Raw genomic sequence first — 72,089 nt, 5'->3', positions numbered from 1 at the left:
GGTCCAACTTCTCCCAGTGTACTGCAGTGCTGCACAGATGTAGTGCAGTGGAAACAATACAGGATGAGAACAGCTTCCAAAACTCATGCATTCTTACAGGTTCTCACCAGCATGTTGAGAAGGAGCATAACGAAGAAGGCAGATTCTCCAGCAGTAGAAAGAAACAGAGAAACCGGAGAAAGAGTTGTTGTTATATTAAATGATGGGATAAGTGCACAGAAAAAGGAAAGGACTGTGTAATATTCTAGACCTTTCTGTTTGGTGGAACTTTTGCAACTAGGCACCATTTAATATTTCTTCGAAACCCTGATATACAAGGGGCAGCGTGACAAAAACCTATAAACCACCTTGGCTGTTTGACCATTTGCAAGACTTAGCCAACATCTACCTGTACTTGTAGCTTGGCTACCAGGTGACATCTTTATCAGATAGGACACCCTATGCTGACAATGAGGTAGAGTGAGAGTTAACATTAGTTAATACCATGCTGTTGAAGAGGCAGTGTTACCCCAAAAATGGGGTATACTAAATGATAATTAAAAGATTATCCTATAAATCTGTTGCTGCTTTCTTTTAAAAATCAAATCACTGCTGCTGTTCAGCTCCTGGTCAGTCAGCTCTGCTCCACTCTCTTTGCATTAGCTTTTCTGTGGCTTCTCTTGCTGGCTCTCTGGCTCTCCCTGCATGCCTCTCTTCTTCTCAGCCTCCGGATTCCAAAACTGTTGCTGGCAGTTGGTCTTTTGTGCTACATTGTAGCTCTTTCCTTACATACCTTCCTAGTCTTAGACACAGTTACCTCACTCGCACATGCTCAGTCTTGACCATTACCTCGGAATTCTGAATGACAGTTGTGAGCTTTAAAACAAGTTGTGACCAGTATGAGTGGGTTCTGACCCGTTGCTGCTTAACTGACTGAACTCTCTGTCACCTCTTACTGCATATGCCCAATAATTGCCAACCGTGCACATGCTTACTGTTGTCCTTACCTCAGAACTGTGATTCTGCTGAGCCTCCCACCCCACCACACTTGGCTTTTTGCCAGGGCACCTTCCCCCTCCCCAAAGTCCTATGTTTTTACTGAGCATGTTCAGGGTCTTCAGCATCCATCTCAGGGTGTAGTGATTTTTACTTATTCAGAATGGAAATCAGAAATACACAGTAGAGACTGGAGAATTTTCTCTGGTAATATTCCCTTTCTTGTGGGTGTGAAAATATCTATTATCTGACTCTCACTTTTACTAGTGAGTTCAATGGGTGTTTGCCCTTCTCCAACATTGGCTCAAGGCTCCTATTTAGGACCAAGCATGAATTTCTTCTTGTTGGCACAATACATCACTACCCCTGATTCTACCTCACTAGAACACGACCCTCTTTGGCTTTATTTTAAAGGTCCTGAGCCTCCTTATATAGTGTACTGGAATAAGCATTAGGAGTACCATACACAAGATGTAAATTTTTCCTTTAAAATTTACTTTTATTGATGGGGTGGTAGTCAGCAATCACAACTCTGTGTGTATACCAGCTATGATTTCTATAACAGGTGTCTTCAGTTTGGCCAAAACTGAGACAATTGCCACAAGCTTTTAACAATTACATTACATAAAAACACTTATAAATGGTAACTTAACATTTATGTAACTAAATCTTAAACTTAAACTATTACATAAACAAATTTATACAATCATTACAACTATTTAAGATTGCTTACATTGCTTTCTTTTAAACTTTCACACGAAAACAGTTACATGCATTTGTTTACAGTTTTTAAATGATTCTTGACGGGTTTGCCTTCAATTTCCAACTTTTCCTGAACCGACTTTAGAACTTTTAACAGACTGTTTTCAATTTCTAATCCTCTCTGGACAAATTGTAATTTAAATAACACTTTCCTGGTCCAACATATTAGTATTACAGATATTACACAAACAATATGTTCCAATTATCTATACAATAGGGTGCAGCAGTCTATTTAAAATTCCTGTGGCAGTAGATGACCATCCCAAAAATACCTCTCACCAATTGTGTTTTGTATCTTTTTACTTGTTCCACAATTTGTTTAATTTCATCAGTTGAGTGATGTACAGTGATCATAGTTTTACATGCATTTTCCTGAGCCTTTTGCAAGTATCCTTGCAAATCAGAATGGTTTAGCAATTGTTTAACTAAACTGATATTCATACTCAGTAGCTCTGGGTTGACACTTTTATACATTTGGTCCTTAACTTCCTTATATTAAACTTCAGGTAATGTAAAGTTAAAATCACATCCAATCACTGAAACTTTATTACATAAACATTGATTTTCATAAGGATTATGGCTTATATTAAACAAATAATTAACATTAAACTGTTCTGCATCAACTTCTAATACATACACTTGTATTTCCTATATACACAACCACAGATCTAGTGTCTGGAAATGGATTTAGTTGATGTGGCATTTTCCTTTTTTCTGGATTTAAACAGATATCATAAGATTGTATAACATTATTACAAATATATCCAATTCCATGTTCTTCCATACAAGTTTTACATTCTTCTGTTTTCCATACGGTGGTTTGATTTATGGCCCATAACTTGTCTTCCCTTGGTTGCATTACACTATTATTGACATTTAATCCTAATTCCATAATAGGGGACAGCCATTCTATTTGAGCATAAAACATTTCATTTTGCTGCACATTATATGTAAAATTGACCATTTTCCACCAAGAATATAAATTTTGCTCAGATTTTTCTATATGGGTATAAGAGTAGTAGTGGTTGGATTAATTGTGACTAGGAGACTAGTGGAGCAGTCAACTATCCCAGAACCATCTCTTAACATACACTGCCATTGTCCTGACTGAACTACTTTTTCCTGTATTATTCCTTTTTCCTTTTCTATAAACCAGTTACGTCCTGTTTGGCCTGGTGAAGGGAAATCTTGGGGACATAAAACACCCCAAATGGTAGGAGCAGCAAAAGAGAGAGAACATCTGTGGGTGTTTCCTGTAACTGTGTCTGGATTTTCTACAGATCCCATTGTGACCTCAATAATCCAGTTCTTTATATTTAGACTGTCAGGCTGAGGGATTGCAAAAAGACAGTTAATCTCAGTATAAGTAAGAGCAGTAAAATTAGGTTTATTCCATTGTATTGTCGCTCTCAGTACTCCAGTCTCCGAACTCACACCACCATACCAACATCCAGCAAGCACTGATGCCAAGAAGAGAGAGGATAAATAGGGGTTCACCTTCTATCATCTGGATTGCATTTTTTATTATGTCTATAAAACAAACAGAAAATGTCTCTTCTCAAATTTTAGCAGGACTATAAACTTTTTACCAACAGCAATTTACTAGCTAAAACAAAACAAAAAAGTCCATCATTTTGTTCCCTATTTTAATTTATATGGAATTTTGATAAAAACAACAAGGTTTATATTCTTAACCTCTTATAAAACGTATAAGTGTTATACACACATTCACACAACTTTTTGATTCATTCTTTATTAGATTTACTATCATTGAAGGTTCCTTATCATATTTACTCTGAAAACTTTTACATTTACCTATATTTATTGATTTTTAACCTCTTTCCCCCCTATATATAGATATAAACTATATGTCCTTACTAAAGTTTCCATGGTATAAGTTATTGGAAGCATATTATTTGATCTGTTAAAACCCCTGGAAACTTCCTAACTTTAGCTAGAAGTTAATCTATATAATTACTGGGAGATTTATAATGGTGGTGATGGCACTCTACCATCCTCTATTTATTTGCCTGTTTTTGAATTCATTATTATTTTCATTATAGAATTGTAGAATCATAGGACATCAGGGTTGGAAGGGACCTCAGGAGGTCATCTAGTCCAACCCCCTGCTCAAAGCAGGACCAATCCCCAATTTTTGCCCCATATCCCTAAATGGCCCCCTCAGGGATTGAACTCACAACCCTTTATTTAGGTAATTTTCTACATTTCTTTATCTTTATCTAGTTAAGAAAACAAAACCATTTTTCCCCAAAACAGTTACAACTTTTATTTATAAACAACTTTTACTCAACTGCCACTACATAAGGAAAATTAAACAAATAATAAACTTTGACAAAAACTCTTATATCAAAATTATTCAGCAACAAGAAAAAAATTTTTAGAAGATAAAAATATAAAGCTTTAGGAAGTGACCTCAGAACGTAGAGACAACAATTTAGGATAATTTATCATTAATAGCTAACTAAGTAGTAAAAAAAATAAAATAAAAAGAAATTTCTCTAATAAACTGTTTAACCAATCACTCCCCATAATTTTTTGTTCTGCAAATCCACCTTGGCATTTAAGGTCTGTAAAACGTCTATGCCAATGACCCCAAATCTTTTTGATCCATGATTCCAACCCTCCCATACAAGGTTGCTGTTCCAACTTGTAGCTCAATTGTTTTGATAATCAGGATCACCTCAAATGCTCCATTGAAGCCTGTTGCATGCATATAGCCGGTGGTAGGCCAAAATAAAAGCCATTTAGATTTCAGTGCATTGATTATTGTATTACTGGCTCCTGTATCTGTTAGCAGTTTTGTAACCACAAGTCCATCCTCGATTGTTACATTTACCAAGGGTCTTCCATAATCATCCATCTTAATATCTGCAATTGGCCGGAAGTACAGTCCATAATAGGTTTGTTCAGTGATTCATCTCCACATTCTTAATTTTTTAAAATTCTTTTTCAATTGATCCTACAAATATAGCTAGTATTACTTATTACAAAGTCTATTATTTTCCTACGAGGGAACTCTTGTTTGAAGAAGATCTTCGACTTAGGGTTGGGGACTGAGCACGTTAGACTCTTCAGTAAGAGAGACTTTTGATTCAAGTCTTTCTTTTTTTTTTATTAGATGTGTGCTCTATGCTTTGGGGCAGCAAATACATTTTGGGGCACGTGTGTCTTACCCAGGGAGTGGGTGTGACAAGCGTGCCTGTCATTGATGGGAATGGCCTTCCAGCAAGAAGGATATTTTTTAATACAGAAACCCAGGCATATGCCTGTCTCTTAACATCTCTCCTTCAGAAGGAGAAGAGGGGAAGATTTGTTAGAAGTTTTTATTTTATTTTATTATGGGGAAGGAGGGGGAACAGGACAGCTGTTTTGATTAAGTATTTTTCTTTTTATTTCATTACCTTTATTTAGTGTTTAGAGAAGACTATCACATGTCTTGTCCCAGCGGCAGAAGAGAGATACTGACAGTGGGTAAACCACAAAATTCTATAACTGCTGCTCACCGCCCAAGATGGGTGTGCGTGTGCCACCCAAATAAATACTGCTACTAAAATTTTCTGATTACAATGCAGGGACACAGCTCTATCTACTATGTTAATTATTATTATTATTATTAGGATAGAAATGTAGAAACCCTGGTCTATTTGGAACAATTTTCAATTTTTGCATGATAAAATAGAATTTTAAAATCTACAGTATTATCTAAATTTTTAAGCATGTAAATGAAGTATAAATCAGACAAGCATAACAAAAGGCAATGGCTATTTAGAGTGCTCTTACAGTTAATACTACGGGAACTTAGAACTTTATTTTTAATCCTAACTTATTTATATGTTTATATATAAACTAAAACACATTTTGTGCCTGAGTATGTTACTTTACAATATTATTTGCATCAATTTTTCCAGTAGAGACATCATTCAATGTCCCAAGTAAAGCTAAGCAAATTTCAGTTAGGCAAACATTTTGGAGGATACACTATTCTTCTTTTAAAAACACCCTAAAGCAGATCATAAGCTAACAAATTCAGAGTTTCCTCTCTACTCCTTTTGGTGCTTATTGTACATAAAAAAAACAAAACTAAGTTACCTATTACCCTAAGTTTTCCCTAATAATAATAATAAAATTACTTCTTATACTACCTTAAATCTATCTTCTAGTTACCTTATTATACACACTAGCCTGAATTATCAAAAGAAGAGAACTTATCTTATTTTCCAGAGCACATTATTCACAGTATTTATTGAGCAAGGCAGTTGACTTATTATAGCTTGTGTGCCCCTGGCCTGCTCCCTCCCACCGCCTGCCTCCCCACTGCTGGGATCCCTCCCCTCGCCCACAGCCTGTGTGCCCCCGGCCTGCTCCCTCCCACCACCTGCCTCCCCTACTGCTGGGATCTCTCCTCAGCCCCATTCATCTTTCCTCAATTTTGGTATAATTTTTGGATGCAATTCCAAAGATGGAGGTTCTTTAGATATTGAATACTTCTCAGAAGGGAATCCAAACACTGAGGTTTTCAGAGGGGGAAATTCAGGTAATACAGGTTCAAGGGAAGACGGTTTTAGCAGCAAGGAACCAGGGAGAAGAGACTGAGGTAGTGAGGATTCACAAGAAGAAAATTCAGATAATGTAGTTAGAAGATCACAATTAAGTTATAGTTCCAATGAAGGAAGTGATTCAAGGAATGAGGGTTCTAACAGAGTAAATGTCCGCTCCTGATTCTGTTCCTGAGTCTCCTGCATCTCTTTCCCTGACATTTTTCTCCTTCACTGCCTTTTCTCTTTCTTATCTATATTTAGAATTTAAAAGAATACACTTATTCTTTTATATAGCACTAAGCATATAATTTAAAAAAAAAACCAATTCCCTATTTCTATGCTATATTACACATCTAACCCAACTAAGGTTCTCCCCCAGAATTCCCTTTCAGAACTTTAGCTGAGAAGAACAAATCTTCTTTTCCCCTGTCAAATGTTAACTGATATACGGTGGGATTAGCTTTACTTGCAATTATGACAGATCCTGCCCACACCGGGTTGAGGACATGGGCTTTTTCTTTGTATATTTATACATCACCATGTCCCCTATTTCCATTCACTGTTTTTAGTAAGCAATTTATACAGTGGAACAGCCCCGTCCCTTTTTTTGCATATTTTTCAATAAAATCTCTAAGAGAAAAGTTAGTCATACCCAAAAGGATCTCATGTTAGAAACATCTGTTTCTAACTCTATTTATCCAGTGACCTCCCCTCTTGTCCCAGTGTAACTCCTGCTGCTGACACATTTACACTTTTTCTGGACTGACCTTAAATCCAGTTTCTTTTATTTTCTGCAATATTTTCATATTTTTCTCCCTAGTTTTAATATTGATAAGAATATCCTTTACATATCTTAACAGAGACTGTACAGCATTACTTCCTAACTTCTGCTTCCCTAGGATGCTTATAAAATCACCTCAAAGCAGATTATAAATTAGCAAATTAAGAAACTTAACAGAATAGAACTGTATTTCAATACTGCAATTATTAAGATAGTCTAAAAACCCACAGTACTTGTGGACTAAAAAACACTCTAGCTAAATATTCAATAACCATTTTTACATAATTCCTATTATTTCATAAATACATTTGTAATTGGTTCCTTTTAAACTACATATATAATAAAAAATAATAATTTGTTTTAAGGCTTGATTTCTCCTGCTCTAAAGTGGCATGCTTTTATGCTGACACTGAAGCTATTAGGGGTGTTTAGTTTTCTTACGCTATCTCCTTACAGCAATGGTCCCCAAACTTTTCAGAATCGTCCACCTCTTACCCCTGGCAACTCCCAGGAGAGGGACGCAGACAGGGGTAAGGGGGCCGAAACTGTGGCTGCATCTGGGTGCGGGTCTGGGGCCAGGAGCTGGATTGGGAATGGAGCCGCAGCCAGGGGCCAAGGCTGTGGGGTGGAATCGGGGATGGGTGCGGAGTCACACCCTGGCTGCAGTTGGGAGCCAACGCTGAGGGAGAGGCCGGGCATGGGCCCGGGATCGTGGCTGTGGGCTGGTCAGAGCTGAGTGGCATTCCCTGACCGCCCCCTATGGGGGGCTGGCCTGGGCCCTGCTGTGCCCCCCAGATGTTCCACCATGCCCTCCTAGGGGGGCATGACCCACAGTTTGGGGACCTCTTCCTTAAAGGGTGAAGAAGCTGTAAATTCAGCTTCCTCAGTCAGCTAGCTCTCAGAGCAACTCAGCAACCTCATATTGCAATAGCCTTTTCCAATCTAAACTCCACAATAGGGCCAAGGTTTTCTGCTGTCTATTTTGGTAGGGGACAAAATTTTCTTTTTATCCCTCTTTCCTTCATTCTACCTTGCTGGTCCCCTTTTGCCTGAGAACCGTTGTCAGAGAAGGTTTCTATTCGTACCTTCTCAAGTTTTTCTCTTGATGATGGCCGCCCTTTCTTCTGTATTTTATATACAGTTTTATTCATAGTGGCATCTGAATCATTAAACTTTTTTTTACTGTTTTCATTGCCAAACCTAATTCTAAATTTTAACCTAACTCTGAACATCCAGATGCTGATTCCCAGTTATACTTGGCTTTGGTTTTCCCTTTACCCAGTTTCCTTTCAGGAGAGCACGTCATGGAATCCCCTCCTGGAAAGAAAGATTTCACCACTTCTTTTTCTGGGCTATTAATATTACCTCTATAGGGAAACTATGAAAATTTTGGTCTAGTGTTTCCTTCTTGCATAAAAACAGCTTCTAATGTCCACTGGGGTTTGTGTAGCCCATTGCTGGGGGCATAATGGTAGCAGCGCAGCCTCACAGTCTTTTCAATAATGAGTCTGATACTGATAGTGTACAGTGCTTGGAGAATATTAGAATATGACTAGGGTCCTACATAGAGCCACTGCTGCATAATGGGTTTATTCACGCCACCCTATGAATCCCCTTCAGATGGGAGCTTGTGTTCTGACCTGTGTTGATGGGACATCATGCAGACATGCAGTTCGGTGCCTAAGTCCCAGTTATGCTCTGATGAGCACATGAAGCAATACAATCAGGAGACATCCGTTTTTTTCAGCTAAATCATACCATCCGTGTTTTGCTTTTTGAAATAGATAACACATCCTTGCTGAACTATCACATATTTGGTGAATGAATCTCATGGGAGAAACTCTTCAAACATCAGAAAACTAAGTACAAATAATTCATGGGTTGGGCAGTGACCAATAAAAAAATACAGGAATTGCTAGAACCGTAAACTTTTTTTTCTTTTAACTCTCTAACCTTCTGAGATAAAGGAAGCCAACTGCAGCTGGAGGCAGAATCCTTCCCTGCATGCACCCAAAACTCTGCCTCTTAAATTACCACTTGCCAGAAATGGGGAGAGCTCCATACTTGCCATATGATGATAACTGACAGAAACTATTTCTGCCAATGTTGTGGGGCTGACTCCTGAAAGTGGCAGATAGGACAGGAATGGCAAAACGTATTTGATTTCAGGTAGATGGCAACTCTCTATTCCATGCTTTAACCTGAGCCTTTATAGACCCCACCCCACACAAAAAGAAAGGAACACCCTATGTACTTGCAAAGTAGATCTTGTGTACTTGCTGAATGGAAGAGGGTTTGCTCTAAATAAAGAAAGTCTCTTCTTTCTAGATAGAATGGTTAGACTGAGGCCTCCTGGGGGAATGAACTCTGATCTGGTCAACAGCCCGATGCTGGATTCCACATCCTAAAAGGACAGAAATAGAAAACTAAATTATCAGCCAAAGTTGAAAAAGCCCATTCCATAACCTGTATAGACCTGGAATCTGACCTGCCCATCACAGCTATAGGAATCCACTCTCCTTTCCTCAGAGTGCTAATAAATTCCATCATGTTTTAGAGGAGAAAATGCAAAGCCTCTCTGCCCAAGGAGGGCAGAAGGAACGAGTAGAAGATTGCAGTAGCAGCAGTAAACTCCAGAAATAAGGAGCTCTGTATAAACATTGCGTACATATTAATAAGTCAGCACTAGCAGGCTCACTCACAATGGACAAGTCTCATTAAATGAGAATTGTTGGATCTGGTCATAGGTTGGATAATGCCCTGAGTGAGTCAAAGTTTGGTGCTTCCTTAGAATGGCTGTAGGCTCTAGTTCTGAATTTTCATTTTCAGCCCTGTACAAATCGGCACATAGAAAACCCGTTTCTGAGGTACCCTCAGGGAAGAATGGCTCAGACTCTGAATATTTACTGCAGGGGAAGATGATGGTCAATTATGATTCAGAAAAGTCCCAGTCTAGAGAGAATGTGGAGCTTTCTTACAATGCCTGGAATGAGAGAACTGTCCTGCATTTTCAGGAAGCTGGCAGCACAATTCCTAACATGCATTTGAGCCCTTACAGACCCTCTCCCTCACACAAGATAGACTTAAGAAGAATTTGAATACTCACAGAAGAAGTGGGGGAAGGGATTGGAATTAGATGGCCAGCCCAAGCTTCATGTGGCCAACGACTGAATGTGAGCATTGAGCTCTGTGCTAATGTACAATATGCCATACTGGTCCCGGTTAATGCACAGCTAAATTCACCTCTGCCAGTACAATCTGTTTAAATCCCCTTTCCTTGGCTCCAACTTTTAATAGAATCCGCAGTTCAAAGCCTTTCAGTCTTCATTGTAGTAGTAGAAACAAGTAAATCATTGTGAGAAGGGGAACAACCAAAGGTGCTTTACCCAAACAAGTGAGTCTATTACTCCCTGGGACAACAGAGATAACACAATCTATCCCCACAAGTAGCTGAAAATAAATATCTTACTCCAAACCCCAAAAATGTTAGTGGCAGGTGCTAGGCCATAGGATTCAGGCTGATAAGGACCAGGGCAACTCTGATTTACAGCTATACGAACAGTAGTAAATTCCTCTGCTGTAGCAGTGCCTGAGTCTTTGAATTACTGAATTATTGAATAACAAAAAATGTTAAGACTTTCATCTCCACTGAAGTGCAGTAATATGGGAGAATATGACAACCACTAAGTAGGTGGTAGCAGGGTAAAGTCAGGAGTGAGGGAAAGGTGTATTTGTATTGTAAGAGAATGTAATCATGAGAAGGAATGGTTGGTAGAATGTGCCCAATGTGGGACAGAATTTGGTTCTTCCTTACAACGACTGCAGAGAATCTCTTGTCTTGTGTTTATCTTTTTAAGAAAGGTGGTAACCATATTGCATGTTTGCACCCAAAGCCCTGTACAGACATGTCCACACACCCTCCCTAATACACACACACACAGAGAAAGAAGTGAAGAAATCCCAATGCTCACTCAGCAGCAGAGGATCTGCTCTGTTCAAGAAAAGCATCACAATGCATGAAGAGCTGAGCCTCAGAGTACAGGGGCAGGCAAAGGAGAGTCATTGATTAAATAGGCCCATGAAGGAGCACTCATCCTAAAATAAAAAGAATGGAAAGGAAATATGCCTCCCTATATGCCATAATCTACATTAATAACACCCCATAATTCTACTTCCCAGTAACATGAATGTTAATCTAGCTTCTTTCCATCATCTAATAAAATCTCTATTGTTTCGTCAGCAGAAATTTCAAACTGATTTTGGGAACTGGGCTCCTGCATACCCCGAAATTCTCATATCAACTAAATGGGCAAAAGCATGGACCACCAGTGAGCCCCATGGTTGCCTAGTCCCTATATGGTCCCTTCCATGTGGTTTGTTTCATCAACCATTATTGCTAGTCTTTGTCACTACATAAGGAAAAAATAAACTCCATTTTATCAGGGATGGAGTGTTACACTACTCAGAGGCAAAGGATTTTAGGGAACAATCTCTTTACAAGTGATTATTGGGATCTTTGGAGGAGCTCTCAGTTGCCCCTTCCCCAAACTGGACCTTTACAAATACATTGTCCTCCCAGTAGAGATGTTCCTCACCCTCTGCCTACTCTACGGTCCAAGCGAAATACAGAGAGGAAAGTTGTGATATCACTAGAGATGTGACTGCTGCATTTTCTGTTCCTAATTCCCTTATTTTCTTTCACTTGAGAGAGCCGCATAATATAGAAAAATGGGTCCCAAGCTCCAGACGTGGGCATTCCTTTGATCCAGACTTAGCAGGAGTTTAGGCAGGACACAGACCTCTCGCTAGGGAAGAGGTGTGTGGGGTTTTTGTGTGTGTGTGGTATTGTGTTTTTTTTTTAAACACACACACACACACAGGACTGCATCCACATTTTCAGAAAAATGGGGGCCCTGTTCCATACACATACCTGAAATCCTTCAGTCCCTGAAGTACTGTACCCTAGAGGAATGAGTGTGCCAATTGCCAGAATTATCTGCTGAATGAGGATTGATGTGCCTTCATGAGAGGTGAAGAGGCTTCATTTGGGATAAAGAAGTATGTGAGGGGCCAAAAAGTAGCTGCAAAATGGCTGCAGATACAAGGTCTGACCCTCAATGGAGCCTTCATCCTAAATGAAATGGAAACAACAAAATGTTAGGAATGGGCGGGGCACTGGGAGGAGTAATTGTCTATCGATTTAGGGTGGGAATACACAATATGTTTATTATTTTGTTCCTGTGTGTAAAATGACAGGAAAATATCCCAGTAAGTTCATGAGGATATTTTACTAGTAACCAAAGCAACTAATAGACCATGGGTTTAAGGAAGACAGTGAGGAGTAGTGGAGTAAAAGCATTGCTGACTCCAGAATACACACTGTGGAGTAGGTAAATATCTCCATTTTAAAGATAGATAAACAGAGGCTCAGTGATGATAGATATTAGGATATTTATAAATATTTGTCAGCCATGAAATAAATCATCACTTTCTATTTATATTAATAATATTGTCTGCACTAAGGGTGTGATTGAAAGTCCACTGTAGTCAATAGGGGTCTCCATCGAATGTAACTGGTTTTGAATTAGGCCCTTAGATAACATAACATCGTGCTTTCAAGGATCTCAAAATGTCAAACAATAATTCATAACTTTTAAAATACTTATCATTATCCCCATTTTCAAGATAAATAAAGTGAGGCACCTCAAAGGTCAATGATTGCCAAAATCAAAGTGAATCAATCAATGCCTGAAGTGAGTGAGGAGTTTTGCTTAATCCCTAGTCTATCCACCAGAGCCCAAATTAGTGAGAATTCCTTCTGAGTCTCCAGATGTAGTACAGCCCCACCACACATACCCACAATGTGGACATTTCCTGAAAGCCACAATCTGATTAAAGTCAATGGGATTTTGTATTTTATTGTCAAAGTCAGTGTCAGTGAGCAGAGAACTCTGACTATACTACAGTTGGACTAACCACCACAGTGGACATTCTGCTCCAATTCCGAACATGCTGAGTTGCAACCTTTTATTTATTCCTCATGTGTTACATGGGAATAGTGTAGCTTGAGAAGGACAGAAGAAATGTTTTAAGCACTCACTAACTACTGGTCTGAGACCCCTGTGGAACCACAACTTACTTACAAAGTTGTGTTACGTTGGCCATCTGAGAAAATTCAGTTACTTCTATCAAAGGCCTGTATGCCAAGTCTCACAACAACCACCACAGGTATTATCAAAATCGCTGCAGTATTGCACAGTGCCAACCAGCTCTCCCAGAGACTAAGGTGAGGACTGACTTTAGCTCAGTGCCGCAATAGCAGCGCATGGGCTGTTATGTATGTGTACATCTCTTCCCTGGCCTATCCAAGTGTTTATGATCATAGTGCCCTCTCTAGAGATTAGTCCAGTCAGAGCCCCATACAAACATGAAAATGTTGATCCATTTAAAGAAATATTGATAAATATTTTTATAAATATTGAACTTTTCAAGAATAACTTTTTTATAATAGTCACAGTGCCTGCACTCAGCAAGCAACTTGTTTTCAAGGTTCTTAAAAGTGGCAACAATTATTAAGCCAGAAAATATGCTGTGGAGTAGTAAGTATTAGCTCCATTTTAATGATGGACAAGCAGAGGTGCAATGAGGATAAATATTGATAAATATCCTATTATCTAGGATGAAATATGAAATAAATAACTTTCCATGTATATGAATGATACTGTCTGCACTTAAGGTGTGATGAAAAGTCAATTGTAGTCAATAGGGGCCTAACAATTAAATTTATTTGGTTTTGGATTAGGCCCATAGATAACATAACACCATGCTTCCAAGCTCTCAAAATGCAAAACAATAATTAAGTTATACAACAACTTTTCAAATAGTTACCTCTCCCCCAATTTAAAGATGAATAAATTGAGGCATCATGGATGTAAAAGATATAGAGCAGGCAGGAAGAAACAATGAAGGTATTGGAACTGTAAACTATCAAAAAAGCTTTAATTTTAACATCCCTTGTTCCCTTAAACTGGAGAGAGATTTCTTAGACAGAAACCCCCCCCCATCTGACAGTCTATTGGATGGTATTAAAGATAAGTGTTCTTTTGGGGGAAAAGTGAAGAAGTTAACTGAGATAGGCTGGTGCTATCGATGTTGCTGTTGTTAAACTCCAATCCTGTTTCCTAAAAACAAAAAACAAGAGAAAGACTAAAAGGGAAAGAAAAGAACAGCAAAGGGAGAAAATGCAGTTTCTGCCTCTGCTGTTGAATCGCACTTACAACCTAACTCAGTGCTGGAAAAATACAAACACAGCACATGGTCTTATCAGCCATTCTGAGACCAGGGAAACATGTTCCATCATCAGGCTGTTTAGGGCATTGCTTTTAGCTGCCTCCTTCTGGTCACAGGCTGACAGCAGTGTTGCAAAATAAGCAGTATTAACTGGTGAAGAAAAAGGACACATGGGGTGAGGTTGGAGGATAAGACAGTCTCATATCCCAGATGGTGTTCAGGTTTTAACTAGAGCTGGTGGAGGTGACAGTGTCATCTGGGTCCCTCTCTCCTACCTGGTCTGTTTAGGAGATCTCTCAGGATTAGGATGAAGAAGGTCTGGGGTCCCAGGAGATTGTGGCGGTGACAACCGTGATGGTGAAGCTCCTTCCTTCCCCCTTCTCTTGTCCTTCAATCAGACAGCGTTGCCTTTTGTTTCACCTCCACATTTTCACCCCAAAGAACCCGGAAAGTGGGTGAGTGATGGAAGAGCCCATCCCCTCATTATATGTTCACCAATTAGGCCTAATTTTGGTCCTTTAATTTGTCCTCTCACCCTTCTCGTTTACCAAGCATGGTTTTAACAGAGTCCTTGAATTATGTCAGCAGACCCTTTTGTTTTAACTAATCCAGTGATTTCTCTCTCCCTTTTGCACATTTCCCCATGAACAGTTATTGTTATAGGTTATTGTGACATTTTATGAACAATCAATCACTCTTTACACTTGAATTCACAAATCTGATAAATGGGCCTACAAATTTATCCTAACAGTGAATTGAATTGATCACCATGATGCATTTTTGGGGGGAGCTGAATACGTTTTGGTCAGTGGGGTGCGCTGGAGAGGGAGGTTGGACTGGTTTTGGGTACCAGGGTAGGCTGTGGGGGATTGTATTGATTTAGGTCACCACCATGTTGGAAAATCCCTCTACAGCAACAAATCAATTCATTCATCCAGGAGGTTTTTACCTGTTCTCATGATAGCGAGCTGGGAGATTCTTAATACACATTTCTTCCCAGGTTTCAGAGTAACAGCTGGAGGAGAGTCTATGGGGTAACCAGAGTTTGAAGCAGCCATGGGATTTGAGCAGGTCAAGGGGTCATGAAGATACTAGCAGCACAGCTGGTTCTAGGAGCAGCCTATGCTGTTTTCATGGAAATCATTTTTGGAGTGGCAACCTCTCCACCTTCCCCCGCCACAAAAAAAAACAAACAATAATCCAGCAACAAAGGCTGAGTGAAACAGCAATTCAGTGCTCTCTGGTAGTTAGTGCCCAGGACAACCACCCTAACTGGTTCAGTGTACTGAACTGCCAGATCTATTTCTGAGCTAGTATAAACTTGCAAAGGGGGTTGTGGAGCTGAATTGCAGAGGATCTGATGGAGGCTGGCTCAGGGATCTGATGGAGGAGCCTGAGGCCTGCTCTGAAACTCCTGCTCTAGTATAGTCATGCCAACTTCCCCCATGATTTTGTTTGTTTAGGGGGAGTGACAGGATTTTAGATAGGGCTGCATCCCAATCTGTGATGACACAAGAAGCTCCACCCCTCTGGGGAAATCCCCATCTGGCTGGCTGCCTGCCAGGGAAGAGCAATCAGTCAGAGCTGCTGTAGGAAGAGCTCCCTCCCCTTTTCCCTCCTCTGCAGCCTGAAGCCATTTTAGCAGGCAGGGAATGGGGCAGCAGAAAGAGTCCAGCAGTTCAGGGTAGCTCTGATCCCCCCTCCCTCTTTGCTCCTGTGAGCAACGGGACAGCTCCTCCACTCCCCTGCACCATGGCCTGGGAATGGGTAGAGATGGTGAAAGGGGACCCCACTGCAGCCCTGCCAAGCCTGGGTGGGCAGGTGAAAGAACTCCAGGGGGAGCAGAGGTCAGCTGAACTTATGGGGGACACATAGATATGCTGGGTGTCCCAACTGATGTGGGGACAGGATTGATTTGGAAGTTGGGGGGCCAGAAATAATTGGCAGGGGATGGGCAGATGTTGGGGTGAGAGCTCCTGCACCAGGGGCCATTTGCCTATAAATATGGGGTGATCCTGGTTCCTTTTCCTACCTCACTCTCTCTGAGGGCCCTGCAGATCTTTTCCAAACAAAGCATCTGACAGGCTGTACTAGGCCTAGAGGCCCCCTGCTGGAGGCCTTGTGGTCCTACCACACCCTGCCCCAGAAAAGGGCAAGAGATTCCTCCAAGCTGCCTTGAATGGCTGCATGGGACACAGCCAGTCAGAAAGAGGCTGCAGGGAAGCAGCCCCCTATAAAAGGAGGTGCAGGGCTCTAAGTTCAGTCTGCATGTAGGGACCAGGGAAGCAAGGAAGGTGTTCCTGGCTGGTTGTTGGGACTCGAAGAAGATAAGGGCCATGGGGAAGTGGCCCAGGGAATCTTAGTTAGAGATGTGGCACATGGGTGTTATGTATAGCGTCCTTGGATTGGGACCCAGAGTAGTGGGTGGGCTTGGTTCCCTTCTAAACAGTCACTGGGGAAGTGGTGAAACCTTGAGCAAGGAAGTTTAAACTGGCCCAGAGAAGTGCTATATCTGGAACTGGGTTGCCCCTGAAAGGGGGCCAAACTGAGACCCAGACCTGCAACACTATGCGGTCCCACCAGTCTGTGCTTGTTTCCCGAGCCCAGAATCAGCGTTCCACAGCATGAACCTGCCCCATTAGCACCATGATGCATGCATTGTCAGGGCCCATGCTTTCAGAGAAATCTGTGTCCATGTCCTGATCGCTCACGGGACCGCGCTGACGTCGCCTCCTCGCCCGGTATCGCGTTGCCATGTTCTGGTGCTGCATATACTGCTGGATAATGCGTGTGGTGGTTAATGTGCTCCTAATTGCCAAAGTGAGCTGAGCGGCCTCCATGCTTGCCTTGGTATGGCGTCCGCACAGAAAAAAGGCGCGGAACGATTGTCTGCCGTTGCTCTGACGGAGGGAGGGGCGACTGACGACACGGCTTACAGGGTTGGCTTCAGGGAGCTAAAATCAACAAAGGGTGTGCCTGTACATCAAGGAGTATTTCAGGCAGGACTGCACGGAGGGTTCCAATAAGAAATGGTGCACCTAAGTTATCGTTGTTATTGGAACAAGGAGGTTAGCCTGGCCTCTGATTGATACATGGCTAGATTTACCTCGCTGCACCTTCTCTGTGAGTGACTGCAGTGTGATCTAGACAGGGGAGGAGGCAAATGAGTACAAAACAAATCTGGTCTATTTCTTGTTCTGACCCACTCCATCTATCTTTTACATCTTTGGCTGGCAGCAGACGGTGCAGAAGGACTGCATGCCATCCACATCTCATGGCTGCTCGGCAGAAGATGGTACAGTACGACTGCTAGCCATCTTCATCTCTTGCCTGCCTGGCATAAGATGGTACAATACGACTGCTAGCAATCCTCATCTCTTGCCTGCCTGGCAGAAGATGGTACAGTACGACTGCTAGCAGTCCGTATCGCCTGCCCGCTCACCATAAGACGGTTCAATAGGACTGCAGGACTAAAGAGAATGACCTGGTCAAGTCACTCCAAATTCAGTCCCTGCGCCCATGTCTGCCCAGGCGCTCCCAGCCGACGTGGCCAGGAGCATCTCGGACACGACAAGGACGACTACCAATCGTATTGCACCGTCTGCTGCCAGAAGGCAATGGGTTGCTGCTACTGTGCAGCAAAGCCGTACCGCGTCTGCCAGCACCCAGGAGACATAGGGTGACGGTTACCTGAGCTGGCTCCATGCTTGCCGTGGTATGGCGTCTGCACAGGTAACTCAGGAAAAAAGGCGCGAAACGATTGTCTGCCCTTGCTTTCACGGAGGGAGGGAGGGAGGGAGGGAGGGAGGGAACGGGGGCCTGACGATATGTACCCAGAACCACCCGCGACAATGTTTTAGCCCCATCAGGCATTGGGATCTCAACCCAGAATTCCAATGGGCAGCGGAGACTGCGGGAACTGTGGGATAGCTACCCACAGTGCAACGCTCCGGAAGTCAACGCTTGCCTCGGCACTGTGGAAGCGCTCCGCCGAGTTAATGCACTTAATGCACTTAGAGCATTTTCTGTGGGGACACACACACTTGAATATATAAAACCGATTTCTAAAAAACCGACTTCTATAAATTCGACCTAATTTCGTAGTGTAGACATACCCTAAGCGGTCTCAGTGCCACTAGATGGGACAGAACACCACACCCAAAAGGTGAGTGGGTTACACATGCACACACTTGACCAGGTGGTGCTTGCATTAAGTGAGTGGACTCTGCTGCACATGCATTGGCAAAAGCTTCAACTTCTGGGTTTGGAAAACCAGTAAGCTTTTATTCAACCTGATTAAACACAACAACCATCACAAGATTGTTCGTTAACCCTTCTTGTTACCGCCAGAAGAAAAGCCTCATCCGTTCACAACTCAGTAGAGCTTTCCTTCCTGACCACAGAGTGGCTCCCTGTCCCCCTCTGTGATCCTGCTCCCTCTCTCCTCAGGAGCCAGCCGATGATCCTTTGATTAAAACTCCTCTGCATTCCAAGTGGGGGAGCTTCTAAAGAATCCAAACCTCCATCTCTGTGCACCCAACACAGGGGTGAAAGTAACATTCAACACTTACTGGTAGGGGGGCCAGCTCCAGCCCGCAGAAGGGGTGGGGCCTCAGGCAGAAGGGGCAGGGGTGGAGGTCAGTGCCCCCAACCAGCCCATCCGTGCTGCCTGGTCCACGCCAGTCAGGGCTCTAGTGGTGATTTAAAGGACCCATGGCTCCAGCCGCTGCTGCCCCAGGCCTTTTAAATCACTGGCCCTGAGGCAGCTGCTCCTTTTGCCCCCTCCCCAATCAGTGACCCTGGGGAGGAGGGGGCACAAAAGGGGCAACAATGTTAGAGTGCTACCATGGCAAAGGACCCTGCTTAAAGCCACAGTAGTGTGTTAACATTAGCTGCATTTTACCAGTTTACTATAATGGCCCTGTAAAGGTTCAGGCTCACCCAGCAGCACCTCCTGCTGGTAGTCAACAGGGATTAGCTCATCCAGCCACCAGAGCATCCTCTGCAGGCCGGTGATCCACCTTACCACCAGCCCCCATGTCCCTCCCAGGACCTGATGCCCCTTTCTCTGGGGGTGCTGCCCTCCTAGCAGTGCTCCCACACTCTCAGGTTCTGAGTCTCCCCACCCAGGGGAAGCCTCACCCTCTAACTCCACCTCACCTCAGTCTGGGCTACTGTCAGTCCCCACTTAGCCCATTGTATCAGGGGCAGACTGCAGTGTATATGCCACTCATCACAGGTAAGGGGGTTTTTGGACCTGCTGCCTCCTCCTACCCATGGGCTACCTCTCTGCAACCCTGCACCTATTCAGCCTGAGTCTTTCCAGGCTGGAGCTCCCAGCTCCTCTGGCCCTTCCCCAGCCCTGCTCCAGTCTAGGGGTCCTGCTCAGCACCTCACAACCAGGCCCTTCTCCCTCTACAGGCAGAGGGAGACTGACTTGGCTCCTGGCTCACAGCCTCTTATAGGGGCCAGCTGGGCCTGACTGAGCTGGCCACAGCTGCAGCTGCTCCCTTCATCAGCCTAGGCTTTTCCCCACAGCCCAGCCCTCTCCCAGGGCTGGAGCAGGGAACCAGCCCGCTACAGGCCCATAACGGCTTACTTTAAGCCATTGTCTGTTCTCCACAATAATAAATTTGGGAGTGTGTGCAACAGTAATTGTCTCTCTCACTCACACACACACTGGGAATAGGCATGGGGGATACAAAATCAAGACAGGTCATAGAAACATATAATAATCTTTTTAAAAAGACATTATTTTTGTGTGGTCTGACTCATCATAATCTTTGATCTTTAGGCTGGTAATGCTATAGTGTGGGCCAGCCTCAATCCACTCTCTTTCCCTATTGGCTTTACGGAGGCAGAGTCATGCAGAGTTTTCTTAAAATGTTAATTGCTTGAACAATTTCCTATCTTAGCCCTTGCAGAAGCCAGTTTCAAAGGTTACCCAGAGGCGAAGCTTTGTGGTATTAGAGGATTGTGTTGAGTAGAGGGAAGGAGATAAGGAAACTTTAGTCAATTAGCAAAATATTTCCAAAGGAGGCAAATGTTAGGGACTTATTTTTCAGAACTGATACTAGTTAACAACTCTAAAAAACAGGAAATGTGTGTGGGAGGGTTGTTTTAAATTTACAAGACTGTTCCAAATCCACCTCAAAATGGGACCTGGGTGCAGTCCTGGATGTGGGAAGGCTACAACACTCCATAAAGCAATGAACTGACAGCTGACTGGGTGAGGGTGAACAAAGTCACAGTGCACCAATAATCCAGGACCGGACTGTCCCATAGGCTTATTGGGAAATTTCTTGGCAAGCCCCTGTCACTCAATGCCTGTGTCTGTTTTTAAAATTCTCCTCTGTGTATTGAAGGAGAGTCCTGTTTCTTTAAATCATACAGAACCATAAGTTCCTCCGTTCTCTTCCTCCTATAGGGGACTTGCTGGGAAGCAACAGTTAGTTGCTGCTCTGCATTCATAGTGCCAGCATCTCACAAATCAAGCCTGGGAGCATCATTTTCACAAATCCTGTCAGAAGAACCAATGCAGTGAATCCCTAAAGCCCCAGAATTCTGCACATTGCTCCATATGGGACTTTAGCACTTTAGCACTAATTTGTCACTTAAATGATACATCAGGAACATTTCAGAGGTGAAAGCACAGTGTCATGGCACTCTGTAGTTCCAGAGACAAAAACTAATAACTTTTTACAGTTTAAGTTTCAGATCTTGTTTTTGGTACAAAGCACTAGGTTTCACCCAGGCCATTCCAATGATGTCAATTGCATGTGGTCCCATCCCCTTTGTTTTTTATCTGTATACAAAAACAACTGGAAGAACTTTAAACTTTGAATCCCATATAATCTAATAATTACTTATAAATGCTGTACAATGTCCCATTTGTTATAAACCATGGCATTTGAAGTGCAGCCCTCTGCAATGACTGACTGCTTTTAGATCTTTTACCAGGCTTCTCTGATACCCGATGGAGAAGACCCTGGTTTGGCTTAAGGAGTCCTGATGCAGTCCAGTAGTGCTGGTTTTGATCTGATAGAATTTAGATGGATTTTTATCCCCAATAGCATCTTTTTCTTTGTGCCTGCATAATATAGAGTTTGCAGGGAAGGAGAATTGTATTGGCTCAGAATTGCAGTGTATTTTACTGTTGTCTGACTTCTGTATCAATATTATGACTCTCTCCCTTTGTGGGTGAAATACGAAGGATTGTAGACCTGCCAGGATCCTGTGGTGGAATTTGAAATGTCATGGCCATCAGTACCATCCATTAGGGTGTTTAGCTCTCTCATGTGATGACTGCTGGGAAGCTAAAAACCAACAAACAGGAACTTAGTAATAGCTTTAAAAAGAAGGAAGTTTCAGAGTATTTGCTTTGACGAGACATCAGAGCCAACTGGCTTTTTCTTTCTATTGTAAACGGATTTCTTTGTATGAAGCCCATTTCCCATGGTATTATCATTGGGTGGTGTATAGATACCCATAGAACTATAACCAGCCATGGTACAACAGCCTCCTCTGAGACAATATTTAGAAAAGGATAGGAACAAAAACCCTGATGGAAGCGTCTCTACTGTGTTTCAATGAAGATGACCTGCTGGAAACTGGGAAAACAGATGATCTGAGAGTTTGAAAGTCACTTGGCTTTTCTTGAACTGTAGCAGAACATGTGGGTCCCCAGGAGGAAATATGATCCTGTATGATCTTTTACATCTCCCCCACCTTTCCCCTTTGTGCACTGGTCATTGCTGCTTACTTTAAAGGTGGCCTGGACCCAGACACAGCCTGTTTCTATATCTCCATGAGGAGCCTGAAAGAGGAGGAAAAGCAGAGTTCATGTCACACAACCTGGGATTCTATTAGTCTGCTAAACATCAAGTTTTTTGGGAGAGGGGTTCCTTGATCCTACAAAGACAATACAATCTCAAATTTCGACACATTCACTTGGTATAATTCTCCGCCTATAAGACAGAAATGGGCTGACAGTCAGTATAACTAAAGTGAATTAATCTCTGCACTAGGAATGCTGAAAGATGCTTCTCTCTGCTAAAACCGAAAACTCATCTTTGCTAAAACTGTTCTCAGTAACCACACTGCAGTGAGTAGCCCATCCTCACTGAGCCAATCGTTCATTTTCTTGAGATCCCCAACGTATGCCATAACCACATTGCAGATATTCGTCTCCTCCTGTACAGTTTGCATTTGTCCATTCCAAGTTCTGTAGTGAAAGTAAGTTACCTTGTCACCAAACACACACCCCTCTACCTTAACAGGGTGACATTGTCGGATGTTGAAACTCATGGTGCAGCATTTTCAGTGCAGGGTGTCCTATCTGATACAGATATCAGCTGTCAGGCTCAGGGGATAAGAACTAGTTGTCAGAAGCCTTCAGATGCTCACTGGGACAGCAGGTGGGTATGAGGAATGTTTTCCTCACCCTGTTCTCGTATTTTAAAATGTCAAGGAAACATTCAAGAATAGCAGTGCTGTTGCAAGACTCAACATTCCAGAGGCACTCCCTCATGACAGGGCCCAGCACTGCTGCAACTTCACCCCATCTCCTCCTTCACGCTCTGGTGGTCTAGTGTGGGGACTCGGCCCTCCAGCCAGGTCACATTCAATTCCATCCCCTTTCTGAGGTAACCGAAGTCCAAACCAAATGATATATCCCACAAATCAAAAGCAATGAGCAATAAGATCTTCCACCCCACCTGGGCTCATCGTCAGTTCCACTAGCCAAATTAACAGAACATAACTTCTACCATTCTTGAGCTCAATTCTCTACAGATGTTTCACCCCCACCTACCCGTCCCATGTTCCACAGAGTTTTTCCCGCTCTTTTCATAGAATGCTGAGTCATCAGAGGCCCAGCTTCCCCTGAGTCACTGACCCTCAGGGCCTCTTCCCTGGAGTCCTTCCCCTTGTTTGCCTCTTCTTGTGCTAGATCCTGCTCCCCCAGGATCTGTGGTCTGTGGTCTGGCCTTTTACTTCTCTTCAGCAGCTCTCTCTCCTCAAGGAGAGCAACAGAAGACACCCTCCCCCTGGCAGCCCCCGTGTCCATTGAGTCCACTCCTACAGCATTTTTTAAGGAACACCTGTCCACTTCTCAGTTGCATCTGGTTAGTAAACTGGCTGGTAGTCCCTAGGCCTCTGGCCCTTAAAGCGGCAGGCCACCCTTTTATAAGTGCCTAGCTGGAAGAGTCTTAGGGCTGGATTTTTAAAGGTATTTAGGTGCAAAGTAGAATTTTCAAAAGCATGTAGGTAACTAAATCCCATTGATTTCAATTGGTTTTAGGGACCTAGGTACTTTTGAAAACCTCACTAGGTGACTAAATAGCTTTAAAAATTTGGCCCTTAGTTCCTCCAAAGGCAGGTCTAGAATACACACATTTTTATAACAGTAATGGTGAACCCACATAATAGTAAGGGATGGGGAACCAGTTTGAAAAAAAGTAATAACTCTCAAACTACCCAAGATTCTTTAAAAACACTGAAATACTTGCCTAATATTTTTCCCTCCATTAGTTTGAGAATTACAGGAATTGCTTGTAAAAATGCAAAGTGCACAAGGTACTTTCTCAAAGTATTGATGCCAAAGCTTTTACAAGAAAAACTGTGATACTATTTCCAGACAATTGGTCAGATCCCAGAGGATCAGAAAGTTTGGAGAAGCATAATCTTTAGCATGAAATGAAAGGATTCAGAGAACATTTTTAGCCTCCACCCTGCAATTAGACTTTGTATGTGCTTAGGCTATAGTTTAAAGGGACTGACAAGTCAAATGGACTGGTAGAACCTTACTGTACCAGGTCTACCCTGGGCTGCACTTAGAGGAATATTTCTCAGACATACTTGTTTTAATATAAAAGGGTAAATACCTTTGCTCTCAGTCCAGAATGGGTTCTCCCTTAACCAGGCTGGCACCATAAGACAGACCTTTTTCCTCTTCCAGTGACAAGGATGTAATCAGGTGGGATTTTTCCTCCTTGCCTCTTGACCATTGCTCTTTTATTCCCCAGTCTCCCAAAGGGAGTGTGGCTCTGGAAATTAATCCCATGGCTAGAGTGGCACCATCTAGAACAAAATAGCAGGTACAGTGCACACATTTTCATGTTGCTCGATTCAATACTAAACGTTTGGACTGGTCCTTGATGGATATGAGACGAGATGCTCCCCTGCACTAGGAAAAGATAGAACATACCTGATCTTTGGGAACACTATTGGCACTTCGATGACAACTGGAGGGTAACTCCGCTGCAGGGAGATCCTTGGATGGTATCCTCATGCCATGCTGGCTCCTATGCCACTCCTTCCTTGTGGCCAGTTGATTCGGGGAGTGATTAAGGGAAAGGGGACATGGCTGGAATATCTCAGTGATCCCTGCAGCACACCAGCCACAGGATGGGGGCAGCGCACAGGTGACTGAAACCTATCTTGCCTCACGCTTCTCAGCTGAAGCCGAGTATTAGGGCCATTATTTACAAATTAGTTCCAGAAAGATTCATCTCTGTTAATTTCTTATTGTTCAGTACCACTGCTGTTTCATTTAGTGTAACAACTGATAGAAGTATCTCCTATATGGAAGATCTATCAATGGATATTGATTGTGTAAGTTTGATATTTGGACAATAATTGAAATATTAGACTAATATAAAACCTATGATTTTGTTACGTGTCTGTGTGATATTGGCTTTAACACAGAATTGACTTTCTTTCTTTGTATAATGCCGATGTACTTGATGTGTGGATGTATATAACTTTCCTTAGAAATGATGTTTCTTCCACTCTTGCCCTTCTATACATGTAATCATTGAATTCTGAGCAGGGCACCTAGCCTCCAGTGTTATCAAAATCATTCCACTTTGTAAATAAATTATTTCATGTTTATTATAAAGGGGAGAGGAAGAAATTCTTTTGAGGATAGATGCTTTTTGCATTAGCCAAGTTCTTTGTCATCTATTTGATGACTTACATGCTTTAAATTTAAAGTATGTACATGTTTTTGCATGATGGGAGGTCTATACTAACTCTACAATCTATAGCCTGCCTCCTAGAGTGTTGCAGAATGCTGCTCTATTTTAGGCATAAAGGCTACATTAAGTACTCGTACACATAGGGCTCAAATCTTCAAAGGTATTTATTTCAAAGCTACTGATTCAAGGGGAGTTAGGTGCCTAAATATCTTTGAGGGTCTGGCCCTAGGTGTTCACGCCATGGCAGTCATAACAGTAGCTCACCAGCCCTCCATTTTATTTCAAAAGGTCTGTAGCCAATTCCAGACAGCTCTTCTTGTTTAATTTGTTGCTGTGTGTGCTATTCTCATTTCCCTCCTGCTCTTTGTACAGTTGTTCTGCTGGCTTCAGAAACAGAATAAAGGCTGCCAATTGTGTGGTGATTGCTTATTGTAACAGTGACTTCCATTTTGCTTGGTTCAGCCAAATCCCTTGAGACAGCTCTATGAGTATTGGATTCATTGCAGTTACAATTCTTTCAAAGCCAGGAGATTAACACTTTTTATTTTCTCTTCACACCAGCATTTTGGCCCTGTTTCTATTTTGACAGTAAACTTTTGAGATAAGTTTAAGTCCTCTTCTCTCTCTCTTTAACCTGTAGAATGCTATTATTTTTCTTCCCACAAACCAAATGGAAGTATAGGAGAATTTTTATGTAGGTACTGAGGAGAGATTTACTCGGCTTTTCACTGTTTTCCATATAGCGACAACCAAATCCTGAACTCCTTACCCCTACATGCTTTTCCTTGAAATCGTGAATTTTGCTTGTAGAAAGTATGGTCAAAGAGAAGCTCAGGATCTGAATAGAAGTGTTGTTATTGCAGATCAGGACTGATGATCACTGGTATAGCTGCATGATAGCAGCTTGCAAAGCACTAGCTCCCTGAACTCTAAGGGGCTCCAGCCAGTGCTGTTTGACCCTCAGTGTCATGAGCACTGATGAACTTCCCTGACAAATTAAGATGTGGGTACTTTTGCTTCCATCTCAGAGGTGGGGAGGAACTTTGAAACAGTTATATTGAAATTGCATGAGCCAGCTGTTATCCCCACGCAGCTTTCAAAACTGTTATGAAGAGATGGTGTAAAGTCTGTATTAGTCACAACAGCCAAACTGCTAGCTTGGCCTGTGAAGACCTTGTGAAAGGTCATCACTTGAGTATTTACTTTGAAAGCTGCAGGAAACCATCTTAATCCCACTGGCATTCTTTCCCGGTACTGCGGTGTTTAGATGTTGCTTGTAATTATTAGAATTGGGAGCACTGGCTGTTAGGAGGCTGAAAGGACAGGAAACAGGAAAGAGGGGGGAGGAGTTGAGAGGCTGGGAGGGAGGGTGCAGCAGCAGCTTGGTAAAGACTTTGAAAATAAAGTCCTGTTGAAGCTTGTTAGTACCTTGCCTGGTTGATACAACATTTTGACAACGAGGATGGATCTTCTGCCTCTAAACCCACCTGAGCCTCCAATTGCTTTTACTACCTGGATCCATATGTTTGAGACTTATCTGCTTGCAATCAGTGCTACAGAGATTTCTGAAGTAAGAAAGCATGCTCTGCTAATCCACTGCCTTGGAGTAGAAGGACAGCGTATATTTTACACTTTTCCCCTTGCAGATGATAAATATGAAACTGCACTCACTGCATTAAAGATTTTTTTTGTGCCAAAAGTGAATGTAGTAGCTAATTGCTACAGATTTCACCAGCATGAGCAGAAACCAGGGAAAACTATAATGCAGTATATTGCTTCCCTGAGGAGTCTGATTGTAATTTGTGACTTTGGGAACATGGCAGATGAGATGATTAGAGACCAGCTCATTGAGAAAACAACCATGCTTCATGTAAGAGAACACTTACTTCTAGAACCACAACTTACACTAGAAAAAGCAATAACCATTGCTACTCAGATTGAGTCAGCTACAGCTGAAGCCAAAATAATGAGCATGGATACAAGAGGCATAGTCCAGGCTGTGACTCCTTTGCAGAAAAGTTCACTACCACTGCAGATACACAACTGCAAGAGGAAAATGAATGAAAAACCACCGAATCAGCAAATTCAAAATACAGTAAAAGCATGCTTTCGCTGTGGATCCCCACAGCACCTTGCAAGCTACACAGGATGTCCGGTAAAAGTAGCTCAGTGCAATCATTGCAAAAAGATTGGACATTTTGCTAAAGGATGTCACAGTAGCCAGTTCAATCAACAGGTGCATGCAGTTACAAAACCAGATGTTACGGTGCTGAGCGTGGACAAAATCATTACTGCACATATTCCGGAACAGATAAAGTGCACTGTAAACGTTTCCACCATATCCTCAGGCAAACCACACTCTATTCAGCTAATGTTGGAAACTGGCTCAGCAGTGTCTATACTACCTGATTCCATCTATCTGCATTACTTTAAAGATATGCCTCTTACTGAACCCAAACTTCACTTGGTGTGCTATTTGAAAAACCATATTCCAGTACATGGCTGCCTGCCAGTAATAGTTATTTTTGGTGATTGCTGTGTAACTGCAGAGTTCTACATTGTTCACAAAAGCACTCCTATCCTTGGCAGAGATTTATTGGCTGTTTTAAATCTCAGGGTAGTTAATGGACGAATTGATCTTCCTCAGCAAAGCACTCTTGCGGTACACACACCAGTTTCAGCTGGGACCTAACACCAGGTTGAGGAGAAACTTGGCTGTGCTTATGTGTTTCTGCATAAATTTAAAATGCGGAATAATGTGATGCCTGTACGACAGAAGTTATGGCGCTTACCATTTTCAGTCAGGGAAGCTGTTTCAGAGGAACTTAGAAAACTTGTTCAAAAGGACATTATTGAAAAGATTGACTCCTCGGAATAGGTTTCACCTATAGTAATGACGCAGAAGAAGGGTGGAGGCATTCGCCCTTGTGTGGACATAAGGGAGCCAAATAAAGCTATTGTGATTGACAGCCATCCTCTTCCTCACATAGAAGAAGTATTTGCAGAACTCCATGGAGCAAAGATGTTTTGTACTCTTGATTTGCAGAGCGTATACCACCAGGTTATGTTGCATGAAGATAGCAGAGACCTCACAGCATTTATTACACATGAGGGACTATTCCGTTTTAAATGTGTTCCATATGGTCTCACATCTGCCCCAAGTGCCTTTCAAAAAATGTCATTGATTCTGAAGAATCAACATGGAGTTCAGTGCTATCTGGATGATATTATCATGTTTGGAAATACTTCTGAGGAGCATGACAATAACCTGCAGTCTGTACTAACTGCATCAGCAAAGCAGGCCTCAAGCTCAATAGGTCCAAATGCAAATTTAGACAAACTGAACTCTCCTTTCTGGGGCATACAATTTCACAGGCTGGACTAAAACCTGATCCAGATCATATCCTGGCAATTTCAAATGCTCCTCCTCCAACAGATTTGCAAACCTTACGTTCCTTCTTGGGTCTTACCTCCTGGTACGCAAAATTCATTCCCAATTATGCTTCTGTCATTGAACCGTTATGGGAATTACTACGGAGAAGTTCAACCTTAGTGTGGACAACGGATGCACAAGCTAGTTTTGAAAAGGTGAAAGACTTGATTGTACGTAGTCCAGTACTTGCACTATTCAGTCCTGCATTACCCACAATTGTAACTACTGATGCTTCTGATTATGGACTTGGAGCTATTCTCACACAACTGCGGGAGGACAACACAGAGAGGACTGTTGCATTTGCTTCAAGGACTCTAAGTAATGCTGAGAGAAAATATTCTACAGTTGAAAAAGAAGCACTTGCTTGTGTCTGGGCTACTGAAAAATGGAGAACTTACCTGTGGGGCCGCACGTTCAAGTTGCGCACAGACCACAGCCCTTTGACGATGTTGCTCACCACAAAAGGACTGGGAAGAGCAGGATACTGTATTGCTCAATGGTCTGCAAGACAACTCTCTTTCAATTATGAACTGGAATATAAGCCTGGAAACCAAAATGTGGTCACTGATTGCCTCTCTCGCCTTTGCCTTCACCAGATGGTCCACTGGAGGATGAGGATGTAGTGGTTGCGCTTATTACAAGCACTCTCACTGCAGTTACAAGAGAACAATTTCAAGCTGCTTGTTCAGCGTGTCCAATTAAGAGAGTTTCTTAAGAGAGGAGGGAATGTGGTGTTTAGATGTTGCTTGTAATTATTAGAATTGGGAGCACTGGCTGTTGGGAGTCTGAAAGGACAGGAAACAGGAAGGAGGGGGAGGAGTTGAGAGGCTGGGAGAGAGGGTGCAGCAGCAGCTTGGTAAAGAGGTTTCCACTTTGAAAATAAAGTCCTGTTGAAACTTGTTAGTACCTTGCCTGGTTGATACAATAGTGACCAACCAATGCACTGCAGTTTATTAAATGCATGTGTACAACATACAGAAACTGTACAGCTTATTTTACATTGCATCTTTGAGACAAAGCATAGTGGTTGTTAGTGTACATTCTGATAGGTTCTCTGCAACACAACTCAAAAATACAGCCACAACTACACAGCAAGGAGGCACTAGCCAAGGACAGAACAACACATTGTGTGTTAGGAGATGTTTCCTCTGCTGAGTAGCTTGATACCATTCTGCATTATGTAAAGAAAGAAACTCTGCTGCCGAAAGAAAGGCATACTCTGACACTGGCCAGCTAGATGCCAGCTCTTGCCCAGGCTGCAGGCATTAGCTAAGAACTGACAGTCTTATAGCTAGAGAGCAGACCACGTCACCTATATGTTAGTTTTGCTCAAAATAGGTATTAGTCTTTAAAAATATATTTAGTCTTTAGACTCTGTGGAATGCTTGTAAGTTGCTGCATGCATTAATCTCACTTGTAATGTCTGTATTCCATGCTTTAAGGAAATATGGACGTATTGCTTTATAACTTTGAAAATGTCCGCTCTGAACTTGTGAACTCAGGCATGAGACTCATCCCCCTCCCCCACCCATCCAGAAGGGCTGTCAAAATCAGATGGGCCATCAAGGATCACCACAATACAAAAGGATTACTTAATGGCCCTATCACACCTGGGAAATGCTATGTGCAAGGAAGCTTTTCCTTTAGGCTTGGAAGCAGAATGAAGGAAATAAAACAAAGCCACAGGAAAAATTTCCATATGAAGGGCTAGACACCCCTAGGGGTTGTCTCTTGGGTCCGCCCTGAAAGACACTTTGAGTTGACAGGTTTCAGAGTAGCAGCCCTGTTAGTCTGTATTCGCAAAAAGAAAAGGAGTACTTGTGGCACCTTAGAGACTAACATTTATTTGAACATAAGCTTTTGTGAGCTACAGCTTACTATCGGATGCATTCAGTGGAAAATACAGTGGGGAGATTTATATACACAGAGAACATGAAACAATGGGTGTTACCATACACGCTGTAAGGAGAGTAATCACTTAAGATGACCTAATACCAGCAGGAGAGCCGGCGGGGCCGGGGGGAGAAAACCTTTTGTAGTGATAATCAAGGTGGGCCATTTCCAGCTGTTGACAAGAACTGTCTGAGGAACAATGGGGGCGGGGAGGGGGGTGGGAATTCCAGTTTGCAAATTAATTCCAATTCAGCAGTCTCTCGTTGGAGTCTGTTTTTGAATTTTTTTTGTTGAAGAATTGTCACTTTTAGGTCTGTAATCGAGTGACCAGAGAGATTGAAGTGTTCTCTGGCTGGTTTTTGAATGTTATAATTCTTGACGTCTGATTTGTGTCCATTTATTCTTTTACGTAGAGACTATCCAGTTTGACCAATGTACATGGCAGAGGGGCATTGCTGGCACATGATGGCATATATCACATTGGTGGATGTGCAGGTGAACGAGCCTTTGATAGCGTGGCTGATGTGATTAGGCCCTATGACGGTGTCCCCTGAATAGATATGTGGACACAGTTGGCAACGGGCTTTGTTGCAAGGATAGGTTCCTGAGTTAGTGGCTCTGTTGTGTGGTTGCTGGTGAGTATTTGCTTCAGGTTGGGGGGCTGTCTGTAAGCAAGGGCTGGCCTGTCTCCCAAGATTTGTGAGAGTGATGGGTCGTCCTTCAGGATAGGTTGTAGATCCTTGATGATGCGTTGGAGAGGTTTTAGTTGGGGGCTGAAGGTGATGGCTAGTGGCGTTCTGTTATTTTCTTTGTTGGGCCTGTGTACAGTCTCTACGTAAAAGAATAAATGGACACAAATCAGACGTCAAGAATTAGAACATTCAAAAACCAGTTGGAGAACACTTGGAATTAATTTGCAAACTGGATACAATTAACTTAGACTTGAATAGAGACTGGGAGTGGATGGGTCATTACACAAATTAAAACTATTTCCCCATGTTTATTCCCCCCCCCCCCAACCGTTCCTCAGACGTTCTTGTCCATTGCTGGAAATGGCCAACCTTGATTATCACTACAAAAGGTTTTCTCCCCCCCACCCCTCCCAGCTCTCCTGCTGGTATTAGCTCATCTTAAATTATCACTCTCCTTACAGCATGTATGGTAACACCCATTGTTTCATGTTCTCTGTGTATATAAATCTCCCCACTGTATTTTCCACTGTATTAGTGATTCAACAAATGCAAACCCAGTGCAACGTGCGCTTTGCCAGAATACAAAGGTATGTAAGCCCATCTCACCATCCTGCCACACTTCCTGCTAGTTTTGCTCTTGAGAGCTGCCAGTGAGTAAAATGAACAAGAATCTTGCACAGCGAAGAACTTAGAGAGCAGGATTCTCAAGAGTTTTGATTCCCCATTATCTGACATGAAGAGAACTGTAAGGATGAGCACAGGGGCGGGATGGCCTGTGTGATCAGAGCACCAAACTCAGAGCTGTTGTGAGCTACCTTACAGAAAAGCTAGGAAGTTAATCAGTTTCAGCTCTCTTTTTTAATCAGTTAATATTTTATTACTATTAGAGAGATATTTAAAAGTCAGTGTAGATTTCAGAAAAGGGGAGGAGGGCAAATATATTTGAGAGTAACCATTCTTGACAGGCCGCTTAATTAGCCAGGGAATTAGGCTTCTTTTGTTTGCTCATCATACTGTTTTCAGTTTGAGATACACAAATGCTAATCAGTTGCCATAACAACTTCATACATTTGTTCTCCAATATCCCTTTTATCATATTTTAGAACTGTAATTGCTATGGTCATAGAGTGCAACATTTTAATTGATTCACTCTTGTGCTTTTGCTCTTGGGGAAAAAAACTCTTTCTGAACACTGGGAATAATTAAAAGTGTGCAACGCAATGCATCAAAAACACCTTATTAGTGATGGGCAAAGCACCATCCTATTAGCAGTAATACATCATCTGAGCAGTGATGGGAAAAATTTTAACGATTTGGAGCTTTGATTTGGATAAGCACCAAAATATCTAGATCTTTATTCGAACTACCTGAACCTTGTTGGTCTGTAAAACTAGAAATCTTGGGTGAACAGTTTTTCTCTTTAGAAATTCTGGCTCTTCTGCTTCCACAAAGACCTAATAACAGATCTTTATTTAGGGCCTGATCCAAAGCCCATTGAAGTAAATGGAACAATTCCTGTTGACTTCAGTGAGCTTCCCTTTCTGCTGAGGTTCTCAGAACTCTTTGCAAAGATAGATATCATCTCAATTTTACCAGTGGGGAAAGTGAGACACCAAACCATTAAGTGAGTTTTCCATGCTCAAATATTGGGTCATGGCACAGCTAAAAATAAAACTTGTTTCCTGCCTCCTAACCCTCATTCTGACCATTAGACATAGAATCTTCCCCAGCCTTTTACTCATTATTTCATTCCTCTCTTTTCTGCCTATCAAGAAGGCGGGGTTTTGTTTGTTTGCTTTGTTGAAGAATTAAACTGATAGAAATCAGAGCCAATACTTGAGAAATTAGGTGCCCAGATTTTGGCTCCCCAATCCATATTTAGGCACCTAAAGAAACTAGCTTCTTTAAAAAAAAAAAAAATTTAGCACCTAATAATTATCCTGGACTTCACTGGGAGGTGCTGAGGGCTCAGCCCTTTTAAAAACCATGCCATTACCTTCTGGAGAAGATGCTTCTTGCAGAGAAATTAAAATCTAATGACAGATCTTGTTAATTTGATGCACCAATGAACAAGAAGGGTTCTCAGTTAAAGTAACGAGAAATTACTTACAAGCACTCAGATCAACCCATCCTTACAGGGCAGCTTTTTCCTTAACATGCAAATGTTTCTCATTCCATTACACAATTCATGTGCAGCTTGAACCTGTAAGGAGAGCGTTTCCTGTAGCAATGCGATTTGAAAGTTCTGTTTTATTACCAATTGTTGCCTATAAGATCACTGTTTTCCCTAATACAGTTTGAAAGACAAGACAAATAGGAAGAGATTTCTGTATCATAATGGGATGATTATACTGCACATTTGTTTTCACTAATGTAAAATAAAAACGTAAATTGCAGCAGCATTATGAAAAGAACGAGTATATATAGAAAATTTCTGAATTCTGCAAAGAAGGGAGAGAAAGTTGTTTTTGCAACATGAACTGTGGTTCACCTAAAATGCAACTGGATATTTTTCTGCACTTTTCCAAAACCTTTTCAAGCTCGCAGCATTCAGAACAGGCACACTACTTTGACTTCAGAGCAGATACATTGAAGTCATTACTCAGAAATAACATGGCTTCTACCCACTCAGAAAGTTGATGACTATTTTCCAGAAAATTTCACCATCAATCTCCCTTTTTAAATGGGCTCATTTTGCATTTGCTACTGTTAACCAAGATAATATTTTGTCGTGCAAAAATCATCTAGCTTTATTCTACCTGTGTTATGTGGTAGAGCTCTAAAATCCAAGAACAGACATGCAAAATGGAAAAAATTTCATCGTGACAAAATATCTCATGGCAGAACAGCATCTCAGTGACTTAATTTGGCCTCTGTATTTTTAGCGATTTTCATTTAGTATCCTATCTCAATGAAATTAGATTCCGTGATCACATGGATCTCATTATTACACATGAAAACTGCGACAATTATGGGGATGCTTTTGAATTGTACCGTAGCTTGCCCTATTACTGGCATGGTTTTCTGCACAAATATTTCTGATTAAGTTCATCCCACAGGCCAGAAGGCAGAGACAGTTCACAATGGTTGCCTAGCAGCTTCCACTTAAAGGTTGCTAAGAGACAATGTCAAAACAATTACCTCTGATTACTCTGGCCCCCCAGCACAGCCTATATAATTAGTTTGACCTGGGTGGGCAAGCCCCACCACTTCTTGAAACCTCTGGGCCTAATATTCACTATGGAAAATAATGGGTGTTTGTAATTCAAATTAACTAATGAGGTAAAATCCTAGTGAAGACAAGGCTGTTCGTAATTTTCACATGTATTAGCAGGTTCGCTATGGTGGAGCCTAGGGCTTACCTTCACCCGCTAACTCATGTTAAAACTACAAACTGTTTTGTCTTCCCTAGGATTTTATCTTGCGTTAATTACCACAGGTTAGCTAACGTGAGGTAAGAACATCTTTTTCCTAGTAAAGACAAGGCACTGGAGAACAAAGAAACCTAGCAGGGTTTTAAGAGACACTCTCAGGAGTGCAGAGGGGAGAGAGACTCAGGGCTTGTCCACACTGGGACACTCAGGGACTTAGAGGTATAACACGTTTTAACTTGGATGCATTAACGTCATATCTTGAGTTAATTAATCTTCAGTTTCCGGTGTTTCCCTGTGTAGACATGGCCTCAGACTCAAGAAGTCATGTGGGTATCTGGAGAAGCTAATCCTATCTAGGTCACCAGTATGGAATGGTGGTACTTCAGGGAAGATTGACATGCACACAGGTTATTTTAAAAATCTTAATCCAACTGCTAAGCAAAATAATACTATATTTTAAGATGGCTGCTAGTCAACAGGTTCCCGAAGGGAGCAAACACAGGTGTGGGTAGTATACATGAGGGTAGTTTGACCCTGGTCCCACTTAAAGAGGGAGAGAATTGTGAAGTTCTACCCTGAAGCAACTAGGGCTGAACCCAAGACCTGAGGAGGGTACACTGAGGGTATGTCTACACAGGGATAAAAGCCCTGCAGCACAGCCAGGGCTGGCCCAGGTCACTTGACTTGGGCTTGCAGGGCTCAAGCTGCAGGAGAAAACATTGCTGTGTAGATGTACAAGTTTTGGCTAGAGCCCGAGCTCTGGGATCCTCCACCCTTGCAGGGTCCCAGAGCCTGAATGTCTATACAGCAATTTTTAAGACCCATAGCCCAAGCCCCGGGTGCCCAAGTCAGCTGACATGGGACAGTTATGCCTACACAGGGATAAAAAAACAATACCTTGAGAGACTTGAAAAGGGACAGAGGCACAGCTAAACCCATAACCATGGCAAAAGGTCATTGTTTTAATTTGATTAATATTTTATGCCATCATCAAACAACCTATAGAACCTACAATTTGATTTTTACCTGATTTTTGTATGTCTGGCCTTTTTTTGCCCCTCTGAACACACCTCTCAGATATGCAGTAGTTGTCATGCCAACACTATTGTCATCCCTAGCCATTCACTGAGAAAACAAGGCTCATTACAAGCTGTGAAGACTAATGATATGTTGCAATTGTTAAGGGGATGCAGCAAATAGTACACATGATCCATGTCAAGTGCATGTGTGTGTACACACTTTCATTCAATATGATGCACACCATCTGAGGAACACAAGAGTTCAGTCTTAACTTTTAGACTCCTAGTGCTTTCCTGGACACACAACAGTAACCCATTCTGGGAAATGAAATGGTACAAGTTTCAAATATCCTGGTTCATTCTGAAATACTGCTCTGCTCACAGCTCTCTTCAGAAGCCCACCACATAGCTATTTGAAACTGCCTTTAAAGAACTTCTCCACTTGAACAGTGAAAGATGTACACACAGCCTCACAATTTATACCTGTATAAATGTGATTCGCTGGCTGGCATGTCCCCATCTGGCTGGGTATGGCATACCAGACTCTCCTCTTTTTAAGACCCCTGCTGGTAGCCACTTTGGCCATGTGGTAGACTGCATCTTCTTGCACTTTGCCCTCTAGCTGAATGACATGTAGTTCCAACCCCTTCTAGGGTATGCCAACAGTCCCAAAAACAGTACTCTATCAACCACATGTTTGGCCTTTGGTCTGCCTCCAGCCTCACTAGTCCTTACAACTGGCACCAGGGGTTTCAACAGTCCATATCCCTTGTCAGGGGGTTCCATCTCCATCATCCTCAGTGGGCTAGTAAGGGAACCCAAGCCCTCCCTCTTCTCTGCGTTCTAGTCCAGGGACCCTTGAATAAGCGGTCAAGGCCTGACTATACAGATCCTTTGCTGCCTCCCTGGAACACTTCCTACCCTGCACTGTCTGGGGCCTTTGAACAGCACCTTCCCAGGCTCACTGTGTATCAACACCTCCCTCTCTAAGCATCTTCCACAGGCTCACTGCAGTGCTTTTTAGCACTTTCTGCCACCCAGCTGGTTCTGCTGCAGGACAGTTATCTCTACTCCCCTCGCAGAGCAGCCCCAGCTCAGCCAGAGTCTTCCTGCTCTTTGTACACACCTCCACCACCTCGCCTGTGCAGACTCACTTCCTCCCACTTGCCTTCCCAACTACTTTGGTCTCCCTGTTGCAGACCTACCTTCCTTCAGGAGGGCTCTAAATGCCAGCAGTACAAGTCAGCTCCACAATTCCTGCCCAGCTCCTCTCTCTGAGGGAGGGCCAGAGATCTGCTTTCCTTCCTGGCCAGCCCCCAGCTGAGCTGGGTTCAACCCTTTTCACTCCTTTCTCCAGGCTTGATGCCAAGTGCAAGTGTGGTGAGGGCTGACTGACCCCACTGCCTTTCATTAACCTCCTCTGGCCCAGTGTGGGGTTGATACACCCCATCTCAATACAATTCATTTTAACTCTTAAATTTTTGCAGAATGGTTGAAATGGATTTCTTTAAATATCTGGGGAATAAACCATAATTATATGTATTTCAGGATAAGCAAGGGAAAATATAAATTCAGTAGCAGGACCAACTACCAGTCTTAGCCCCATTTCATGAAAACTTCCCAAATCAGGAAAGCACTTAACCATGTTGTAGAGTAGAAAAGGGTGTTTTAAGATGTTGAGCCCAGAATAATTTTATTCCCCAAATTACTAAATGCGCAGCAGGGGAAGCAGAGAGTCCGTTCTCCTCGGCAGCCAGGACCTTTTCATCACCCTGGAGCCAATACCCTCCCAAGGCGGGTTCCCGGACCCTGAAGCCGGAGAAGGCACCTCCAGTGAGCGCATGTTTGTAACTACACTACAGGGGTTAAAAGCACTTGTGTTTAATGTTTGATTTGCCCTGAAGAATTGGGATGCATATGCAGCCAGTACAGCTACTGGAAAAGTCTGTTGGTGTCTGGGGATGGAGCAGGAATCCTCCAGGGACATCTCCATGAAGCTCTCCTGGAGGTGCTCTGAAAGCCTTTGCAGGAGGTTTCTGGGGAGGGCTGCCTTATTTTGTCCTCCATGGTAGGACACTTTACCACACCAAGCCAGTAGCAAGTAGTCTGGAATCATTGCAGCACAAAGCATGGCAGCGAAGGGTCCTGGGTTTTGGTTGCATTCATGCAACATTCAGTCTTTATCTTTCTGTGTTAGGAGAGTGATATCATTCATAGTCACCTGGTTGAAATAGGGGAATTTTTGTAAGGGAACAGTAAAAGGACCCCATTCATGCTGGGCTGTTTGTGCTTGGCTAAAAGGGATCATCCCTGAGAATAGCCACGTGGTGCAGGGAGGGGTGAAGGGATCATCCCAGAGAATAACCACGTGTGGGGTGGGGGGAGGGGTGTGCTGCACATCCACCCGAAACCCGCAGCCCCTCCTTTTAAATGGCAAACCCAACCAGTATTACTTGCTATGGGAAAGGAGGGCACTGCAGTTTGAAACCATTCCCACATGTTATGAAGGCGGAAGAAGCCAACTCCGCATATCCTTTGGCTTACCATGGCTGCCTGGAAACCGAATTCTGTTGCCCAGCTGTGTGTGATTGTCACCATACCATCAGGCACTCAATATAAAAGACAAAATGCAACCTTGTACCTAAAGCACATGTGCTGTCTGCTGTGAATTGCTTGATTCACTGAAAGAGTCTCCCTTTTGTTCTCAGAAATGTATCATCTTAAATTTTACTCTCCCTTTTTATCCACCCTGCAGGTGCAAATGTTTCTATGCTCTCCATAAACTCAGGGGTTGTACTGTATGATTGGAGAATTGCTAACATAGTTCCTATTTTTAAGAAAGGGAAAAAAAGTGATCCGGGTAACTACAGGCCTGTTAGTTTGACATCTGTAGTATGCAAGGTCTTGGAAAAAATTTTGAAGGAGAAAGTAGTTAAGGACATTGAGGTCAATGGTAAATGGGACAAAATACAAAATACAACATGGTTTTACAAAAGATAGCTCATGCCAAACCAACCTGATTTCCTTCTTTGAGAAAGTAACAGATTTTTTAGACAAAGGAAACGTAGTGGATCTAATTTACCTAGATTTCAGTAAGGCTTTTGATCCCGTGCCATATGGGGAATTGTTAGTTAAATTGGAAAAGATGGGGATCAATATGAAAATTGAAAGGTGGATAAGGAATTGGTTAAAGGCGAGACTACAACGGGTCCTACTGAAAGGTGAACTGTCAGGCTGGAGGGAGGTTACCAGTGGAGTTCCTCAGGGATCGGTTTTGGGACCAATCTTATTTAATCTTTTTATTACTGACCATGGCACAAAAAGTGGGAGTGTGCTAATAAAGTTTGCGGATGATACAAAGCTGGGAGGTATTGCCAATACAGAGAAGGACTGGGAAATCATACAGGAAGATTTGGATGACCTTGTAAACTGGAGTAATAGTAATAGGATGAAATTTAATAGTGAAAAGTCTAAGGTTATGCATTTAGGGATTAATAACAAGAATTTTAGTTATAAGATGGGGACACATCAATTAGAAGTAACGGAGGAGGAGAAGGACCTTGGAGTATTGGTTGATCACAGGATGATTATGAGCCGCCAATGTGATATGGCCGTGAAAAAAGCTAATGCGGTCTTGGGATGCATCAGGCGAGAGATGACAGAACGAGGAGTAAATGGTCTCAAGTTGCAGTGGGGGAGGTTTAGATTGGATATTAGGAAAAACTTTTTCACTATGAGGGTGGTGAAACACTGGAATGTGTTACCTAGGGAGGTGGTAGAATCTCCTTCCTTAGAGGTTTTTAAGGTCAGGCTTGACAAAGCCCTGGCTGGGATGATTTAACTGGGAATTGATCCTGCTTCGAGCAGGGGGTTGGACTAGATGACCTTCTGGGGTCCCTTCCAACCCTGATATTCTATGATTCTATGATATTTCCAGTAGAGATAAGGAGGTTTTAGTACCATTATACAAGGCACTGGTGAGACCTCACCTGGAATACTGTGTGCAGTTCTGGTCTCCCATGTTTAAGAAGGATGAATTCAAACTGGAACAGGTACAGAGAAGGGCTATTAGGATGATCCGAGGAATGGAAAACCTGTCTTATGAAAGGAGACTCAAGGAGCTTGACTTGTTTAGCCTAACTAAAAGAAGGTTGAGGAGAGATATGATTGCTCTCTATAAATATATCAGAGGGATAAATACCGGAGAGGGAGAGGAATTATTTAAGCTCAGTACCAATGTGGACACAAGAATAAATGGATATAAACTGGTCATTGGGAAGACTTGAAATTAGACGAAGGTTTCTAACCATCAGAGGAGTGAAGTTTTGAAATAGCCTTCCAAGGGAAGCAGTGGGGGCAAAAGACCTATTTGCCTTTAAGGTTAAACTCGATAAGTTTATGGAGGAGATGGTATGATGGGATAACATGATTTTGGTAATTAATTGATCTTTAAATATTCATGGTAAATAGGCCCAATGACCTGTGATGGGATGTTAGATGGGATGGGATCTGAGTTACTACAGAGAATTCTTTCCTGGGTATGTGGCTGGTGAATCTTGCCCATATGCTCAGAGGTTAGCTGATCACCATATTTGGGGTAGGGAAGGAATTTTCCTCCAGGGCAGATTGGAAGAGGCCCTGGAGGTTTTTCACCTTCCTCTGTAGCATGGGGCATGGGTCACTTGCTGGAGGATTCTCTGCCCCTTGAAGTCTTTAAACCACGATTTGAGGACTTCAATAGCTCAGATATAGGTGAGAGGTTTTTCGCAGGAGTGGGTGGGTGAGATTCTGTGGCCTGTGTTGTGCAGGAAGTCGGACTAGATGATCATAATGGTCTCTTTTGACCTTAGTATCTATGAATCTCCATCCCTGAGGTTATTGTAGATTAGAAGGCAAAAAAAAAAGCACTCACAATGACATGTTTTCCAAGCACATGCAGTCCTCCCGCACTGAGAGGGCACAGCTGAATGCATAGAGGCATTCAGTGACAGAGGCCAGGAAAGCATTCAGTGAGTGGAAGACGCACGAGGTGATGCTGAGGCTAATGGGGGAGCAAACGGACATCATCAGGTCTGGTGGAGCTGCAAGAAAGGCAAAAAGAGCACAGCCCGCCACTGCATCCACTGTATAACCGCCTGCCCTCCTTGCACGAGGGGTTGCAGGGACGCTCTGGGCACCCAGCCACTCCACTCCAGAGGATGGCCCAAGCAACAGAAGGCTGTCATTCAAACATCTTTGATTTGTAGTGTGGCTACAATAAGCAATGTGGCCTTGTCCTTCCCTCCTACCCCACCCCACCCAGGCTACCTTGTCAATGATCTCCCTTTTTTTAATAAATAAAGAATGCATGGATTCAAAACAATAGGGATTTTATTTCCTGTGCCAGCTGTGGTCAAAGGGGGAAGGGGGATTGGCTTACAGGGAAGTAAATTCAACAAAGGGGATGGTTTTGCATCAAGGAGAAACACACACAACTGTCACACCGTAGCCTGGCCAGTCATGGAACTGGTTTTCAAAGCCTCTCTGATGCACAGCATGCCTAGCTGTGCTCTTTTAATCGCCCTGGTATCTGGCTGCTCAAAATCAGCCGCCGGGCAATTTGCCTCAACCTCCCACCCCGCCATAAACATCTCCCCCTTTCTTTCACAGATATTATGGAGCACACAGCAAGCAGCAATAATAATGGGAATGTTGGTTGTGGTGAGGTCTAACCTAGTCAACAAACAACGCCAGTGAGCTTTTAAACGTCCAAAGGCACATTCTACCGCCATTCTGCACTTGCCTAGACTATAGTTGAACTGTTCCTTACTACTGTCCAGGCTGCCTGTGTATGGCTTCATGAGCCATGGGAGTAAGGGGTAGGCTGGGTCCCCAAGGATAACTATTGGTATTTCAACATCCCCAATGGTAATTTTCTGGTCTGGGAAGTAAGTCCCTTCTTGCAGCTGTTCGAACAGCCCAGAGTTCCTAAAGATGCGAGCGTCATGTACTTTTCCCGGCCATCACATGTTGATGTCGGTGAAACGTCCATTGTGATCCACCAGTGCTTGCAGCACCATTGAGAAGGACCCCTTGGAGTTTACGTACCGGTTGGCAAGGTGGTCCAGTGCCAAGATAGGAATATGCGTTCCTTCTATCGCCCCACCACAGTTAGGGAACCCCATTGCAGCAAAGCCATCTACTATGACCTGCACATTTCCCAGAGTCACTACCCTTGCTAGCGGAAGGTCAGTGATTGCACAGGTGATTTGCCCACTCCAAATTGATTCCCGACTGACCGGTAGCAGTCAGGCATTGCAAGCTTCCACAGGGCTATCGCCACTCACTTCTCAACGGTCAGGGCAGCTCTCATCTTGGCATTCCTGCGCTTCACAGTGGGGGAAAGCAACTCACGAAGTTCCAGGAAAGTGACCTTACGCATGCGAAAGTTTTGCAGTCACTGGGAATCATCCCATACCTGCAACACTATGTGGTCCCACCAGTCTGTGCTTGTTTGCTGGGCCCAGAATCAGCGTTCCACTGTATCAGCCTGCCCCACTGCCACCATGATATCTTAATTGCCACATCCTGTGCTTTCAGGAACATCTGTGTCCATATCCTCGTGCTTGGCTCCTAGCCAAGTTCTGCACATACTGCAGGATAATGTGTGAGGTGTTTACAATGATCACAACAGCAGAGCTGAGGTGAGTGGGTTCCATGCTTGCCGTGCTATGGCATGTGCATGGGTAACCCAGGAAAAAAGGTGCGAAACGATTGTCTGCCTTTGCTTTCACGGAGGGAGGGAAAAAGGGAAGGAGGGAGGGAGGAGAGACTGACAACATGTACCCAAAACCACCCGTGGCAATGGTTTTGCCCCATCAGGCATTGAGAGCTTAACCCAGAATTCCAATGAGCAGTGGAGACTGCGGGGACTATGGGATAGCTACCCACAGTCCACCACTCTGTGAGTCGATGCTAGCCATGGTATTGAGGATGCACTCCACCGACTTAATGCGCTTAGTGGGGACATACACAATCGACTGTATAAAATTGCTTTCTAAAGATCGACTTCTAAAAAATCGACCTAATTTCGTAGTGTAGACATACCCTCAATGTATCATAGATAACTAAAGCATCTTATAGATGGGCAAAAGAATTTTCTTTTAAAGTTCAGTGAATCCTATTTGGTTTATTGTGTATAACCTAGCAGTTTACAAATGGGAGGAAGTAAATTATCTTAACTAAGTCCAATGGAACTGCAGAAACTATTTAACTCAGATACTTTTGAGACAGGCAAATGAAATTCAAATGATTTCCCACAAGTTCTCTCTGTTTACCAAGCTTAACTTGTGTCTCCTCTACAGGGGTACAGTCTAAATAAATTGATGTATAGCAGGAGAAGCTGTTAATACCATAAAATCCAATCACATTTCAATCTCCCATTAAAATCATTTCAAGAAAATGTTAAATCTAATCCCATGGGGTACTTTTGCAAATTCCATCTCATTCATGATGCTGAAGTCTCAGCAGTATCATCATATTGCACATGCAGTGCTGGATTGGAAGGTTGCTGCTTCTTGATGGTGCAATGTAGGTTTTTTGTTTGTTTTGTTGTTGTTGTCGTTCTACTTAACTATCTTGCTGCTCCGGCTGTTTGTTTGCTTGTTGAGGTGTCAGCTTGAAAGTGTGATGATATGTACAGGCCATAAGAGAGTTTCTAACAGTGCAAGAGCTTAGGGTTAAAGAGTTTTAACATTGTGCAAGAAGAAGCATGAGAGTACATATGTCAATTCAAAGGAATTTATACTCTTATTTTTCCATAGTTTCACTGAAGGTGGAAGGCCACATCTCCTTTGTACGGTTAAAACAACTGGGCAGTGGAACAAGCTGCAAAGGGAAATTGTAGAATCATCATTTCCCTAAAACCATTCAAGACTAGACAATGAACTATTGTATTAAGATGATACGGAAAACTATTTTATAGTGATTCAGGGATCTGGACTACATAACCCTAGATGCCTATTCCAACTCTTTTAGAAAATAATCTATTCAATAGTAATTTTTTAAAAAGTAAAATAACATTAATAAAAATATGACATTATAAATAGTCTGGTAACTAGCTACTTTAGAGGTTATGAGCCAGATCCTGGGCCCTGCTAAGGTCTCTCTGCACCACCAGAGTGGTACAAAGTAACCTTAAAGATGTCCTAAAGGAGAAGCGAGGATTACCCTAGCAGGCATAAATTGCAAGGGACATATCTGGGCCACTAGGGGACATGACAGTTGGAGAAAATGGAGCTGGATTGCAATGCACTCTGCCATACCCCTGTCTAGTGGAACAGTCCTTAGGGGACTGGGAGAGCTGTTCTGTAGCTGCTCTAACTTGTCCCAGGGTCACTTTGTGCCCCCAGACAGCGAAGGATCAGGAGAGGAGTGCAGAGGTCTTGGAACCCCATATGTGTCTCATATTTAAAGTGACATTTTACAATTTCTTGGGAATTTCCACAGAATGCATACTTTATTGTATCAGCTGCTACTCACCATTATCCACAGGAATCTCCCACATATGCAGATGAACAGCAGTAATTCATATCTAAAAATGCTTTCTAAGGAAAGAGAAAATGTTCCATATTTTTCAGTAGGAGTTAATCTTCAGGACATTTTTAATGAAGTCTATTGGTTTAGCCTTTCCCATGTGAAATAAAAGACCCCACAGTATTTTGCACATGATCCACAGAAGGGAAATGGAAGAACAGCAGAAGTCCATCGGTGATCTAACTTGCGCTGGAAACAAACCATGAAACAAGTTCATAGCTGAGACTGCACTAGATCATCTTTCCTTTCCTTCTCCCACAAAATCCCCTCAGATCTGCACAGCAGAACCCCCCTTCCACATTGTGATGACAAAGTGCCATTGACATCAGTGAGAAATCTGCATATATAGGAAGCAAAATGTAAAACAAATATCAGCCGTGAGAATCAGAGAGTATAATTTTGCTCTTGGAGTGAAATTCTCGCTCATGCAGAGAGCTAGTACAAGACCTATGCATCAAGTCTGTCCCCTTTGTGCTGGACCTCAGGACAGTAACAAAATTCACCCAGAACCATTAAAGATTTCCTATACTGTTTTTGTTGCAAAACCTATGTATTGTTTCCCAAAATGCATTAAAGTGAAATGAAAAGCTTGGTTCTGATCTCACCTACCTTGGTTTTACAGTGGAGTAATTCCATGCACTTACACTGATGTGGATGAGATGAGAATTAGGCCAACCAACTCGAAGTTTAACAACACCAGTGGTTCTCAAACTTCATTGCACTGTGACCCCCTTCTTTCAACAAAAATTACGACATGACCCCAGTATGGCAGATCAAAGCCCAAGCCCACCCCAGCCACGCCACCCTGGGTGGAGGGGTCAAAGCTGAAGCCCAAGGGCTTCTGCCCTGGGCAGGAGGCATGTAACCTTAGCCCCCTTGCCCAGGGCTGAATCCCTCAGGCTTTGGCCCTGGGCAGTGGTGCACAGGCTTTGGCTTCAACTCTAAAACACCGGCCTTGGTGACCCCATTAAAATGGGATTGTGACCCATTTTGTGGTTCCAACCCTCAGAGAACCCCTGAACTTCACAAAAGTGATTTTGGTGTTTATAACCACATTGCTAGATTTTTGTCTTCCTGCCCTTTTATGACACTCGCTTCTTACCAAACTGTGGAATACTTTTAACTCCCCTGGGTAGAAGGTCGGTTGTTTGACTGATAGGTGAATCTCACCATTTGGGGCAGAAAATTTGAACGTCTAATTGTCAGGCAATCAGGCAGGAAGCTCACTTATAGTTTAATAAAGCTTCACTACTTGCACTTGTGATCTGTAGTGCACAAACCACTCATTCAATACAGTACTAAAGCATTTCTCATAACATTGTTTTACTGTTCAAGTGTTGGACTGTACATTGTTTATGGCTTTTATTTTATGCATCTGACTGAACCCTAATGAAGATTTTGATAACCGGTTTAAGTTCCATTTTTCCTTGACTTGTCAAGGTGACATATTTATAAATGAAATGTTTGTTCCATTATGTGATAGTACTTGATTTTGTTCCAGATTGGGTTACTGTACTCTGGCTCCAGATTGAAACCAATCATACAAACAGCCTTTGAGATATTGCTTTCGTTGCAGAAAAGGAATCATCAGTTCTATTCACATTGAACCCAACCCTGTGAATACTATGCACCTGAATACTAATTGCATATACATTTACGTGGGCAACTACATTTAAAGGCATCACTGTAATAAATGCAGGAAGATATATCCATTATATTTCTGACATAATGAACTTCTGTACTCTGGCATAATAAATGAGAGAGAAATAAATACTGTATATGCATATGCAGAACAATAATAACATATGATAATTTAATTCTTATAACGAAATCTCTCTGCAGGCAGTTTGCACCTCCCTTCACGTTCTTGAAGCTACAGACTGTTATTTCCAGTGGAAATGTTCTTTTGCATTTCCACAACTCATGAGCTCTTACAATGGGTATCAAACTAACTCATGCTACAACTGTACACTGCATAGGCTAGATCCGTGGAGTGTGTCCAGAGTGCTAGATATGTGCACATCTATAAAGGTGGCTTAAAGCAGAATCTAATGTTGCTTTAATGCCGGAATAGTCCTGTGCCAAGCAACAACCATCCCAAAGGGCAGATTCTGTAGTTAGCGGCTACAGTGGCACAGGGAAGTTCCAGCCACACCCTGTTTCTGCTGCTGTGCAGATAGGGAGAAAAAGTGGTACTGCAGCCCCTATTGAAGTTCTAAGTAGCCCCCTTTTTAATGGGGTGGTCCTCCCAGGTCTGGTTACACCGGCTTTAGGACCGGATTCCCCTGGCAGTCCAGAACCACACTGGAACATCTGTCCCTATATGCCTGCATAAATTACTAGATTATGTTAAAGATGAAAGAAATAGTTCAGGCAAGAGAGAAACCCATTTTTAGAACCAAATTTGAATCAAACCTTTTAAAATAAAAATTTAGTGGTTTTGTGTTTCTGGCTCAGCAGAACTGACAGTGACAAAATAGTGCAATATTGTAGCTAGGACTGTACTGTAATGTAGTACTGAGTGTTGAAATATTTCCAATCATAGCTTGCAGATTCAAGGAGCCAGATTCAGTTGTAGCCAATTATTTCATTTAATCCTTTGAGAGATTTATTGTTATAGTTATGTATAATTAATCAATGTGTGATGGATAGGCATAAGTAAGGTAGGATCATAGGCATATAAAGTTAACACAGTGTTAATACAACATCATTGATTTGTGGAATTGCACTTATATATGACAGTGGGGAATTTGGCCCAAAGGGTTGTGGGGGTTCATTTATATTCTCAGATGCTTATTGAAATGAAACTAAATCCTGAAGTTTAGTTGGGAGAGAAGGGCAGGAACACTAGGTGCTCCTGTGCTAGGTTTATATAGAAGCTGTGGACCAAACAGGACCCAAAGCATTCTGTCTATCAGTTATACTTATAAGTATTGACAGAATTTGATTTTGACCCTAAAGCTCCAACGAAATTCAGGGAAGTTGGTTCTAACCTTTGGTAGTCTGAAAACAACAACCAAAACTAAAAACAGAACAATCACCATCAAAACAAAAAAAACTCCAGTAAATACTTGCATGAAATCCTGATCCCATCTGGAGTCATTATCTAGTCATTATAATATCTGTTCTTCCATTTCCCTTCTGTGGATCATGTGCAAAATACTGTGGGATCTTTTATTTCACATGGGAAAGGCTAAACCAATAGACTTCATTAAAAATGTCCTGAAGATTAACTCCTACTGAAAACTATGGAACATTTTCTCTTTCCTTAGAAAGCATTTTTAGTCATTATCTAGTCATTATCTAGTCTAAATCTGTATGCCTATTTAAATTTATGGCTGATCTGCCAACCTCTCCCCTGGTTTGACTTCCTGGCATCCGAGCCTGACTTGAATCCTAGTGTCTGACTTCTCATTCCGATCTCCAGTTTGTTTCGTTCCTCTGACATCTTGGTATACTGATGCAACCTAACTTTGACTCAGAACCTGTGGCTCTGTCCACTAGGCCCTTTATTGAGGTTCAGCTTCTATCCTAGTAATTGTTAGCAGATGGCAGGTGAGCTTGTGCTTGTGCCTAAGACTCCTGTGGCCCAAGTTTCAAGACCTGTAGTGGTCCCTGACTTGCTGTATGGCTGTCTCTTACATCAGGGCCCCAATCTCTGCTGAGCTCTCAAGGCACTACACATAAGTAATAATAATAATCTCATCAGTTCAATGATCTAATTAGCCAGCATCCTGCCTCCAATAGCACTTGGCACCAGATGCTCAGAGGAAGGCACTTAAGTACACTTTGGACCAGATACCTTTACCGTCCTAAGCCTTTTTTGAGAGACAATGCTTCTGACAGTTTGCTTGCCATGTAACTGTTTTCAGGAGTATGTGTTTGTACGGAATGAGTGCTCAGCAAGAAATACTAATTGATATGTCAATGGGCTAAGACACCCACAGGGAAATGTTGCTGGTGGATATATTAGTGGAAGTTATCAACAGTACTGACTGTTAATTTTCTCCCAGCAAATTATCTAAGTATTTCAAGAAGAAGATGTGGTGTCTCAAACATTGAACTTATGTGTGAGTGAATTAGGAGGTTAAAAGCCACAGTAGAGTGGACTGAAGATGAAATTGCTACAGGTATGAAGCTTAACACAGTATTAATCGAGTAGTGGGTGAGCATACCAAGCACACAAAGAAGCACTGAACTCTAATCAGGCAGAAGGATGGCTTGAACTCTAATTATCTGTGCTGCAGTCTTTGTTATAGTAAAAGTATCAATTTTCCCTGTAGACCTTATGGATGGCATGATGGCTGTATTATTTTTCCCACAAAAAGAACTTCTAAAACAGATGGTTGAACAGTAACTTATGAGTGAGATTTAGCTGATCAGGTACTTGAGCATAAATGTCCAAAATGGTCAGAATGATTAAAAAACAAAACAAAAGAAAACAAAACAAACAACCCCACTTTCTTAAGGAACTGTACAGTTACTTAATTGTAATTGAACATTCTGAATTGTCTTCAATAGCAAAGAGGAATCCTTAATAAGTGTACAGAAAAGAGTTAGGTTTATAGCCGTGTACTGTACACCTGCCAGAATCTGGTCTTTCTGATATTGATACTTTCAGTTCCACCATACCCTGCAGTGTTAGTGCCACTGCATACTTACCAGCCATAAAAAGGAGCATTGGCTGTTCCTACACCAAATAAGGATTACTATTAATTTCCCTTGCATTTGGCTGATACCAGCTCTGGACTAGGCCTGGAGGAAATTGTTTCATTATAGTTCATCCTATGACACATACATGTTGATGAATACTGAGTTTGTGTAAATTAGGCTGGATGAGAAAGCCTTGTTCCAGCCGTTCTATGTGATTTAGATAAAAAATACCTAGAAGAAGTTTCAGAGTAGCAGCCGTGTTAGTCTGTAGTCGCAAAAGGAAAAGGAGTACTTGTGGCAGCTTAGAGACTAACCAATTTATTTGAGCATAAGCTTTTGTGAGCTACAGCTTCACTTCATCGGATGCATCTAGAAGAAGTTGTCTTACAATCTACCAACAGGGTTTAAGTGTATCTTTTTGTAGTACAATTTAAACAGGAAAGAACTGGAAAGTGGATGAAAAAGTCAAGTGTGATTTTAAACAGACATGGGGGAAGAAAACAGAAAAATTATTTACTCTCCCTTACAATATAACATCTTTTAAATCTAACAGCTGTTTATATGTTTAACATAAAACAGATGCCCTGCCTAAGTGCAAATTATGAAATATTGCAATTTGTATAAAATGTGCAGTAATAAAAAAAATATGTTATGATAAAGTAAGACCTAGGGAATCTCAAATATTTTTGAGCAAACTGTCTCCCAGGATGAACACACAAACACTCTCATATCCTCTGCCATTTACACATACACATGTTTATTCATAGCAAGTAGAAACATAATCTTGCCACTACAGCACAGCATCTGGAGACAGGATGTCAGGGTCTTATGTCTTGCTCTTCCACAGACTTCCTGTGTTACCTAAGACAAATCACTTAATCTTTCTGCATCACAGTTTCCCAGTCTGTAAAATGGGAATCAATCATATCTTCATAAGTATTACATTGATGTTTCAATGCACTTTAAGATCCTTGGGAGAGAGATTCTATGGAAGTGCAAATTCATCTTATTTATCAAATAAACAAATAGTTACACACTGATGCCCTCTCACTTTCTCTAAAGCACTTTTGTATTATTCATCCTAATTCAAGCACAAACTGCTTGGCTTTGACTCAGGCCTGTGATTTGTTTTATATTTGCTCTTCAAAATGAAATATATTTGCAGTGCTTATATGGAAATATTTTCAGACTTGCTCTTAGTAGTCTTGAAAAGCATGGCTTTTTAACCAAAATGATTTTTTTTTATTTTGATTTACATTTTCTGGGGTTTGTTTGTTCAACAAAAAAAGAGAAACCCAAATCCCCCCCCCCTTTTTTTAATAAAAGTTTCAGTTTGGGGTTTTCAAATAAAAATTCACTTTCAGAAAAACATTTTTTTACCTAAAACGTTTTCAAAAATTGTGGAAAAAATTAGTCTTTTGTGCAAAAATAAAACTTTTTTTGCAAGAAATTATTTAAAACACCCTTTTTAAAACCATTTCCTTCCCCTCCCCAATACATTCACATTTCTCGACCAGCTCTAGTTCTGGGCTGATTCGCAGAGGTTCTGAGCACTCACACTGGGGGGTGTGCAGCCCACATGTAAACCAGGTCCAGGCTTGCCTTTCATCCTGTGAGCGCATCTTCCCACCTATTGGAAGTGGGAGAGAGAGAATTAGATCATCCACTCCCGACAGAGCTGCGAGAAGACGAAGACAAGACATTGTTCCCATAGGGGTGGGCATTTAACTAGGTAGGGGGAGGAAAATCCCAGCGAGCTGAGCTGAGCCGAGCCGAGCCGAGCCGAGCCCTCGCGCGTGGGAGCGTCTGAGCCCAGGCCAGCAGCGAAAAGGAGACGCACGCTGATGTTCCGGCTTCCTTCGCAAAGCCAGAGAGCGCCGCAGGGCGCAGCTCTGCCGGAGTTAAAGACAGGCAGAGCCAGCCCTTCCTTCAGCGGGGAGGGGCACCGCCACAGACCCCAGGAACCAGCTGGGCACGTACCTCCGCGGCACCCGGGAAACTTTCTTCTCCGGAGAGGTGAGGCGAGTCGGCGGCTGCCGCTGCGCACGGCTCCTGGCAGCAGGGACGGGATCTGGGGGAGGCAGCACGGTAGCTGCCCCCGGCACGCACAGCCTGAGAAAGCGAGCCAGAGCCGCCGCCTGTCCCTGGGGGAACCAGCAAAGCTCCCTCGCTGCCTGCCCGGACCCTGCCTGAGAAATCAGAAGAGGAGGAGCAGCAACAAGCGCGCTCCGGTCCTGTCCCAGCCCCTGTGCCCCCAGTCAGGGGTGGCAGGCTTGTAGAAATGGTGGTGCCGCCCAGAACCTGCCCCCCCAACTCTGCCCCCCACCTGCCTAAGGCTCTGGGAGGGAGTTTCGGTGGGGGAGGGGGTCTGGGGTGCAGGCTCTGGGCTGGGGGTGGGGCTGTAGGAGGGGATGAGGGGTGCAGGCTCTGGGAGGGAGTTTGGGGGTAGGAGGGGGTGCTGAGGGAGGGGGTGCAGGAGTGAGGGCTGTGGGATGGGGCTGAGGGGTTTGGGGTGTGGGAGGGGGCTCAGGGCTAGGGCAGAGGGTTGTAGGGTGGGGCTGGGGCTGAGGGGTTCATGATGCAGGAGGGGGCTCAGGGCTGGGGCAGAGAGTTAGGGTGCAGGGGAGATGAGGGTTCTGGCTGGGGGTCCAGGCTTGGGGGTGAGGCAGGGCTGGGGATGAGTTTGGGGTGCAGGCAGGCTGCCCCCAGGGCTCAGGCTAGATAGGACTCCCCCAGCCCTCTCCCCGCCAGCAGCAGTGAGCTCTGCTGGGGTGGGAGCACTCCGGCAGCACATTCACCCCCACCACTGTCACTGCATGTGCTCCTAGGGCTCCTCTCAGGTCCAGGAAGTCCCCTCGCCTCCTCTGTGTTGGGCGGTGGTGGGGGGAGGGCTGCCATCACATGGGGCCTCCTCCCCTGCTGCTGCTGTAGCCTGACTGGGGGTGAGGGATGGGGCTGTCCCTTGCCCAGTGTGGGGCAGGAGCGGTGACTGTGGGAAGGGGGTGCCCCCTGTGCTGGTGGAGGGTCCCGCTGGAAAAGGGAAGGGTCCAAGGTGGGAAAGGCAGGGTAAGGGCAGCCTGCCCTGCCACTGTTGAATGGGGAGCCTTAGGACCAGGAGCCAGCAGAGTGGAGACAGCATGGTGCTACAGGGAAGAGTCAGGGATGCTCCGGGCCGGCCGCAGGGGACAGCAGTTGCGGCCGGGGGAGAGACCCAGCCCCAAACATTGGTGGAGCCAGGCCCCCAGACCCTGAATATTGCTGGAGTCTGGGCACCATGGGCTCATATAACTCCCCGCCCCTGCCCCCAATCCCAGCCCTTGTGCGCCCTGGTCTCATCCCAGCCTGTGTGCACCCTGGTCCCACCCCCTGTGAGCCCCAATCCCATCCCAGCCTCTGGGAGCCCTGGTTCCGTCCCAGCCCTTGTAAGCCCCAGTCCCACCCCGGCTTTTGTGCTCCCAGTCCCAGCCCCTGTGAGCCCCAGTTCTGTCCCAGCCTCTGTGCTCCCAGCCCCTGTGAGGCCCAGTTCTGTCCCAGCCTCTGTGCAGGGCCGGCTCCAGGCATCAGCTTTCCAAGCAGGTGCTTGAGGGGGCATTTAGAATGGGGCGGCAGTCCGTGTCCTGCGGCGGCAATTCGGAGGCAGCTCCGCCTCTCTTCCCACCACGCCAGGTTTCAGTGGCAGCGGCAATTCGGCGGCGACTGCTTGGGGCAGCAAAATTGGTAAAGCCGCCCCCCTCTGTGCACCCCTTCTCCTCTCCCACTCCACCCTTTGCGCCCCACTGCCCTGCCTGCCTGTATCTGCGTGCATTCCTGTCAAGTCTCAGGATGCTTGTGCTCCTTACAGCACCGCGGAGCTGGAAAGTTTCCCGTCCCTGTCCGAGCCCTGTAACAGGGATTATCCAAGGCAGAAGAACTTCCTCCTTTTAGTCGGTGAGTATTTTAATCTCTCCTCCTCTCCCAGCCTTTCGTCCTTTCTGGGAGCGTTATTGGGAGTCCCAGTGTGGTTCCCACCCTACAGGCACAGGCTGCTTCTGTCCCAGAGCCAAGGGAGCCAGGGAACACTGGGAGAGGTGGATCGAAATGTAAACCAGAGAGCACTTAGGTGACAGGACTTCAGGACACACTGAAAGTGACAAACAGTGCCTTGGCTGTCTTGCGATCGGTAGGGAGCAAGCCCTTGGTGGGGCAGGAATCAGGTCCCTGTACGGCAGGAAGGGCTGGGAGGAATGTGGACAGGTGAGAATGGGAGCAGAGTTCCAGGATTAATAATGCTGAAATAGAAATACAGCAAGGATTGCAGTTTATATAGAATCCCAGAACTAATGTGCCTGCTGAAGATAGCTGACACATGCCCTACAGCCTAGAACCAGTGGGAGTGATCTTTACACACATACCCCTCACCTCTCTTTTCCTAACGTGCCATAAAATGATGTGCATCTGATCCTGGGTGGGATGGCTTGCTTTAGAAAGTATTTTCCCAGTTCTGGTCACTGAAAGCAAATGGCAGAAGTTGTCTGTTCGGTATCAGGAACTTTTCACAGCTAACACAGGTGAGCATACTCAGAGTGTGAACCATCCTGAATAAGATCTCATTTTGCATTAGGAAGTGTGGTTTTGGTGTTAATTGCACAGTATAGAAAATGTTTGTCTAGTTGTAAACTTTACATGAGTGGAGCACTAATGCCAAGGCATTGGTGGTTTATACCATCACCAGATGAGCATGTCTCTAAGCATCAGGGAGTAGCAAGAAAGTGTTCTAACTTTGGTTTGCTGATCTGTTTGTTCCCTGAAACACATTAATGGAAAATGTAGGCTTTCATTTGTAATTCAGCACAGAGGAAATCAAGCTAATTATTTTATAAACAAACATAAATGAGATGTACAAATCTAAAGTCATGCACAAACTATGTTTGTTCAGAAAATAATCAGCAACATAATTGTGGCAAATGCTATTGCTTTGACCAGTTTGTTCAACGAATCTAAGCACAAAATATTCTGACACATAAGTGTTTAAGTAGAACAAAAGGTCCTCAAGTCATGTTTAATATTGTATTATAAATTACTCTTTGGGTCTCAACAGAAGGTGAAAAGTTCTTGTAAATATTATGGTCAGTACTTTTGAAAGGACATTGTATGTGTCAGTGTTGTAAATAACATCATAGGTAATGATATTCTAGAGGTGCCTTTTAGTGGCACTGTAATTAATAATGATTGCTGGAGTTTTCCAAAAGGATCTGATTTCACTCTGCAGAAGCAAGGACTTATAGCTGAAATCCCGCCCTTCACTCAGAGCTAGTGGAGACTACATGTTTCCAGTCTAACCTCCTCAAACATTGCCCTGTGGTTTATGCCTAAACTGACAGTGTTAAACCCATAGATGAATCTTTTTTGATATTGCAAGAATTAGATACACATTATTCAGCCACTGGATGATTTTACATATCATACTGTAAGCACTGTAATGCATTGGGCTAGATTAGCTAACAAAACCTTACTCACATGAGCAATCTTCACTCATGCCATACTCCCATTGGAATCAGTTAGACTTCCCATGTGAGCAAACAAGAATTTGCAGGGTTGGACTATTGATTTACACCCAATATTTGTTTACCTGCAGGTTTTAAGATGTGCATATACCCATGTTTCTGTCCAGGGTCTGTTGTGAGTGTACACTGATAGTATCTTTCTGTACAATTACCCATATTGCATGTATTGACATCTGAGTTTGCAAAAAAGTTGCCCTTACAGACTTGGAGATATAAATGAACAGTCTGGGTGGAGGCCCTTTGATAATGAAGTCTTTATCCAGAGTACAAGAGAAGGCGTTTTAGCTTTAACTGAGAATTCCTTTGTTTATGGAGTTTTGTTGCACTTTTAAACCAGAGAAATGTACTTTTTGTAGTTTAAAACCAATGGGCTCAAGTGCTGAGGTTTGTCCAAGTTGTGCTTAGTACATCATGGAACACAATATGGCTTTATGTTATCTCTATTCTTCCTCAAGCTGGGGGCCCGATGACCACTAGGGGCCTGTCCACACTAGCAATTTTTTTACTTTGAGATAAGTGATTGCTAATTAACTTGAGCTATCTAACACTTTTCTAAAGAGTAGTCTTGATACTGCCCAAACATTTCTAATAGATATTAGCCTGGATCAAACATTTGGGAAATATGCAGACTAGCCTTTACTAAAGTATTCATGACCTCAAGTTAATTACTTTAGGCTATGTCTACATTACACACCAGTGCCATTAGCATATAGGGTATGTGTAGCTACATGCTGCAGTGAAAAGCATTCTGCATCCACACTGTGAAAGGCTCTGGCATGGGAGAGACAGGAGGGAAAAGTTTCAGCAGTTCCCCAGTGCTGGAGCCTATCACTGTGGCTGGCCGTGAAAGGCTTTGACAGGGTGAGGCAGCTGGGATAGGCTTTTCTGAGCTGCCTCCCCCATGCCAGAGCCTTTCCCTGTGGTGGGGAAAGTCTCCCACAGCAGGAAGGCAACAGGACACTACACTGCTAAAAACAGCAGCATAAGTGGGGAGGCACAGCTTTGGCAAGTGGAGAATCATGAAGGGTATGTTCTCGGGCACATACCCTACCACTGCAGGTGTGTCCATACTCTACTCGCCTAAGCCATGCCTCACCAACTACACTGCTATTTATACCCATGCTAGTGGGGCTATGTGGGTATGAACACTACACACTGCTGAAAGCAGCACAAAGTACAGCTGTAAAGGTTAAAAATCTCCTGTGTAGACAAACCTTAGGATACAAAGTGTATTTTAAAATATGTTTGCTAACACATTTGAACTCACTTGATTTAAACTCTAGTGTAGACAGAACAAACTGGATTTGAACATGTCCTAGGTGGTCAAAGTGAACCTTGGGCTCTCCCTAGACTGCGCCTCACTGTAAAGTAGAGCAGCCTCTGCTGTATTTTTCACCAGCTGCCAGTATCCCTCAAGGGCCATTCCAGCAGTCAGGGATTTTGGGGCCATAGACACCACACTCCTTTTACTTGACCATGCCCCACACACACTAGCTATAGAAGTCACTATTGTAGCCCTATACCAGTGGCTCTCAAGCTTTCCAAACTACTGTAGCCCTATCAGGAGTCTGATTTGTCTTGCCTACCCTCAAGTTTCACCTCACTTAAGAACTACTTGCTTACAAAATCAAATGTTAAAATACTGAAGTGTCACAGCACACTATTACTGAAAAATTGCTTACTTTCTCTTTTTACCATATAATTATAAAATAAATCAATTGGAATATAAATATTGTACGTACATTTCAGTGTATAGAACAGTATAAACAAGTCATTGTATAAAATTGTAGTTTGTACTGACTTCGCTAGTGCTTTTTATGTAGCCTGTTGTAAAACTAGGCAAATATCTAGATGAGTTGATGTATCCCCTGGAAGACCTGTGCGTACCCCCAGGGGTACACGTATCCCCAGGGGTACACGTATCCCTGGTTGAGACTCACTGCTCTAAACCACTAAAGATTCCTTCAGACAGCAAGGAATCCAATGGCCAGATCTGCCAGGTTTATGGCTACCATGTGCAGCTGGAGTGACACAGCGTGGCCAGAAGTCTCCCAAGGATATGGCCCATTGCCTTTAAAAGTAAAACTAGTTTCAAGCATATCAGGCAGAGAGCAGCTTTTCAAATTCAAGGATGAAGGTATTTGGTAAAATAGACAGGACGTAAAATTAATCAGCCAAATTCATCCCTGGTGTAACTTCATTGATGCTGTTAAACTCCAGTCATTTTAGTGAAGTTATACTTAGGAAGAATATGGCCCAGTGTCTTTTTCATTGCTTGACAATTGTTTTCCTAGGAGTAGTTTAGTGGCTAAGGTCAGCAACAACATTCCTTGTGTTGTTCACAGCCAAAAGCTTTACCACTTGGACAATGAATGATTATATAATAAAAGAGACAAACTGTAAAAAACTGACAGTTGTGTTCTGTGGACAATCTCATTGACAGCTCTGAATAATCTGTATTACATAGAAATCTCCCTTGTTTCAACTATCACCAGAGAAAAGAGAATATACTAAAACCCCACTCTGAACAGTTGTATCATAATTGCTTAAATGTCACTTTTAAGATTCATACAGTGAATTTGGTTTTGTTTGTTTTCATGGCATGGATCGAGCATTTTTTCACGTGGCTAGTTAAGTAGTCCATCAGAGCACAAGCAACACACATAGGGTTTTAATTAATTTTCATCAGCATTGAACAGGATTTGGGAGATTCATATGAGCACTGTACAGGAAGGGATCAGTCCTGCAAGCTATAGAGTGCCTGCTGTGCGGTGTAGCGCCCTCGACTCCTGTAGAAACCTATACGCTTTGAGGGCAGTCTCCAGCTTGCAGGGTCTATGCTTGGCCAAATAGTATTTGCCAAACCAACATTTTGACATATTTAGGCCATTTTGGGGTCATGATACAGAAATCTTTCCCAATGTCTGTTCTATTATTATTTAAATTTATATTATGGCACCACCTAGGGAGCCCAAATGGGATTACATCCACGTTCTTCTAGAACTGCATATATGCATGAGACAGTCCCAGCACTGAAGGCTGTAATTGTAGTCAATGTTCACAAGTATTACCAGCTTGCTTGGACGAATAATTGTCAATGTCTGGTTTGTGATCTATTCATAAACTATTCACTGTAACTATGTGCTATTCATTATTCACAATCACTGGTATGTGATTGGTCACACAGTATTATTTTTGCTCTTTTGATTGGTCAATGAAGCAATAACAGAAGGAGAATGAAGAGCAAACACCACATTTTTTGGGTAAAACTTTGAGAAGCTTTCTGGGTACTCACATATAATTCCAGGGTCATCTATACATGTTGTACATAATGAATACTATGACCCACTGAATTCAATGGGTTATTTATTTGTATATAAATATGATTTTTTCATTATTCAGACAGATCTAACTGGCCACAAACAATCCTGTAAAATTGTAACATCTTATTCATTATTTCATTAATCAAAACATATAGGCTATACTCACTATCTTGATAAACATGCTGATTAAAGATGAGTCAGAAATGGTTTTCCCCTCCCTTGAGGGTTTGAGATTTCACAGAAAATTTCCCATCCTGAATCCAGATGAACAAAAAGTGAAATGTTGGAATTTTTCATGAAACAATAATCCAAAAAAATTAAAAAATTGGATTGATCATTTTGAAAGGTTTCACTTTAATGTCAACTTTTTTTAGCCTTTTTTTCTTTCAAAACGAAAAATCATTTTGAACCCAAAACCAAAACTTTCCATTCTGAAAATGTCAAAACAGGCCATTTTGATCATTTCAAAATTTTTTCTTTCAGAATTTTTCAAATCAGGAGAGGTATCAAAATTGAACGTGTACCACAAATAGTATCAGTTTTGAGAAATCAGTATTTTCCAATGAAAAAATGTTTCATTGGAAAATTTGGAATGAGCTCTACTGTTAATGCTTCTAAAGCACATCAATTCTAGTAAAAGTATTCTCGTTCATTATAGAAGGCCCCAATCTTCTTATGGCCCAAAATAACACTGTCTATGAATCTTCTTGTCTAAGCTGTCTGTGGTAATCCCCATGTCTACCGTTAACTGTATGTTTCAGTATTCCAAGAATTAGTTGTGCATTGTTCCGCCAGATGGATGCACATGTTATTCTGCCTCCACCTCCAGACATACCATTCAAATGCTGAGAATGGCTTGGAATGCTCTGCTGGTCCAAAACACCTAGTTATTTTTCCTTCCATTTGTGATATGTGGAAAGACTCATTTATTTTGTATATAGTAATTAGAGCTGGTCAGAAAATGGTTTCAGTTTGTAAAAGCAGCTGCAATGTTTTGTGAGTTTTGTAGTTCAGGTTCCTCATGGTTCCTTTCTCCTTTATATACCAGGCTGCCTGATCATCTCCCATGATGCACCACAGTTTGGTGTGGAGAGTCGTGGGGTGGAGAGGCAGTGCAGTGTGGGAGTAACATGCCCATGATGCATCAGAGGAGATGAAGTCGGGCTGAGGAGTCAGGCACACAGAGGAGAATGGAGACTAAGGTAACCAAACGTCAGTTCCCAGGAGGCAACACAGCAGCATTTTTCAATCAAACTATTTAGGTTTACAGCCTAAAACCATAAGCTTTTTGGGCATTTGGTTTTTCAAACTTTAAATTTTCCACAGAGAGAGAACACTTTCTGTGAAAAAAATGTATTTTGTAAAAAAAAAAAAATTTCCATCAAGAAACAGGTTTGATGGAAAATTTTCAAACAGCCCTAATAGAAGCATTTCCTTATGTTCTTATGAAATAAGCTGGCTTGCTGATTTCACAGCACTAGGTTAATCAGTGCATAAGAAACTGTAATTAACGTTTGAAAGAGCTTTGAATTATTCTGTATATTGGATATGACAAGCCTGGAGGTCCTTGTTCTCATTATAGACCCCATGGTACTTTTCTCAAGAGTAGGATTGTTTAGAGTAGAGGTCCAACGACTTGGCAGAGCATTGGCCGCTAAACCCAGGGTTGTGAGTTCAATCCTTGAGGGGGCCATTTAGGGATCTGGGGCAAAAATTGGGGATTGGTCCTGCTTTGAGCAAGGGGGTGGACTAGATGACCTCCTGTGGTCCCTTCCAAACATGATATTCTATGAACATTCCAGTATGATGCTGGCTCCTTAACTGTCCATTTTTACACACACAGAGTTTATTTTATATTTGTATATAATATCAATTACAACTGGACATTACCAATTACCAAATCCAGTACTAAACAAATGTCAGTTGCCAATTAGAACTCTAATTACAAATAACTACTTAAAATACCAATTGAGCAAGCTAAGTACCAATTAACCAAAAGCCTCAATAAGCAATTAGAATAGTAGTTGCCAGTTAGAATACCAACTACCACTTAAAATACCAATTTAAAAACAAATTACCAATTCACAATTTATAATATATAGTAAAAAAAATACAATGTAAATTAAATGGCAATAAAATAGAATATCAGAGTTGAAATTCTTTGACTCTATTATGTCATATCAGAATGTCCTGCCATGATATATAATATGGCATTGCATAGTATAAGTCAAAACATTTTGACTTTTATAATTAATAGGTTCATAGCGTTTAAGGTCCGAAGGGACCATTAGACCATATAGTCTGACCTCCTGTATATCACAAACCACTGAGTTTCTTCTAGATACCCTTACCCTAAGCCCAGTGACTTTAGTTAAACCAAAGCATTTCAGTCCTCAGAAGACTAAAGTGTTGTGAGCCATAGGCAGAGAACACAAGAGACTGAAGTACCACCAATGCCCAAGGCCCCTGCAAAGGAAAGAAATTGATTTGATGAGATGTGACTCTGTGATTCTAGCAGGTGATCCAAGCCCCATGCTACACAGGAAGGCAAAAACCCCAAAACTCCAAGATCTCTACCAATCTGACATGAGAGGAAAGCTCCTTTCTGACCCCAAATCTGGTGATCAGTTTGACCCTGAGAATGTGAGCAAGACACACCAGCCAGGCATCTAGAAAGAAGATTCTTAATATGGTACCACCTCAGAGCACTATTTCACCCTGTGAGTGACCTATCCCCAGCTGTGGCCAATCTCTGATACTTTAGAAGAAAGGGGAGGGGGGGTAGGAGAAAGAATACATCTAGGCGATTGTGCATCAGGGAGGAAAAAATCCTTTCTGACACCTGCAAGTGACCAGTTGAAGCCCTGAAGGAGATTTGATTACAGTCATTGTCATAATGCAGAGTTGCAAGTGTTATGAGCATGGTGCAGGGAATCCAGGCAATCGATTCGGTTCTATCCGTTGCCAATGAAGGAAGGGGATGATCAGCGAGATTCATAAATTTGCAGATGCACAGATTCTAAGGCCAGAAGGAGCCATCACAACCACCCAGCCCAATGCTGGATTAAAGCATGTTTTTTAGAAAGCTCCCTGATCTGGTTTTAATGGTGATGGTGAATCCACCACCTCTCCTGGAAAGCTGTTCCAATGTTTCATTGCCATGACTACTAGGCAACTGTATTTATTTCAAGGTTGAATTGTCTAACTTCAATTTCTAGCTATTGGATCTTGTTATGCCTTTATCAACCAGGAGGAAGAGACCCCCACTATCCTATCTTTTCCATGTGTAAGTGTCTATACACAGATTTCGAGTAGCAGCTGTGTTAGTCTGTATTCCCAAAAAGAAAAGGAGTACTTGTGGCACCTTAGAGACTAACACATTTATTTGAGCATAAGCTTTTGTGAGCTACAGCTCACTTACTTGTTTTCCAGCCTCTGGATCACTGGTGTGGCCATTCTTTGACCTCTCTCTAGTATTCCCTCACCCTTCTTGAAGTTTGTGGACACCAGAACTGGACACAGTATTCTAGTAGCGGTCTTAGCCATGCTCTGTATAGACACAAGATTCCCTTCCCTACTTCTACTTGATATTCCCCTTTTTATATAATCAAGGATCGTATTAGTCCTTTTTGCCACAGCACTGCACTGAGCGCACATATTGAGGACTTAACTATAATTAATTAAATTATATTCTTTTATCAACTCAAGTTGATAATGTGAAAATGAAACTACTTTGACCTTATTAAAATGAAAATATTTTGATAAGGTTGAATCAAAATGTTTGTATTTTTCTAGTTTTGCAATACATTTCAAATTTTCTATTTTTTTATTCCAATTCAAAATCTTGCGGGGGGGGGGAATTTTCCCTTTGAATGGGAATTTCAGGTTCTGACCAACTCTGCACTGGAGGTGGGTTCATTTCAGTGGCAAGTGACATGATTCCAGAATATTGTTTGGTAAGGCACTGTGGAATACCTCAGGATGAAAGTTATAACATAAATGTAAGTTGTTACTAATACTTGATCATATTTTCCCTCTAACATCGGTAGTCATGAGCCAGTGATCCACATTTTTACATTTTAGTTTCATATATTCTTTACCTGCCTTTCACAGGCTTGTTGGGAACTTTAATTCATTAATGTTTGTGAAGTACGTGGAAAACTGCATACTAAAAGCTGTACTGTTCTAAGGAGACCTGCTAATGATGATGGAGGATTCCAACTGTCACACGTTAGGAACAATGATAGGTAAAAGCATCAGGATTGCATACAGTCCTAAGAGACAAATTTAAATTGAGGAAAGCTAATTATTGTTCCATTACCTGAACAATAGCATTAACTTGAATATACTGCTAGAAGAATTGCAGGTATAAGGTTTAAAAATGAAAGGTTTTCTACTGAAGTAGATAGGGTCTATAATTTTCATTTAAATTCTCTAGGTTCAAAACACCTGCAGTATATTTTACAGTGCCACAATACAAAACAAATATTCCTTCTCCAATGGAGCAGTTGATTTTTGAAATCTGTTCAGGATTAATGCTTAATGTTAATGTAAACATTTGGCATATGCAGACCCAGAAAAGTGCACAATCATATTTTAATGATAAAATTTTGAAAATCATAACGTTGGGGAAATGCTGCATATACTATGTTAGTAAATTTACCAAACTCCTCCTATACACCAGCTGCAGAAATAGCCCAAACCTCACATTCAGCTACGATCAGACTCATTAAAGCCAAGAGTCTCAAAGAGCTATGGCTTTACTACAAAAAAGGTGTGGTTTTTACATCAAGATAGTTGACTCAATGTAAAATCTTAATGGACACAAGCCCGGGGTAGATTCACATCTCAATATAGCTAGTTGAGATGTACTTAGAACCCCATTCCAGGGTTTATGCCAGCTAACTACACTGACATAAAAATTACCTGTGCCTTGTCTGCACTACAATTTACACTGAGGGCATGACTCACAGGGATTAAAAACCTGTGGTTGGTTCCGGTCAGCTAGGCAGCTCAGGCTCCAAGGCTGAAAAATTGCTGTGTAGACATTTGGGTTTGGGCTGGAGTCCTAGTTGTGGGACTCTCCACCCTCGCAGTGTCCCAGAGCTCAGACTCCAGCCTGAGCCCAAACATCTACACAGCAATTTTTAGCCCCACACCCTGAAAGCCCAAGTCAGCTGACCTCAGCCAGCAGCAGCCATGCCACAGGGCTTTTATGCCCATGTAGGTGTACCCTAAAAGAGCTTTTTTAAGTTGGCTATCTCCATGTAAAAAACACATTTTTCTTTTTGCAGGGAAGGCAGATCTTCAGCTTTCTACTCCTGAATTATGACTCCACATAATTTAACACTGGAAGCAAATACATATGGGCCAAATTCTTTGCTGCTTTAACTCCAGTAAAGTTACCCATCCCCAGAGAATTTGGCCCAGTAAATCCAAGGGAAATCATTATTGTAATATCCTTTGTTTTACTGACATTCTTATCAATCTAGAAAAACAACAAGGAGTCCGGTGGCACCTTAAAGACTAACAGATTTATTTGGGCATAAGCTTTTGTGGGTAAAAAACCCACTTCTTCAGATGCATGGAGTGAAAATTACAGATATAGGCATAAATATATATATTGGCACATGAAGAGAAGGGAGTTACCTTACAAGTGGAGAACCAATGCTGCAGGCCAATTCAGTCAGGGCGGATGTGGTCCACTCCCAATAACTGAGGAGGCGGTGTCAATACCAAGAGAGGGAAAGTTGCTTTTGTAGTGAGCCAGCCACTCCAAGTCCCTATTCAAGCCCAAATGGATGGTGTTAAGTTTGCAAATGAATTGTAGCTCTGCAGTTTCTCTTTGAAGTCTGTTTTTGAAGGTTTTTTTGTTGAAGAATGGCTACTTTTAAATCTGTTACTGAATGTCCAGGAAGATTGAAGTGTTCTACTGGCTTTTGTACGTTGCCCTTCTCAATGTCTGATTTGTGTCCATTTATCCTTTGTGACGGGGCAAGGCCAGATGGCTATAAAAAAGTAGTGGGAGATACATATATTAGCTCCAGACTAAACAAATCCCTGGTACCAGGATAAGTTAAATGGCTGCAGCTCCAGGTCAATTTAGACACCTGGGGCCAATTAAGAACTTTCCAGAAGGCAGGGAGAAGGCTAGGTGGATTGGGACACCTGAAGCCAATCAGGGACTGGCTGAAACTAGTTAAAAGCCTCCCAGCTGGGTGTAGATGTCAGGAGCTGTGGGAGGAAGTGATGCTGTTGGAGAGGTTGAGTAGGACACACCATATCAGGTACAAGGAAGGAGGCCCTGAGGTAAGGGTGAAGTGGAGCTTGAGGAAGTGGGGGCTGCTGTGGGGAAGTAGCCCAGGGAATTGTATGTGTCATGTCTCTAAAAGGTCTGCTACCATAGTTGATACTATTAGGGTCCCTGGGCTGGAGCCTGGACTAGAGGGTGGGCCTGGGCTCCCCCCTTTGCTCCCCCTGATTAATCACTGAGACTGGGAAACAACAGAGACTGTACAAGGGAGGATAGTTTCTCCTCCCCTCCCTTGCTGGCTTATGATGGAAAATGGCTCAGTAGACTGTGACCCTTTTCTGTAGAGAGTGAAGGGCTATGTGGGGGGTCACAGTGAGCCTCTGAGGCCAGCAAAATCTGCCAGGAAATATGGGACCCATAGAGACAAGGACAGAGCTTTCTCACACCTTTTACATAGAGACTGTCTGGTTTGGCCAGTGTACATGGCAGAGGGGCATTGCTGTCACACAATGGCATATATCACATTAGTAGATGTGCAGGTGAATGAGCCCCTGATGCTATGGCTGGTGTGGTTGGGTCCTATGATGGTGTCACTAGAACCCAACCACATAGGACTGGACCTGATTCTGAAAATCCTCCTGTACAGAACTCTGTGACAACAAATTATATTGAAATTCTGTAAGGATCATGCTGGTCCAACTTTTTTATTTCATTTTATCAATTCCAATGACTCCTTATAAGATTTCTATTATTTCTTCTAATCTGTGTGAAGGTAAAACACTGAGTTTTACCCATCTCTGGATTAAGGTTATTCCAGATTTTACAATGACAATAAGTGTTTTTGAATTATAATTGCTACTTAAAATGAAACTCCCTCTGTTTGTGGACAGTCTAGTTCTAACAGAAACTGTCAATGACCAGGAAGGATTCAAACTCAGATGTGTTAGAAACAGGGAGGTAACTTGATAGTTAAAAGCACCAGGTTTTCTTTCCTTTTCATGAATTTGTTCTTTTATTTGTAATTCTCCACTGTTAACATATGGAAATCACTTAGGGACAGGTTTAAATCAATGCTGACACCCCATTATTTACCATTATTTGAACAAAAAGATGCATTTAAAGGTACTGCTGGTAAAGCTGTATTTATAACATTTAAAGAAAGACATTTTATACAGGAACAAGGCTCTTATGATCCAAGAAAAATAATAGTGCTGGGCAAAGAAAGATTTCAAGATACTCTGTAAAGGTGGAGTCAGTGTTTTGTTTTTTTAATAAAGGCTGATGCATCCAATTATGACAGTGGCTCCTCAGTTTTAGGAAAGAAGCAATAGTGCAGAAAACCCTCTCATTTATAAGATAAAGTTAAAGAAATTAACTAGCCACATTGCTTACAGATTTATATATTAAACTGCTACTGAAATTTCATCCATTTACATCAATTGTTCTAATATTTGGCTGTGACAGTGCTTCTCTTCTGAAGATTTCAACACTTTACGTTGATGGACAAGTACAACTACTCCATTACTCCCAATTCACAGATGGGTAATAAGGCACAGAGAGCTTGAGAGACCACTTAGTTCAGAGCTGGGGATACAACTTCGGTCTTCAACTCCCCATCTACTGGCTCATGCTTCCTCCTTGATGAAAACACAATTAGACATCCAAGTACAAAGCCTTACGCTGAGTTAGCCTACTTCAGTGTACTGTACATTCCCATTAGAGATTAAAACATGTTATCCCATCTTCAGGCTTCCAGATGAGTTTTTAAGTCACAATGACCTTCCAAGTCTCTGAAAACAAATAATGAAGTTATGGGAAGTAACATAAGAGGAGCCTACAGGAGACTTCCAATAATTTTTCACTGAGAACATGATTTAAAAGGATGTTGGCAAAGAAAGTGAGCCATTCTCGTAAGTGGAGAAGTTTGATAGGATTCCAGGTTTACCCCTCAGAGTTCGGAGTATTTTGTCTACGATAATTCAGAAACAGAAGCTATAGTTCTATTGGTACATTTCCTTTGTCTGGATATGGGAACAATGGGTGACATTAAAATATATACTAAATAAAGAAAGCCTTTTATCTGGAAAAACAGGTACATATGTTTTATTGACAGTTTTATTTTAGGGAGGCTAAAAATATTCTGCACATGAAACTACTGGCAACAGGAGGAAGAAATGAGATTCCTTGGAGGATTCTCTTGTTTGGTGTGGTTGTGATATCCAGGGATGTGATGTTGGAACTAGGATCAGATATGATGCTGACCATAAGATAATATTTACAATCCCTAGCAGGATCCACAAGCTTGGAAGGAGTTAATTGCTTACCCCTGCAGATTAAAACTATCAATTTCTCATTCTACCTAAAAATCCAGCCCCAAATATTTCCATCATTACTCATCCCAAATTGAAGGGAGTGAAAGCTAAAACTATAGGACATGTTGCACATATAGACAAATGTTGCACTCTCCGTCACTTCTATCTGGTAATAATTAATACTAAAGAAATATTTTGATAATCAGGTTATACTTTTGAATCTTAGTTTGTGCAGCCATTAGAGCTTCAGCATCTGTCTTTGTGGCCCAGTACAAATGTATTTTGGCATCTCTCTCCTGTTTCTCTAAGTAGGGGGATCAGGATAGAAGGCCTTGAAATTGTGTGGGGTAGTTGCCTCACCCAGTAGCTTGCACAGAAGGTAAAAGATGGGGAGTATAGTGGCCAGTTAACATAATCTCCTAAAGATCCAGGGACAGGCCATCAGAAGGAAGCTGCCTGTGATGATAGCCCAATGGGTCTGCAAATCTGCCGCTGCACTGACTTCCTCCTTGCAGATTCACAACAAGGATTGTATCTCAAACCAAGGCTTATACAGATGCCGAAGATACATTCTGTAGCTATTCTGCCTTGGGGTTGTCTATATTATGAATACATTTGTACAGTCAACATTTTAAATAAAACATAACATCCAGAAGAATCTTAGTACAGTGCTGTGAATACAAATCCTTGATCTCTGAGAAGGAGAATAAAACTGTATTACTTAGTATGAACTAGGGCTCTCAGTGATACAAAGTCATTAAAACACATTTTAAAAGGAGATTGTGTGGATAAGCCACACAATTTAGCTAAATGCTCCCCAGACGTGATTCTCTGTAATATATCAAAGAGGAAAGTACACAAAACAACAAACAGCTGCATTGTGTAGTCCCTAACAGTAAGTGAGCTGCACATTTATAAACCGGTCACACACATTTCACTGGATTATGCTTTTGGTTTCTGCATGCATGTTGGACATTTTGACCCAATTAATAAGTGGCAAGATACACAAACCCTCATCTACCAGAGACTGTTAACATTTAAATTGTTCAAGTTAAACGTAATTTGATCCAAGCCTTTCTGGTTCACCTACATACACGTTTATTGCTCACAGAACATCTGCACCACTTATTAATCAGGGAACTGATAGTAAAAAATCAGCCTTCAGCTTACTAAATAGCAACAGCCATCAGGTGATTCTGGCTGTTTTTCTTCAGAAGTTTTTTGGAAGCCGATCAGGAAATGGTCCTGAAGCATCACTGAGATGGACTTTCCATATGGTGGTGGGACGTTTCCTCGTTTTCCAGTCATGGTTATAAATGTGGTGAGCTGGAAACTGGTTTCCTATAAGTTAAAGCTCTCTAATCTTTGTGTAATACTAAGATTTATTCCTGATAGGATGATGAATCCCATCCTGCTAGAGCAGTTTGCATTCCTCAGCCACATAGGGATGGTGTAGAGCTGTCACATGCTCAATATGCACAGCCATTCAACTTTTTTTAAACAGACAGCAAAATCCTGGCTAAGCTCACCAAGAGTGTGCCAGAGTAATGGAAAGGTGGAGCAGAACAATAGCAATCAAGACTCTGGCACAGAGGAGGTTGCCTCAGAGGTGTGTGGGATCACTATGCTCTGCAGCCCTATCTCATCTCCTCCTCCTCTCCAGCACTTGCTATCCACCATAGCATGTGCCCAGAAAGCTTAGCCTCAAGCCATCCACTCCCACCCTCGTGAAGCTATAGGATGGTGTGAAGGTATATCAGCCAGCACTCTTCTAAAACTCAAGAGTGTATCCTCCTTCGTTCCTGAACAGATGCAGAGGGACAAAGAGGCTCCTAGACATCCCCTGCACCTCTAGTGCAGTCATGCAATGCATTACATGGATTTTACACACTAGCAAGAGTCATACATAATACAGTGACACTCTAAAGAGGGATTACACATGCATACTGCAGGACAAGTGTGCACAATTTTCTGTATTGGGTAGGGCCTACAAGACAGGGGAGGGAGGCTGCATTTCTGACATGAATGCTAAAAGTTAAGAGCAACATGAAAAAGCATACCCAATATGCCAGTTTGACAGCTTAGTCATTTTAGTACACGCCCTTTCATTTGGTCATCATTTGATGATGATCTAGGGAAGCAAATGCAATAAATCCAAATTAAATCCACAAAACCATCTGTTTTCTTATCTCTGTGAAGTCAGTGTATATGTTCCAATTATCTCTCTCAGTAAAGCCAAGAAAGTCTGGAAAATAGACTGAGCCCTTGATCATCTTAGTTGCACATTGCTTTCTAGGCAGCAGCCTGGCCTGGGGGATGCGTGTGCTCTGCTCTGCCCTGCCAGCCGGACCCAGACCCAGCTTATTTCCCATTAATGTATTTTGCCTTTGTTTCTTGGCTCCCAGATTTGAAAGGCACCATGGAGGCACCTTGCTCAGCCTCTGATAGGCAGAAGTCCCATGTCAAAGCACATTTTAATTTTGCTGTGAAATACTGCTTGGTTTTCCAAGATTAATTAAGATTAGTGACAAAGGAAGTCATCCAGGAAAGCCACAAGAGGGCTCCATAGGAAAATCTATTGGAAAATGAACCATTTAGGGTCCTGTTCTCATCAGCAATAGTACATTATAACTTCATATTTATATATAGGATTCTAAGTGCTTTACAGAGTTTAGGGATTACTTCTCCTACCACCTTGTTAGGATGGAATGTGCCAGCCATTCTGCATCAATAGGTCTTAAGAAGCAATGTGAAGAAGAATGCCATATCTAATTGAAATAACGGGGAATTTAAGTAGGCAGAATGTAATAACTCGCAATATAATTGGAATGCAGTAAAAACAGAGGAGCAACATTTTAAATTTTACCTGGAATCTTTTATGCCCACAAATGGCCATGGACACCGTTTTTATTTGATGTGAGAATAAGTCAAGTAGCCAGACCAATACAATGAATCAGTAGATTTGCTATGAACCTGCAAAACTCCTATGTGAATTAGGCAGCTTCATTTCAGGCTTGTGAGTATAATATTTTTGAATTGTACTTATTTCCTTTAAATGACATAGAAATAAAAGCAAAGATGCAGTGGCACTGACTCCAGAGACATTATCTGATGTGTCTGAGACATTATCACTCTACTACATTAAAATTTAAGAAGCCCATGGAATGACAAACGCATAGCTTTGTCTAACATATATTTGACTGATAGTGTGCTTCTGGCATTCTGAAAAACAAAGGGAACTTTACCCATACTGAAAGATATTGACCCTCTGACCCAGGAGCACTCATTCACTTTGTAGTGGGAAAAAAATCAAAATTCAGAAAAGAGGCCTTTGGTGGTTCTTCCATGCTGGTGACCAACATCTTTGAGGAAAACACAGTTGTCTTATCTCGATCATTGCTGGCAGTGTGAAATATTACAGTTTGTGCTTTAGAAAAAACACTATGGACTCTAACTATGCTATTACATTAAAGCTGCACTCTGAGATAAGATGTTTGTTTCTTCAGACTTGCTCTCCTCCCAAGTGGTATAAAAATAGAACATAATACAAAATATAACACTGACATATTCAGAGAAGATTATTCCTATCATTTCTTTATGTGGGCTCTAATTTCACAAATTTTGTAGCTCAGATGTATAATAACACTTAGCACTTTTTATACAGACCACTGCTTAGCATTCTTGAATATTTTAACTCTGCTGCCACTGAAGGTGATGATAAAATTCCTACTGACTCCAATGGGAGCAGAGTTAAGACAATGGGAAGAGCTTTTTAAAATCCTACCTTTCATCTGTACATCTCCTAGATTCCAAGGACAGAAGGAACTATTGTGATCATCTAGTGGTCAGACCTCCTATGCAACACAGGCGGTAGGACTTCCCTGAATTGACTATTTTAACTAGGGCATCTCTTTTAGCAAATGTCCAATCTTGATTTAAAAATTTCCAGTGATGGAGACTCCACCGTAACCCTGGGTAAATTTTTCCAATGGTTAATTACCCCAGTGCTGAAAATTTGCATCTTATTTCTAGTTTAAATTTGTTATACCTTTCTAAATTGCAGATCCCTCTATTATCAAATTTCTGTTCCCAATGTAGGTACTTAGACTGTGATCAAGTCACCCCATAGCCTTCTTTTTGAGAAGCTAAATAAATTGAGCTCTTTGAGTCTTTTACTATACATTTACATATGTACATTTACATTTATATACAAAGCATTTTACAAAAGCGTATAAGTATTATCATCATCCCTATTTTGCAGATGGGAAAATTTAGGCACATAGGGAAAACTGACAGGCAATTCCAGAAAAACTACACTACCATAACTATTTCAGAATAACTCCCTGGGTGGACGCCCGATGCCAGAATTAAAGTGACTTTATCCCAGAATGACTACTCCACTTTGGAATAGTTATTCTGGAATACCTATGCCAGCCAATTTCCCTCCTGTAGACAAGGCCTACATAATTTACCCAAGATCACACTTCATTAGCATAGCAGGGGAACAGAACCAAGATGTCACTTCACATAGGTGCACACTGTATACATCAGTCAATCCCTAAATATATATATTTTAGCCTTTTAACTGGACTGTCAAAACTTTTACTACAGTGACATAACAAAAACATTATCATTATTACACTGTTTTTTTCTGTGGTCATTGACTCTAGAAGTTATTACATTTGATTTAAAATTTTAGTCAACATGATAAACATCAGTAAGCAAAGCAATATGCAGTACACCCGTTCATCCAAAATGTATGGTTTGTAATATCCAGAACATTCAGGAAAATGGTTGTGGATGGAAAGGGAACATTAGCCTCCTTTTGTTCAACGATTTTCTGCATAAAGGGGTTGTACTGCAATAAGGCTCAAATTACTTGTTCTTTGTCAGATATGAATTTCTGTGCAGTAACACAGTTCATAGCAGTAATAAAATTACTACTATAAAAATTGGGAAAATATTAAGGAAAACAATAGGAACTCACTAAGGAACTTGGCCTCTGGGAGTAAATTGTCACATCACAGGAATAGTAGTCTTCAGTTATCTGTCTTATCCAATGTCCTGTCTTTGTACAGTACATCACAGTACTGTAAAATTGAGAGGGAGGTCCCCCCCCCAAATATGGAATAACCTGCCCATAAGGGCAGTTACTTCCTAACCCCAGATAATCACTAGTTGGCATGCAATCAGCATACTTTTTGTACTGTTTAATGCAGATTTGGGATGTTCTTAATATCAATATCCATGTCCAATTCTTCTTTTGAATCCTGTTGACTTCTTGACCTCCATGATATCCTGTGGCAGTGCATTTAATGCTTCTATTTGACAAGCAAGTTCTGCTTATAGAATATTTTCTTACCCTCTCTAGTAAGAGAAAAGTCTATTTTGAACAAACAAAGGCACAAATACTTGGGACAACGCCAAAGAGACTGGGATTCAAAGGAAAGCCTATATTTTCATTAAGAACCGATGAGATGTTTCCTCTCCTCCTGTGAATATAATGACTCAATCTTCCTACTTCAAATGCTTACAATCAGAAAGGTTTTATGAAATCAGAGAAACCAGTGAATGAAGCAGTTTAAAAAAATGACAGGTTTCAGAGTAACAGCCGTGTTAGTCTGTATTCGCAAAAAGAAAAGGAGTACTTGTGGCACCTTAGAAACTAACCAAT

At 42.2% G+C, this 72,089-nt stretch overlaps 1 long non-coding RNA gene across 1 annotated transcript; it reads right to left on the bottom strand.

Moving 5' to 3' along the window:
• Window positions 1–49,723: 49,723 nt before the first annotated feature.
• On the bottom strand, window positions 49,724–51,219 carry LOC140915280 (uncharacterized). Its single transcript, XR_012160124.1, has 3 exons — window positions 50,965–51,219; window positions 50,543–50,614; window positions 49,724–49,845 (listed from the first exon to the last, which is right to left on the bottom strand). It is a non-coding gene; the product is annotated as an uncharacterized LOC140915280 (long non-coding RNA).
• Window positions 51,220–72,089: the final 20,870 nt, after the last annotated feature.

Source organism: Lepidochelys kempii, chromosome 7, assembly GCF_965140285.1.
Source record: "Lepidochelys kempii isolate rLepKem1 chromosome 7, rLepKem1.hap1, whole genome shotgun sequence".
Taxonomy (NCBI): Eukaryota; Metazoa; Chordata; order Testudines; family Cheloniidae; genus Lepidochelys; species Lepidochelys kempii.
The sequence above is the reverse complement of the archived record's forward strand: the minus strand, read 5'-3'. Positions and strand labels throughout refer to the sequence as shown.